Genomic DNA, 72,089 nt, shown 5'->3' with positions numbered 1-72,089 from the left:
AAGCTAGTCAAAGGCTACAGATATTCAAATGGCTGGAGAAGTTGAAGTAGCAGTGACCGAGGGAGCTGACCAAAGATAGCACCAACCCTCCTTGGAGAAAGGGCAAGCATTAAGTGCTAAGTGTCAGCATCTTAACAGACCAAGGAATCACTAGTGTGCTTCCACCTGTGGTACTTCAATGGGATTTTCAGGGTATTGCTTAACGGTGAAGATAAACAGGATTGGCTTTCTCTTTATAATTCAAGGCATCCTGTCACTATCTCTTAAGCTGCTTGCATCTATAGGACATCTATTGGCTGCAATGTGCCTCACATTTTTGAAAACAAAACCAAATAGTGTTTCCAAACTCTAGATTTTTCTTTATTTTTCTCATTTCTCCTCTGCCTACCTCAAGTCATTATTCCTCCTGCATTCTCTGCACCTGCATCTCTGGAGCTGAATGAGGCAGAAGAAAAACACAGCCATGCTGGTTATTTTGGCTTTAAATTCATGGCTGTTATCTTTGTGGGCCTTTTGTGCTGCAGCATAACATCCGACATCTCTCTGATCTCTTCACTCTCTCCTCTCCTAGTTGCTTGTTGAATACATTTTCTTTTCTCCTCCAACCTGCAACAACTTTTCCTTTCAGCATATGACCTTGCTTGCTTATTTATTTAGCAAGGTGAAGGCATCAGGAAAGAGCTTCCACAATCTCCCACCAGCACACCCATTTGGTGGCATTTTTGCCCACTGACTCTGACTTCATAAGCTTTACTTTGGATGAATGTCCCTGGTTTCCACTTGAGCCCTATATGCTCCACATGTTCACCCAAGGACGTTGCTCCAGTAATTTCACTCTCTTCTGCACCATCAAGCTCCCCCTCTTTTACTAGATTATTTCTTCAACATATAAACATCCCTGAAATGTCTTACAATTGGTAAATGGTTAAACAAATGGTGGTACATACATACCATGTAAAATAAAATGGAACAAATTATTGATACACCCAGCAACTTGGATGGATCTCAAGTGTATTATGCAGAGTGAGAAAACGCCAATATCAAAAGGTCACATACTGTATGATTCCTTTAACATAACATTTTGGTAAAGGAAAATTATAGAGATGACGAACAAATTAGTGGTTGCCAGTGGTGAGGAATGGTAGCAGGGAGGAGTGAGGTCATGGCCATAAAGATATAGCACAAGAGAGATATTTGTGGTGATGGAATACTAGTTCTGTGTTTTGATTGTAGTGGTGGTTACATGAATCTACACAAGTGATAAAATGACTTAGAACTCTACCCACACATTATAACAATGTCAATTTCCTGGTTTTGATATTGTATGATAGTTATATAAGATATAAACACAGGATAAAACTGGGTAAAGAGTATAAGGACTTCTGTGTACTACCTTTGCAAATTTCTGTGAATCTATAATCATCTCAAAATAAAAAGTTAGAAAACGTACCCACAGGGAAATATCTTATATATCAAATTTTAACGTATCAAAGACCACCAAATACCTTAACTTGTACTTCTAGGTTGACTAACAAAAGAACACAAAACAAAGCAAAAAAAATTTTTTTAAATCAAAACAAACAAAAATACCTCTCTTGATCCTGCATGCTTCTCCAACCACCACTTCATTTCTCTGCATTCCTTCACAGAAAATCTAAAAAGATTTGCATATACTCCATATCTCCAACGCCTCTCTCCCCATTCTACCCTAATCAGTAGTTAATGCCCATCACTCCAATGATATTGTTCTCATCAAAGCCACCGTTGGTCATGATGCTAAATTGAATGTCCAATCCTCTCTCCTCATTTTAGTAAACCTACCAGCAGCATTTGAGATGGTATATTACCCCATCCTCCTTTAAATACTTTTTGAAAAGTGGTCTCTCCTGGTTTTCCTCCTTATGCCCAGCTGTTCCTTCTCAATCTGCATGGCTTGTTCTTTCTTGTCTCTTAGACATGTTATCCATGCATAGTCCTAGGGATCAGAGTTTGGACTACATCTTTTCTATTTCTACATTCACTTCCATATTTAGATACCATCTGTTTACTAATAAATAGCACTTCAGTATTACCATATCCCGACCCAACCTGTGATCTCATCCTCCCCCAGCCTGTTCCTCCTGATGCTTTACCTATTCAGTTAATGGCAATTCCATTTTTCCAGTCACTTAGGCCAAATGTCTAGGAGACATCCTTGAGTCCTCTCCATTTCCTATACCATGCATCCAGTATATCAGGAAATACAGTAATGTCTGTCTTAAAAATTTATGTAGGATCTGCCTACTTCTCACCACTTTACCATCACACCACACTGGTTAAGCCACGGTTATCCCAATCCATATTATTATAATAGCTTCCTAATTGGTCTTCCTCCTTCTACTCTTCACTTTTCTGGAGTCCAGTCCAAACTCAACATTCAGAAGGATCTCTTTGAAACATAAGCCATGTCATACCTCACATAAAAGGTCTATGAACATTCATGCACAAGTCTTTCTGGAGACATATGCTTCTATTTATATTGGATAAATACCTAGGAGCAAAGTGTGTAGGTCACATTGTAGCTGTATGTTTCATTTTTAAAGAAACTGCCAAAAACTTTTCCAAAGTATGTGTACCATTTTACATTCCCATCAACAGTGTATGAGAATTCTAGTTCCTCCACATCATAAACTATAGTGACAGTGAGCAGGTCAGTGGTTGTCTGATAAAAGAAAAATAGAGTTGAGATAGGAAGGGAGGGATGGATTACAGTGAGCATTAGGAAACTTTTGAGGATGATGGTTATGTCCATTATCTTGATTCTGGTGATGGTTTCACTGGTATATACATATTTTAAACTTATTAAATTGTATGCTTTAAATATATAGTTTATTGAATATAAATTATACCTCATAAAGTAGTTGTGGTTATGGGAAAGGTAATGTTTCATCTAGAGATCATAAGTATTAGATGAGGTAATACACGTAGTAAGCATAAGCCTAGCTTAGTTAAGTGTTCAATAAATGGTGACTATTATAACTTTATTATTGGTAATAAAAGAATTAATCTTGCACTTACTGCTCTATAGATGTATGGCATTACTTCAAAGTTGGAGAGGAAAGTCATCTTTTTCCTAGTATAGTTGGCCTAGTTGTACTTTTGAGAAAAATGTTTGACATATCTTAATGTATATGGACCTTTAAAACATTTCCTCCAATAGGAATGAACATGTTTAACTCATCAAAAAACCCCATGAAACTAGAATAAATTTTTTCAGACATGATGAATGTGGATATAACTCTCTTGTTCAATCCTCTAATCTGGCGCATAAGTTGGAATCATGGAACATTACCCAGGGTATGAAAAAATGGCCATAAAACAGAGTGAAAGTAAGTGTCAGCTCTGATCTTCCTTAACAGGGAGCTTTGTACTGAATCAATGTTGTTTCATTTAATAATACTACCAAAAACACCCCACTATTTTCTTCACTGATACCCTTCTCTTATTGCCTTATTGCTGGAATTCATTGTCATCCCATGATTCAGAAGACTCTATTATTAAATTATCATTTGGTGCTTTGCGTTTCCATTTCTGGGAAATATATTTTTGGTCTCTGTCTCTGCCATGTTGCTCCATTTATAGAACATGTTTCATTTAAAGAAAGAACTAAACAGAAGAAAAGCAATAGCAACAAAAAATCTGGATATGACTTTCTGACACTTTCCTCAGCAGCTGGATCAGATAATACCACTTTTAATTGAAATAAATGTGTTAAAAATAATCAAGATTGCTCTGGTGCAGTGGAGAAAACTACAATTAGACTTCACCTGATAGAAACAGAAATAGAACATCATTAAGGATGTTGATTTTCTAGAGGAAAAATATTACTTTTTTTTTCCTTTTAATTTGTCATTCCAATTTTTTATGTTCAGTTATCTAGCTAAACTTCTTTCACCTCCTTTTTGAGTTTATAAATAAAAGAAGGAAAACATACATAGCACAACATTCTTTTTTTTACATCTAAGTTAATGTCTTTAATTATAATCAAATATTCATTCATGTATAAATTTTCAGTTGTCTCATAAATGTCATTTTTTTTCCTGTTTGCTTATTTGAATCAGGATGCAAATAAGGTCCATACATTGTAATTGGTTGCTATGTCTCTTACATTTTTTTTTTTTTTTAATTGGGGTATAGTTGTTCCACAATGTTGTGTTAGTTTCTACTGTACAACGAACTGGAGTTCCCTGTGCTAAACAGCAGGTTTCATTAGTTATATATTTTATACATATTAGTGTATATATGTCAGTCCCAATCTCCCAGTTCATCCCACCTCCCCTTTCTTCACTTGGTGTCCATATGTTTGTTCTCTATGTCTGTGTCACTATTTCTGCCTTGAAAACCGGTTCATCTGTACTATTTTTCTAGATTCCACATATATGTGTTAATATCAGTAATTACCTTAAATGTGAATGCATTAAATGCTCCAACCAAAAGACACAGACTGGCTGAATGGATACAAAAACAGGACCCGTATATATGCTGTCTACAAGAGACCTACTTCAGACCTAGGGACACATACAGACTGAAAGTGAGGGGATGGAAAAAAGATATTCCATGCAAATGGAAATCAAAAGAAAGCTAGAGTAGCAATACTCATATTAGATAGAATAGACTTTAAAATAAAGAATGTTATAAGAAACAAGGAAGGACACTACATAATGATCAAGGGATCAATCCAAGAAGAAGATATAACAATTATAAATATATATGCACCCAACATAGGAGCACCTCAATATATAAGGCAACTGCTAACAGCTATAAAAGGAGAAATCGACAATAACACAATAATAGTGGGGGACTTTAACACCTCACTTACACCAGTGGACAGATCATCCAGACAGAAAATTAATAAGGAAACACAAGCTTTAAATGACACAATAGACCAGATAGATTTAATTGATATTTATAGGACATTCCATCCAAAAACAGCAGATTACACTTTCTTCTCAAGTGCATACGGAACATTCTCCAGGATAGATCACATCTTGGGTCACAAATCAAGTCTCAGAAAATTTAAGAAAATTGAAATCATATCAAGCATCTTTTCTGACCACAATGCTATGAGATAAGAAATCAGTTACAGGAAAAAAGCTGTAAAAAACACAAACACATGGAGGCCAAACAATACGCTACTAAATAACGAAGAGATCACTGAAGAAATCAAAGAGGAAATCAAAAAATACCTAGAGACAAATGACAACAAAAATACGATGACCGGGGCTTCCCTGGTGGCGCAGTGGTTGAGAATCTGCCTGCCAATGCAGGGGACACGGGTTCGAGCCCTGGTCTGGGAGGATCCCACATGCCGCGGAGCGGCTGGGCCCATGAGCCACAACTACTGAGCCTGCGCGTCTGGAGCCTGTGCTCCGCAGCAAGAGAGGCCGCAATAGTGAGAGGCCCGCGCACCGCGATGAAGAGTGGCCCCCACTTGCCGCAACTAGAGAAAGCCCTCTCACAGAAACGAAGACCCACCACAGCCAAAATAAATTAATTAATTAAAACAAAAAGAGTTGTAGTATCCTAAATGAGATAACACACGTGAACAATTAGAATGATGCTTGACCTTTATTAAAAAAAAAAAAAAATACGATGACCCAAAACCTATGGGAAGTAGCATACCATTCTTAACTGACTACAATAATGACCACTGAATGTATTAAGAAACTTTTTTGTAGTGGTTTCTAAAAGAGGTTTTCTTTCTGCAAGAGAAAAATATTTTGTTTTGAAGAAAACTTGACTCACAATATTAATAGTATTTTGGATGCTAAATATGAGGGAAATTTTTTTGGGGTGTTCTACCTATTGTTGGAGTTGGTTTGGCTAATCTTTATGTCTAGCCAGCATCCTTTCTAATTTAACCATTCCGTGGGTATATAGTTTACCTAACAGGGTGTTTGTTGTTATTATTGTTTTTAATTCTCCAGATATTTACAGGATAATCTGTAGGTATTAACTGCAAGAGCTTTTGGCTGCTAATGCCAGAATCATAAAACTTCTGTTTTACTCTGTTTAGTTGTCAGGAGATAAATCTAGCTAACACCATGCAATGCCATAGAAAGACGCTATTAAGAGGATGGTTATCACACACAAAACACAAATCCAAGCTTCCTCATCTGGAGCACATGAGATATTTTCTCACATATAAACTCACCTCAATAGCTGCTTGGGCCAATGAACTTGTACATTCCTGTGGTGAAATCATGAGTGCTGATTGACAGGACACACATGGCAGGGCACTGATGGGCTATATGATGAATAGAGAGGGGACACAGTGTATGAATTGCATTTCTTAAGTATGTAGTTTGCCTTTGATGCTTCAATGCTTCATCCAATTGGAAAGACGATGCCAGATGTGGCTATTAAAAAAGTGTTCTGTGTTCCCTGACATAATACACTTTCACGCTGGCTCTGCCTAAAGAAATGCCCAATGTGGTGAAAGTGGTTGACTGTATGACATAGTAAACAATCTTTATTGACCTATTTGAGATAGAGTGAATATAAATGATGTATTCCTATCTTACTGGTACAGTTTGCATTCAGCGTAAGAGCAAGAAAGGTAAAGAGATTATAGTTCAAGGACAGGTGTAATTGAACCTGCAGTAATTCAATGTGCAAATTTTACCTCATAATTTGTAGTCAACAATATTGAGGGATCAAATTGCAAACATCTTGCAATGAATTTGCACTTACAGTATTGTTATCTAAGTTATTTTTGCTTTTTGGAAAAATAGCTAAGCAATTCTTAGGTTAATCTACTTCAGTACAAGCACATTTTTAGGGGTAGCAATAGAAACAAATATAGGCTCATGGAGTCCACACATTTTTTGGTGTCTCCCTTATAGCTGTAATTTCTTTGGGAAGCAGGAAGTGTATGCAGTAAGTAGACCTTTAGTATACTTTATTACTTCTACCTCCCAGACTTTCTGTCTGCTTCTTATTTAGCTACTCTCAGTAGTAGTGATCATTCTTGGTAACATTCAAACTGTGATAGAATAGTTTTTATTTATTTGGGCAATGATGTTGATAATTTTAATGTTTTGTTGGGGCGGGGGAGAAGGTCCATAATTTTCCAAAGAGAATAAAACCAGGTTTTATTGTTTTAAAATCAGATTTTAACTTCTAGATCTCATGAATCAGAGATATTTTCTTGTACAGAGAGATGTTTTCTATATTTTCTGGACCATAAAGTACCATGAGGGAAGGAACTAGGTCATTTCATCCTTGTGTTCCTAGAGCCTGGTGTAGAAGGTGTCAATCTATGCTTATTGACTGGAAAAGAGGAAGAAAGGAAGGATGCTAGTAATTTTACTATTGGCTTCTAAAATCAGCTGGCCACATTTTCTTAAGTGATCCACAGATCATAAATTTGAGAACTGCCTTCTACTTTTTGTGAAAAGTATAAATAATATGTCTGAAGGACAAGCTTTGGATAACACAATTCTCTTTTCCCCAAAATTCACTGAAAAAGAACTGTGAGGTAGACCTAAGTGCTGATTCACCATGTAATTTGCTTTGGCCAGTGAAGTGTGATCAAAAGTGACATGTATCACATCTCATGAAATTGTCTGCTTCTCCCCTTTTCTTCTGTTATGGTATCCAGTGATGGAACCTAGGTCTCTGAATGAGAGTAACATTGAGATGTTACTCTATGGAACATAGGAGCAACCTATCATAGATGTTTGCAAGGAATAATTCTTTTTATTTTAGGTCCCTGAACTGTATATTTTTGCTACCGATAAAGTTAAGGTTCTAATCATCTCTCCCATTTATCTTATTATTTTCCTGCCATTAATTTTTGCAACCATATTTTTACATCTAATGCTTTAGGAGTTTTCCTGAGGCAAAGAAGAATTATCATAAAATATATTTTATGATTTTACAAAAAATGCATGCTTATTGACAAAAATTTGGGATAACATTTTAGCACTACCCTCAAATTTATAATTCAGCTTTTCAAAGATAATCACTGTTAAAAATTTGTGCATTTATTTTTGAGCCTTAATTTTAAAAGCATTCTTAAATAAATGTTTTTATATGTATATGCCTATATGTATTCCCACATAAAGTAATTTTAAAAATACATAATGGAAATCAATGGAACAAATAGGCACATATTTTAAATTATAATTTTAGGGACATTTTTTTTTTCTCCTAACAACAGTCAGGTTCCTGTGTTGAATGATAGCTATATCCTACTTTTAGGAAGATAATGTGGAATGGCATTCTGTTTTATTTTTTAATCTATCACATTTTGTTTTTCTTACAGTGGCATATCCATTAAAACTTGTACTTATAAAGCACTTCATATTTGTCAGTCTGCTTTTGCATTTTATCTCATTTAAGCCCTATAACATGCCTGTGCAATAGATTAGGCTGGCACTTTCTCTATGTCACATACATGAGATGTGATTTGTCAAGTCTGATAGCTGATGCTGAGGAAATCTAACTGAAAGCCCAGTGCTTTTGTACTCATTTTACTTGTCCTGACAGTGTAGGATTTCTTAGAAGAAACTAATGATTTTCACCTGTCTCAATACCGAACAAAAAACATTAAAAATGGAGTATTATCCATCCCAACACTTTTGCAAAGAAAGACGCTCATTGTATATCTCTAATGTTCCACCTCTGCGTAAGGGGAATAGGCCTAAATCTCAGTATACCTCACAAAGTGTGCCTACCATAATTAGAGTCACATGCAAGCAATTTCATGAGTCTAAGAAAATAATTATTCTGCCTGGCTCAAAGTCTATTGGAAGAGTGCTGGATTGTTTCTTCTGGAAAGAAATGTTTCTTTTCTTAATAGGTGTTTAGAGTGCATCATCTTGGAAAATTCTTTTCTAAAGCAGTTTCAGAACAGTAGTTGAGACAGAAGGTTCTGAAGTCATTCTACCTGGGCATGAATCATAGATTCCTCATGTACTAACTGTTTCACTTTGGGCAAGCTATATAACCTGTCTGTATCTATAGGTAAAATAATTGAACCCATCTCATAGAGTTTTCAGAAGTGGAGACCGAAAGATGGCAGCCAGTATATGGGGACATATATTCACATCGTGTAATGAGAGAGACCTTTATGAGATTTTAAAGTTTTTTCTGACTGTCAAAATACTTTTTTGAGATGGTATTTAAGAATGAATTATCTTGGCTAGAGAAATAATAGAAGAATGTTATATTCTGATGAATTGTCCTAATGGCAGTTTTAGGTAAAGCCAATCCTTATTGCTTAAGGGTAGGGAAAAATATGCATTCATATTGTCAAGTATCCAGGGAAGAATTTAATCCAAAGGCAGAAATGTGGAACATGTGTGACAAGCCTCAGACCAGCATAATAGGGGAAATTGTTTCCTTTTTTCAGGGCTCAGGTAATTGGGGCGTGGATCCCAAGGGGAGAAAGACATGCTTCTGTGCACTTACCCTAGGAAGGTGCACACGATGGCACCAGGTCATAGGGGGAGTGCCACAAAGGAAGAAATGACTATTGAAGGGGCTTAAAGCTGTGAGGATGCCACAGGTAGAGTCCAGGTTTAAATCCTCAGCTTTGTAATTCCTTTGTGCTATTACCAAGCCTCTGGAAAATCCTTTCATATGCTGTAGCCTGGTCTACTCTCATTCTGGAGAATCAAAGGAAAGTTAGTGCCACTGTGAGGGACTATGTGGTACAGGCAAAGTAGTGTTGGTTTGTGGGTCCGCAGTCTCAAGAAAATAAGAGGTGGACTATGGAATGGGGAGGTGGTGATCATGAGGCTGACCCCTAGCTAAGATGACGTGTAAAAAACAGAGTGAATCTGAGAAACACGTAAGTATTCTTTACATATACTCACAAACATTTAGGGATTGGAATCTGCTAAAATATTAAAAATCTGGTTGAAGATTAAGCAATCGTGATTCAGACATTAAAGGGAAATGTGTGCTTATAACTTGGTGAAGTCTGGAATGTTTGTTTAACACCACTATCTCCACCACCACCATCACCAACATCATTGTCATCAGTATGAACTGGACTCATGAATCTGTAATGAAAAATAGAATCTTATTTTATATTAAATTCTTTCAATACAACCACTAGAATAGTTGACAGAAATTTCATCCATCCAAGACTGTTCTAGCTTTTTGTGATTTTTTTCAGGTTTCTGATGCTCATAACATCCTCAGTTCTTCTGCTCTAGCCTCCTTGTCTGGCCCCGGTTGCTGCTTCTTCTGCCTGTACTACGGCTGCCCTGTTGGCATAGTCATCCCCCAGTGGTGAGTACCACTGACACTGCCTCTCTGGCTTCTGGAAGGAAAAACCATTTCTTCTTATCCCCCAGAGCACAAGCAAGACCAGTCTGTGACTTTTTATAAGACATTACTACATGTTACAAGTACAAATTTAAGTTGTCCCTTATTTGTGTTTATTACTCTTAGAGCCCTCAGACTCCAGAATCAAAATGTGAATCTTTGCCTTACCCCAAGTAGGCCTCCAGATAGCAGAAGCTCATCCACTTGCCCTACACCAATGGGATTCTTTAAAAATATCACCATATCTCAACTGTCCAGGTCTCATCCCTGTCCTCAGCCTCTGCACTCCTGTCCTCCCAACTCAAGAGAAAATAAGTGTCCTTTCCTGCCATACTTAGCTTTATGTCTTGTCTCAGGATTAAACATGTTCTAACATGATGGGTAATGAGAACATCCACTCCCTTCAGAGGGAAATTCTTGTTCCATCACCAGGCACACAGCTGCAGTAAAACAATCACAATAGGTGATGGTAGGTTTCCAATAGTCTGGCATATTAAATCTTAAATAGCATTATATGGAGGATACCAAGTGTCCAGTACTGGTTGCTGCATCCAGTTAAGTTCCTTCTCAAAGTCTCAAAGTCTGTGCTCCAATGTGAAATAGAGAGAGGATCAGTTCTGTCTGCCCAGTTAATCAGTAATTTGGTCTCAGGAAAAAGGCAAAGATGTGTACCAAAAACTAAATATTGTTTCTCTCATTCTTTTGTAGCTTAGTGTTGTGAAGCATTACTATGAAGTATTACTATACTTTAGTGTAACTTTTTACTGAAGAATCTTCACAACCTATCACACTCCCCAAATGGTCCTTCTTAGTACAAAGGAAAGTCTGCTCTAAAGACAAATTCCCATTTCCACCCCCAAATAAATAAATTACTACCAATCGCTAAAATGGCAATTTCTTGTATGAAATGTTAAGAACCAGACTCTGCCAGGTGGGCTTGATTCTACTATGTCCAAAAATAATAACTGGTTTCTACATAGAACACTGGCCAACTTCTCTTCCTATGGGATAAAAAAATGTGCGAAGATTATATTCTGTGGTGTTCCACAATTAGAATAAAAATACATTCGTGAATCATTTATTTATGTATTCTTTAGTAGACCTAGATGGACTTAATTTATGTTATGTTAATATAGATTTCTGTAAGGGATACTTAAATACCGTTGGTCTCTACAAGGATTCCTTTACATAAGAGTTCAGAAATACTAAAAATAATTCATTGAGAGTGCTTTCCCCAAATCCTAGAATGGAAACTTCTATTTCTATCTCAGCAGCATCAGGTAATGACCCTAAATCTGTGTATTTAAAGGGTCAGTGTTGATTCTGGCCCAGTTTGGTTTTGTTGGATTGCCCCAGTTGCGATAAATAGTTATGTTATGTCTTTAAAATCCTATCTCAACAATATTCTGGGCTGAGATGTCTTCTTTGAGAGCTCTTAATACTGATGGCAGATATTCCTGAGTCTTTTCATTTACAAATGTTCAAAGAGTACTTTCTGAAAGTTCTGTGAATATATTTGAAAGGTCTGCTTTGTTCCATCGTGCACAGATAAATGGCTATGTAAGGGTTAAAAGTGTCTACTTTGAAGCCAAATTACCTAGATTTTTTATCCTGATCTGCCATGTATAAGCTATGTGACCTTGCAAAGTTACTTAATATTTTTATGTCTCAGTTTCCTTATCTGTAAAGTGGTGAATATAATAGCATCTACGTGATAAGGACATTATGAGAATTAAATAGGATTCTGTGTGTGTGTAAAAACATTTTATGCATTAAATAGATGTCATCATTTAAAATTTTGGTCACGAAATGGTTTTCCAGTGTAGTTGAAAAAATATTAGTTGCCTGCCCTATTTCTGCATGCCACTCCAACACTCTATTTTTTAAAAAAATTATTTATTTATTTGTTTATTTATTTATTTATGGCTGCGTTGGGTCTTGGTTGCTGCGCGCGAGCTTTCTCTAGTTGCGGCAAGTGGGGGCTACTCTTCGTTGCAGTGTGCAGGTTTCTCATTGCGGTGGTTTCTCTTGTTGCGGAGCATGGGCCCTAGGCGCACAGGGTTCAGTAGTTGTGGCATGAGGCTCAGTAGCTGTGGCGCATGGGCTTAGTTGTTCCGCGGCATGTGGGATCTTCCGGGACCAGAGATTGAACCCGTGTCCCCTCCATTGGCAGGCAGACTCTTAACCACTGCGCCACCAGGGAAGTCCCCAACGCTCTATTTTTAATTTAGGTATTCTGTCCTGCATCTTTGCACTGTAGGCCATAACTGGTGTTCTATTCAAAGATGAAGGAAGGAACATTCTGAACTAGGAAATGTCAATTACAACCTGGAGCCTATGTTGAAATCATATCCATTTGCATGATACTGTAATAACATCAAACATAGCTCCCTCCTCCACCCACAGGGATGTAGCAATTCCAAGGAATTATTCCTTAATCCCTTCATGTCCGATATCCTGTGAAGTACAACTACACTCCACAGCCAGGAGCGTTGCCCTTTACCAGTAAGTTCTGGCAATTCACTGATTTGAACCTCTAATTATTTTTTGAAACACAATAAATTATAAAAATCAACATTGTGGCATAAAATATGGAAAAATTAAACGTCTTTACATGAGAGTCTTCTATTTCAGACCACTCATGAACTCTGACATGTCTAACTTTCTGTAATTATGCTGTCAGTTCTAGACCACTGTTTCTAATTATAATATTTGGCAGCTTTTCATCTCTTTGGCATCGACTAGATTACAAAAAGATAAGAATAAAATATAATTTCTAACTGGTCTTATTTCATGGCTTATGGTTTTTGAAGCAGAATCTTGGAAGGAAGGAGTATTGTACAAATACTGTACCAATCTTAGGAGGGAACCAATTTTGTGAGTATTACACCTGATGCTAGCAAAGTGTTGTCTTTCCTATAGAAATGGTGCGGGGCAGTATATGTAGTATAAAAAACCATTTACCTAGGAGCCAAACAGCTTGGGTTCAAATCTGGCATTGTTGCATACTGGTTGTGTGGCTTTAGTTTTTTTCACTTAACCTCCCTCTTCCCCAGGTGTTAGCTAAAAAAATGGTACAATAATAATATTTAACTTATGGTGTTATTGTGAGTACTAAATAAGTTAATGTATGTGACAACTAGAACAGTGTCTGGCACATGGTAAGTGCTGGATAAGAGCTAGCTCTTACTAATAATTTCCATCAAAGATCATTATGTCTGAGTTGACTTGTTCATATGGCCCTAAGACAGTAACAGTCATCTTTAATTTCTTTCTTTCCTTCATATCTAATAAGTCATTAAGGTTATTGATTTTTAAAAATAATCCTTCTGAAATTTTCATTCTGATGGACACTAATCTTTTTTAGTCTTTTATTATGTCTTCACTGAACTCACGCATTAGCTTTCCATCTGATTTCCATGTCTTCAGTCTTTCCCCACTTCACTGCGTCCTAAGCATCACTGCCAGATCAATCTTCCTAAAAGTCAGATTGAGTCCATCACTGTTCAGCTTTGGATCTTTAGTAGCACTCTATTTCTCACAGTATAAAATCCAGACCTTTAATCTTTATATCCAAGCCCCTTCGATGTAACTAGCCTCAACCTTGAAAATCCTTCAATAGTGTTGTTCTGCTCGGTATTCCTATAGCATGTTTTCCTTTATATCTGTTGCAAGTATGTTTTTGCTTTCTTTCCTCTGGAGTATTCTCTATTTTTTATCACTCGCATTTCAATTTTATGTGTGCATATCACAATAAATAATGCATGTTTTGAAGGAAGGGAGATATTGCTGACAACTTTCCCACACAAGGCTGTGCATAAAATAATTGCTCAATAAATATTGATCAAATGAATACTGCTCACCTTACCTTTGGTGGAGTTTTCCTTCTTGAAGAAAGGTGAATTTTCAAATTTCCTTAAATTGAATTCATTGGGGGCTATCCCTTTTGGAACTGCTCAAACTATTATTCTATAATGTTAAGTAACACCATTCTAAAGACATGCAGTTTTTACAGTATTTTTGGAAGTTACATTTTAAATATATTTCTTTATGGTAATTAATAATACTATTGTCCCTACTTTATACCAGATATTGTAGTAAATGTTCTATATACATATATCATTTAATTCTTAAAACAACCCTTTACAGCAAGACAATATATTATTATAATTCTTATTTCTGTAACTGAAACTCAGAAGGTTAAGTTACTTTCCCAAGGTTTGTCAGTCTGTATACAAATTAGGATTTCTTGACTCTCAAACCATAGAGTTTCAAGCAAATGAAAATAAGCAGCGACTAAATTTCCATTAATAATGGTTTTGGGATTTACTTCCCTAAAGCTGATTATGGAATTAGCTGGGAAGAAGCATTAGTTTGGAAAGAGGAGAAACTAGTCTAGAACTATCTAGTAGCCCCATGTCTGGTTTCCCATCTTTAGGAAGTGTAGCGTATGGTCAGTTATAGAACATGATCAAGATTCAGCATTAAAATGTAAGGAATGTTTAGCAAGCATGATGTGATAAACAAATGGCAGGTAACATACAGGTGCCAGAGATATTTCAAGGGAGAACAATGTCCTCTTGTAGATAATGGTCTAAGAACTGAGGAAACAAGATGTACCAACATCTTAGGTTGATCCATGGAGTAACCTTAAACTGAGACACGTTAACAGAGTGTACTATGCAAATTCACAAAATGTTGCTTGCAAAAATAAGGTATATGCAGCTTGACATGTGCCACAGATGTGAAAGAGAGTATTTTATATATAAACTAGAATGTCATCTCTGCTTGAAGAAAACATTTAAAGCACCTGCCCAGATCTCCCCTAAAAGTGTGTGTATGTGTGGGTAGAAAGAAGCTTTCTGACCTTCTCTTCTCCATCACTGTATGAAAATACATGAATTCCAATTTTGAAAATCCCAACTGTATGTTGTGTCAAATATCACTTTCTTATCAAAAATCTGTAGTTTAGTTGAGACAATTGGACTTAGGTTGTACAGATCAATTTTTGTGTGTGAATGAAATATAAATTCTGGGTATAGACTTATAGATACAAAAGAATAAACAGCATTTCCTCAGAAGACAAGAAATAATAATTATATTAGCAATTTAATCTTAATTTTATGCTTTTGGGTAGATTATTTTCCTCCCCATAATTGTCAGGTTAGTACAATATTTTTTTTTCTTTTGTGAGTTTATGAAGTACATTGAGAAACAAGGTGTCTGATGTGTTAAATGGACTATAATTAAAAATTTTGAGTGGAGGAGAGGAGGTCAAGATTTCACACAGGAAGATCCTGAACTCACCTCCTCCCAAGAACACACCAAAATTACAACTGCGTACAGAGCAACTATCTATGAGAATGACCTGAAGACTAACAGAAAAGATTTTCCACAACTAAAGGCGTAAAGAAGGAACCACAATGCAATGGGTAGGAGGAACGGAGATGCAGTATAGTCAGGACCAAAACCCTCCATGTTGACAACCCACAAATGGGGGTTGTAGAGGAGGTCTTCCCCAAGGAGCAAGAGGTTTAGCTCCATATTGGACTCCCCAGGCCAGGGGTCCTACACCTAGAAGATTCCCCAGAACATCTGGCTTTGAAAACCAGCAGGGCTTATGTCTAGGAAAATAGAGTGCTGTAGGAAATAGACTCCCCCCTTAAAGGGTGCATGCAAAATATCACATGATCTGAGTCCCAGTAGAGAGGCAGTAGTTTAAAAGGAGCCTGAATCAGACGCACTAGCTGACCTTAGAGCGGTTCCTGGAGAGGTAGGAGGTAACTGGGACTCCCCTGAGGTCGGAGATACCAGAGGCAACCATTTTTGGGAGCTCATTCTACCATGATAACACCAGTGCTAGCAAGCACCAGTTTGGAATCCTCCCTCCAGCCTATTAGTATCAGGGACCAACCCCACCCACCAGCGGGACAACATCAGCCCTGAGCCCACATGGGCCATGCAGACAGCCACACAGGGACCCAGCCCTGAGCCCCCCTGAGCCATGCATACAGCTGCATGGGGACCCGGCCCTGCCCTCCAGCAGACAGGCACCAGCACCAAGCCCCCTTACTGGGCCACATATACAGTCATGTGGGGAACTTGTCCCTCCCTCCAGTGAGTTGGTGCCAGTCCATAGCACCCCCAGAGTGCACAGGCAGCTATGCAGTGACCTGGTCCCACCCTCCAGCAGGCTAGCACTAGACCAAGCCGTGTCAGGCCATGCAGACAGTCACACAGGGACCCAGCTCCAACTTCCAATGGTCTGGCACCAGCCCTGTGCCCCTGGGGGCCACACACAGCTGAGCAGGGATTTGGCCCTGCCCAACAGTGGGCCAGCAATAGCCTCAAACTCCCCTGGGCAGCCTAGCCAACCATGTAGGAAGCTTACCCCACCCTTCAGTGGGCTTAGCCACCCCACAAGGCATGGCTTCACAGACAACCTGGCCAGGGCCAGCTCTGCCTACCAGTGTGCCCACAGTAGTCAGATCACCATAACAGAAGGGCTTATGCAACTCACATAAGGGGCACCCCTAGAACGTATAGCTCTGGTGACCTGAGGGGAGTGTATTGCTGAATTCTATAAGATATCTCCTACATAAAGCTATTCTTCAAGATCAAGAAATATAACCAACCTACTGTGAATGAAAAATATTGCCTGCCATATTAGTAAACAAAGGATGTTGCAGCCATCAAGCCATCACATTACAGCCACCCTGATGGTGAGCCCTCAGTGAACTCAGGATGGAGGCAGGATGCCCCCCAACCACCCCATCTAGCAGTCAGCCACTGCAGTCAGCCCTGATGGTGCACCCTGAGGAGACTCTGGATGAGAAGCACAGGATACTAGCCCCAGATAGCTGAGGTACATATCAAAGGAATGATTTCAATGAGCCCAGACTTTGTATCTTCCCATTCACAGAAAAGTGCTAAGTTCCTTAACTTGAGATGTCTGGTTTTCTTTAATTAATAGTAATCTTCTGAAGTTCAGACTACTTGGTCTTTGTTGCAAAACTCCATATATCCTGACTCCCCTCCTTGCCTCTTTGGAGCAGTCTCTCAAAGTTATCTGAGATGCTGTGTCCCTGGCTTAAGTCCTCAATTTTGTCTGTGGAATAAAACATAACTCTCAACTTTTAGGTTGTGCATTTTTTTAGTCAACACTACCTAACACATATAAATAAATACAGAATCTGGCAAAATAAAGAGACAGAGGAATTTGTTCTAAATGAAGGAACAAGACATAATCTCAAAAAAAAAATGAAACAAAGTAGAGGTAAGCGATCTATCCAATAAGGAGTGCAATGTAATGATCATAAAGATAATCACTGAACTCAGGAGAAGAATGGATGAAGACACTAAAAATTTCAACAAACAGTTAAAAATTATTAAAAAAGAACCAAACAGAGCTGAAGAATACAATAACTAAGGGAAAAAACCCACTACAATGAATCAATAGTAGATAAAATGATACTGAGGAACAGATCAGTAAGCTGGAAGACAGAGTAGTGGAAATCACCCAAGCTGAAGAGAAAAAAGAAAAAAGAATTCAAAAAAATAAGAATAGTTCTAGTTCTGGTAATTTCATAGGGACTGCATTGAATCTGTAGATTGCCTTGTGCAGTATAGTCATTTTGACAATATTGATTCTTCCATCCAAGAACACACTGTATCCTTCCACCTGTCTGTGTGGTCTTCAGTCTCTTTCATCAGCAACTTATAGTTTTTGGAGTACCGGTCTTTTGCTTACTTAGGTAGGATTATTCCTAGATATTTTATTCTGGTTGGTGTGATAGTAACTGAGATTGTTTCCTTAATTTCTCTTTCTGATCTTTTGCTGCTAGTGTATAGAAATGCAGCAGATTTCTGTATATTAATTTTGTATCCTTCAACTTTACCAAATTCACTGATGAGCTCTAGTAGTTTTCTGGTAGCATCTTTAGGATTTTCTATGTATAATATCATGTCATCTGCAAACAGTGACAATTTTACTTCTTCTTTTCCAATTTGGATTCCCTTTATATCTTTTTCTTCTCTGATTGCTATGGCGAGAACTTCTAAAACTATGTGGAATGAAATTAGCAAGAGTGGACATCCTCATCTCATTCCTGACCTTAAGGGGAATGCTTTCAGTTTTTCACCATTGAGTATGATATTAGCTGTAGGTTTGTCATATATGGCCTTTATTATGTTGAGGTAGATTCCCTCTATGCCTACTTTGTTGAGAGCTTTTATCATAAATCGATGTTGAGTTTTGTCAAAAGACTTTTCTGCATCTATTGAGATGATCATATGGTTTTTATTCTTCAATTTGTTAATGTGATGCATCACATTGATTGATTTGTGAATATTAAAAAATCCTTGCATCCCTGGGATAAATCCCACTTGATCATTGTGTATGATCCTTTTATTGTATTGCTGGATTTGGTTTGCTAGTATTTTGTTGAGGATTTTTGCATCTATGTTCACCAGTGATATTGGCCTGTAATTTCCTTTTTTCTGATATCTGTCTGGTTTTGGTATCAGGGTGATGGAAGCTCATAGAATGAGATTGGGTTTGTTCCTTCCTCTGCAATTGTTTGGTATAGTTTCAGAAGGATAGGTGTTCACTGCTCTGAACGTTTGGTAGAATTCACCTATGAAGGCATCTGGTCCTGGACTTTTGTTTCTTGGAGGTTTTTAAATTACTGATTCAATTTTAGTGCTTGTGATTGGTCTGTTCATATTTGCTATTTCTTCTTGGTTCAGTCTTGGGATATTACCCAAATAAGCAAAACAATCTTGAGAAAGAAGAATGGAGCTGAAGGAATCACACCGCCTGACTTCAGACTATACTACAAAGTAATCAAAACAGTAGGGTACTGGCATAAAAACAGACACATAGATCAATGCAACAGGAAAGAAATCCCAGAAATAAAGCACTTATGGTCAATTAATCTACAACAAAGGAGGCAAGAATATACACAATGGAGGAAAGACAGTCTCTTCAGTAAGAAGTACTGATGAAACTGGACAGCTACATGTAAAAGAATGAAATTAGAACATTCTCTAACATGATATATGAAAATAAACTCAAAATGGATTAAAGACCTAAATGTAAGACTGGGTAGTATAAAACTCCTAGAGGAAAACATAGGCAAAACACTCTGTGACATAAATCACAGCAATAATTTTTTGGATCCTTCTCCTAGAGTAATGAAAAGAAAAAGAAAAAAAAGTGGTACCTAATTCAACTCAAAAGCTTTTGCACAACAAAGGAAACCATAAACAAAATGAAAAGACAATCTACAGAATGGGAGAAAATATTTGTAAATGATGCAACCAACAAGGGATTAATTTCCAAAATACACAACCAGCTCATACAGCTTAATACTGGAAAAACAAACAACTCAATCAAAAAATGGGCAGAAGACCTAAATAGACATTTCACCCAAGAAGACATACAGATGGCCAAGAGGCACATGATAAGATGCTCAACATCACTAATAATTAGAGAAATGCAAATCAAAACTACAATGAGGTGTCACCTCACACTGATCAGAATGGCCATTATCAAAAAATCTACACACAATAAATGCTGGAGAGGGTGTGGAGAGAAGGAAACCCTCCTACACTGTTGGTGGGAATGTAAGTTGGTACAGCCACTATGGAGAACAGTATGGAGGTTCCTTAAGAAAAATAAAAATAGAATTACCATGTGATCCAGCAATCCCACTCCTGGGCATATATCTGGAAAAGATAAAAACTCTAATTTGAAAACATGCATGCACCCCAGTGTTCATAGAGGCACTATTTACAATAACCAAAGCATGGAGGCAACCTAAATGTCCATTGACAGATTAATGGATAAAGAAGATATGTCACATACATATACATATATATATATGGCACACACACACACACATACACACACACACACTGGAATACTACTCAACCATAAAAAACAATGAAATGATGCCATTTGTAGCAACACAGATGGACCTAGAAATTATGATACTAAGTGAAGTAAGTCGGACAGTGAAAGACAAATATCATATGATATCACTTATATGTGGAATCTAAAAAAAAAAAATGTTACAAATGCACTTATTTACAAAACAGAAATAGACTTACAGACATAGAAAACAAACTTATGGTCACCAAAGAAGAAAGGGGAGGAGAAATTGGGAATTTGAGATTAACAGATACACACTACTATATATAAAATAGATGAAAAACAAGGACCTATGTATAGCACAGGGAACAATATTTAATATCTTGTAATTACCTGTGATGGAAAAAATCTGAAAAAGAAAAAATATATATATATATATTCGTACATATTGAATATATTAAATATATTAAATTGAATCACTCTGCTGTACACCTGAAATATTGTAAATCAACTATACTCCAGTAAAAAAGAACAAGTAAGTAAGTAAATAAATAAATAGGATTGTTTAAGAGAGCTCTAGAACAACATCAAGCATACTAACATTTGCATGATAGGGATTCCAGAAATAGAAAAGAGAGAAAGGAGCAGAGAACTTATTTGAAGAAATAATAGCTGAAAACTTCCCTAATGTGGGGAAGGAAACAGACATCCAGGTCCAGGAAGCACAGAGAGTTCCAAATAAGATGAACCCAAAAGTTTCACATCAAGACACATCATAGTTAAAATATCAAAAATGAAAAATGAATAATCTCAGAAAAAACAAGAGAAAATCAACTAGTTACATGTGAGGCAACTCCCATAGATTGCCAGATGACTTTTCAGCAGATACTTTGCAGACCAGAAGGGAGGGGCACAATATATTCAAAGTGATGAAAGGAAAACACCTACAACCAAGAATACCGAACAAGGTTACCATTCAGAGTTGAAGGAGAGATAAAGAGTTTTACAGAAATGCAAAAGTGAAAAGAGTTCAGCACCACTCATCTGGTTCTATAAGAAATATTAGAGGAATGTCTCTAAGCAGAAAGTAAAAGGCCACAACTAGAAATATAAAAATTATTAAAGGTAAAATCTCACTGGTAAAGGCACATATATAGCAAAGGTAGTGGATCAACAATTATAAAGCTAGTAGGAATGTTAAAAGACAAAGGTAGTAAAATCATTCATACCCACAAAAAGTAATTAAAGGATACACAAAACAAAGAGATGTGGAATATGATGTCAAAAGCATTAAACCTGGGGAAAGGGAGTAAACATGTAGAGTGGATAGAATGTATTCAAACCTAAGAGATAATCAGCTTAAAATAATCACTTGTATACACAGATTGTTATATATAAACTTCATGGTAACCACAAACCCAAAACCTATACCAGATACACACACAAAAAAAGAAAAAAATCCAAACATAACACTAAAGATAGTCATCAAATTACAAGGGAAGAGAACAAAAGAAGAGGAAAGGAATAAAAAGAACTACAGAATCAGCCAGAAAACAACTGACAAAATGGCAATAAGTACATACATATCAATAATTACTTTAAATGTCAATGGACTAAATGCCCTAATCAAAAGATGTAGAGTAGCTGAATGGACACAAAAACAAAACCCATATATATGCTGCCTACAAGAGACTCATTTCTTATCTAAAGACACACAAAGACTGAATGTGAGGTTATGAAAAATGGTATTCCATGCAAATGGAAACAAAAAGAAAGCTGTGGTAGCAATACTTATGTCAAACAAAATAGACTTTAAAACAAAGACTGTAACAAGAAACAAAGAAGGAATTTTCATAATGATAAAGGGATCAATCCAACAAGCAGATATAACAATTTAAAATATATATTCACCCAACATTGGAGCATCGAAAAATATACAGCAAATATTATCAAACATTAAACAGAAATTGTTGGTAGCACAATAATAGTAGAGGACTTTAGCACTCCACTTTCATCAATGGAAAAATCATTCAGACAGAAAATCAATGTATATATATTGTGTGTATATATATATATATCAATGTGTATATACATATACATTTCATTCAAAAACATCAGAGTACACATTCTTTTCAAGTGTACATGGAACATTCTCCAGGATATATCACAAGCTAAGCCACAAAACTAGTCTCAATAAATTTAACAAGATTAAAATCATATCAAGCATCTTTTCTGACACATGGTATAAGACCAGAAATCAACTACCAAAAAAAAAAAACAAACTGGAAAAAACACAAACATGTGGTCTAAATTACATGCTACTAAACAACCAATGGGTCACTGAAGAAATAAAACAGAAAATTAAACAAAAAACCTAGTGACAAATGAAAATGGAAACACAATAATCCAAAATCTATGGGATACAGCAGAAGCAGTTCTAAGAGGGAAGTTTATAGCCATAGAAGAATAACTAAGGAAACAAAAAATCTTAAATAAACTACTTAACCTTACACAAAAAGGAACTGGAAAAAGAAGAACAAATAAAACTCAAAGTTAATAGAAGGAAACAAATAATAAAGATGAGAGCAGAAATAAGTGAAATAGAGAGTAAAAAAACAACAGAAAATATCAATGAAGCTAAGAGGTGGTTCTTTGAAAAGATAAGCAAAATTAATAAACCTTTAGCCAGACTCATCAAGAAAAAGAGAGAAAGCCCAAACAGATAAAATCAAAATGAAAGAGAAGCTATAACTAACACCACAGAAATACAGAGGATTATAAGAGATTACTGTGAACAAGTATATGTTAATAAAATGGACAACCTAGAGGAAATGGATAAATTTCCAAGATTGAAGCAGGAAGAAATAAAAAAATATAAACAGACTGATTATCAGTAATGAAATTGAAGCTGTAATTAAAATACTGCCAACAACCCAAAGCCCAGCACCAGACAGCTTCAGTGGTTAAAGAAGAGTTAACATCTATCCTTCTCAAACAATTCCAAAAATTGCAGAGGAAAGAATACTTCCGAACTCGTTCTATGAGGCCAGCATCATCCTAATAGTAAATCCAGACAAAGACTCCATACACACGCAAAAATTATAGGCCAATAGCATTGATAAATGTTCATGCAAAAGTCTTCAAAAAATAGTAGCAAACCAAATTCAACAGTACATTAAAAGTGTCATAAACCATGATCAAGTGGAATTTATCCCAGGTATGTGAGGATGGTTCAATATTCACAAATCAATCAGTGTGATATATCACATTAACACAATGAAGGATGAAAAGTCCATGATCATCTCAACAGATGCAGAAAAATCTTTTGACAAAATTCAACATCAATTTATCATAAAAAACTTTCAACAAAGTGGGTTTAGAGGGACCATACCATAACATCATAAAGATCATATATGGCAAACCTACAACCAACATCATACTCAATGGTGAAAAGCTGAAATCATTTTCTCTAAGATCAGGAATCAGACTAGGATGCCCACTCTCACCATAGTATTGGAAGTTCTAGCCACAGCAATCAGACAAGACAAACAAATAAAAGAAATCCAAACATGAAAGGAAGAAGTAAAACTGTCCCTGTTTGCAGATAACATGGTACTATACATAGAAAATCCTAAAGATGCTACCAAAATTTTATTAGAACTAATAAATGAATTCAGTAAAGTTGCAGGATATAAAATTAATATACAGAAATATATTGTGTTTCTATTCACTAACAATGTACTATCAGAAAAAGAAATTAAGAAAACAATCACATTTCCAATTGCATCAAAAGAATAAAATACCTAAGAATTAATTTAACCAAAGAGGTAAAATATTTGTATGTTGAAAATATAAGACAATGATAAAATAAATTGGAAATGACAAAAACAAATAGAAAGTTATACCATGCTTATGGATTGAAATAATTAACATCGTTAAAATAACCATACTCCCCAAGGCAATCTACAGATTCAATGTAATCCTTATAAAAATACCAAAAGCATTTTTTACAGAACTAGGAAAAATAATTCTAAAAGTTGTAAGGAAACAGAAAATACCACAAATAGCCAAAGCAATCTTGAGAAAGAACAAATCAGTAGGTATCCTGCTCCCTTATTTCAAATGGTACTACAAAGCTACAGTAATCAAAACAGTATAATAGTGACACAAAAACAGGCATATAGATCAAAGGAACAAAATAGAGAGCTCAGAAATAAAGCCAAATTTATATGGTCAATTAATCTATGACAAAGGAAGCAAGAATATACAGTGAGAAAAGGATAGCTTCTTCAATAAAGTGTTGGGAAAACTGGAAAACTACATGTAAAAGAATCAAACTGGACAACATTCTCACCCCATATACAAAAATGAAGTCAAAATGGATTAAAGACAAGGAGTTTTGGGAAGATGGAGACAGAGAGTAAGATGCGGAGATTACCTTCTTCCCCACAGATACATCAAAAATACATCTACGTGTGGAACAACTCCTACAGACACCTACTGAATGCTGGCAGAAGACCTCAGACTTCCAAAAAGGCAAGAAAATCTCCACGTAATTGGGTAGGGCAAAAGAAAAAAGGAAAAAAACACAAAGGAATTGGGACAGGACCTGCACCTATGAGGGGGAGCTGTGAAGGAGGAAAATTTTCTGCACACTAGGAAGCCCCCTTCACTGGCAGGGATGGGGAGGTGGGAGCTTTGGAGCCTCAGAGGAGAGTGCAGCAACAGGGGTGTGGAGAGCAAGGCGGAGAGAATCCCACACAGAGGATCGGTGCCAACCAGCAGTCCCCAGCCTGAAACGCTTGCCTGCCTGCTGGGGCGGGTGGGGGATGGGTGCTGAGGCTCGGGCTTCAGAGGTCATACCCCAAGGAAAGGACTGGGGTTGGCTGCATGAAGACAACCTGAGGGGGCTAGTGCTCCACAGCTGAGGAAGTCCAGGAAGAAACCTGGGCCTGCCAGAGAGGAAAGGGACCACTGTTGCGGGGTGCATGAGGAGAGGGGCGGGGCCGCCATAGGAGCTTCTTGCTCCGTGCACTCAAAGACAGCAGGGCACCGCCTACACAAGCTTTAGGGCCGGGCACAAGTCGCAGCTGTTATCTCAGACCCCAGAGGCAGGCGCGATGGCTACAGCTGCTGCCACTGCCACCAGTGGTCCTGTGAGCAAGTGCAAGTCACTGCCCACACCTTCCCAGGAGCCTGTGCAGCCTGCCACTGCCAAGGGTCCTGCGATCCTGGGCCAACTTCCCTGGGAAAGTGAGTGGCGCACCTCAGGCTGTTGCAACTTCCTACAGGCCTCTGCTGCCGAAGGCATTTCCCACACATCCCAATTGTGACTGCCATATCCCTCCATCTCCCCAGCCTGAGTGAGCAAGTGAGCCCTAATCAGCCACTGCTTTCACCCCCTCTTGCCTGGGCTGGGAACAGATGCCTGAGGACGGCACACATGCAGAGGTGAGACCAAAACCAAAGCTGAACTCCAGGGCAGTGCGACCAAAAGAGAGGGAGGGAAATCTCTCTGCGCAGCCACAGGAGCAGCAGATTAAATCCCCGGAATTGGCTTGGTAAACCCTGCATCTGTGGAATATCTGAATAGACAACAAGTGTTCCCACAATAGAGGCTGTGGACTTTGGGGGCAACTATGGACTTGGGGGGCAAGTACACACAGGAGTTGGGCCAGGTCACAGTCTGAGCTGGCCCCACAGTGCCCACAGCAGGTCCAGAGACCTACCGAGGGTTTGCTTTCTGCTTTTGATTTGTTTTGGGTTTTTTGTTTTTGTTAGTTTAGCTTTTAGTGTTTGTTTTCATTTTTGGGGTTCGTTTATTTGGTTGAATTCTCTCTTCTTTTTTGTTTTCTCTCTTTTTTTAATGTGTGTAGGTGTGTGTGTGTGATTCTTTGTGTGTTTTTGTCTGTTTGGTTTTGCTTTTACCATTTGTCTTGAGGTTTTGTTTGTCTGTTTGTTTTCGTTTTTGTGTGTGTGTGTGTGTGCATGTTTCTCTGTGTGTGTCTGTTTTTCTTTTCTTTGTTTTTTTTTCCTTTTCTTCCACACCCTGTGGCTTGCAGGGTCTTGGTGCCCCAGACAGGGATCAGGCCTGAGCCTGTGAGGTGGGAGAGCCAAGTCCAGGACGTTGGACTGCCAGAGAACTCCCAGCCCCAGGGAATATTAATTGGCAAGAGCTCTCCCAGAAATCTCCCTCTCAACACCAATATCTGGCTCCACCCAACGGCCAGCAAGCTCCAGTGCTAGATGCCTCATGCCAAACAATTAGCTAGACAAGAACACAACCCCACCCATTAGCAGACAGACTGCCTAAAGTCATACTAAGCTCACAGACACCACAAAACACACCACTGGATGTGTCCCTGCCCATAAGAGGGACAAGATCCAGCTCCACCCACCAGAAAGCAGGCAGCAGTCCCCCCTACCAGAAAGCCTACACAAGCCACTGAACCAACCTCACCCACTGTGGGCTGACACCAGAAATAAGAGGAACTACGACCCTGCAGCCTGTGGAAAGGAGACCCTAAACACAGTAAGTTAAACAAAATCAGAAGACAGAGAAATCTGCTGCAGGTGAAGGAGTAAGGTAAAAGCACACAAGACCAAACGAATGAAGAGGAAATAGGCAGTCTACCTGAAAAAGATTTCAGAATAATGATACTAAAGGTGGTCCAAAATCTCAGAAATAGAATAGCGAAAATACAAGAAACGTTTAACAAGGACCTAGGAGAACTAAAGAACAAACAAACAGTAATGAACAACACAATAAGTGAAATAAAAAATTCTCTTGAAGGAATCAGTAGCAGAATAAATGAGTCAGAAGAACAGATAAGTGACCTGGAAGATAGAATGGTGGAAAAAACTGCCATGGAGCAGAATAAAGAAAAAGGAATGAAAAGAATTGAGGACAGTCTCAGAGACCGCTGGGACAACATTAAGTGCACCAACATTCGAATTATAGGGGCCCCAGAAGAAGAAGAGAAAAAGAAAGGGTCTGAGAAAACATTTGAAGAGACTACAGTAGAAAACTTCGTTAACATGGGAAAGGAAATAGTCAGTCAAGTCCAGGAAGTGCTGAGAGTCCCATACAGAATAAACCCAAAGAGAAAAATGCCAAGACACATATTAATCAAACTATCAAAAATTAAATACAAAGAAAAAATACTAAAAGCAGCAAGGGAAAAGCAACAAATAACATACAAGGTAATCCCCATAAGGTTATCAGCTGATCTTTCAGAAGAAACTCTGCAGGCCAGAAAGGAGTGGCAGGATATATTTAAAGTGATGAAAGGAAAAATCCTACAACCAAGATTACTTTACCCAGCAAGGATCTCATTCAGATTCGATGGAGAAATCAAAAGCTTTACAGACAAGCCAAAGCTAGGAGAATTCAGCAACACCAAACCAGCTCTACAACAAATGCTAGAGGAACTTCTTTAAATGGGAAATACAAAAGAAGAAAAAGACCTACAAAAACAAACCCAAAACAATTTAAAAAATGGTAATAGGAACATACACATTGATGCTTCCCCTAAATGTGGATGGATTAAATGCTACAACCAAAAGACACAGGCTGGCTGAATGGATACAAAAGCAAGACCCTTACATATGCTGTCTACAAGAGAACAAGTTCAGACCTAGGGACACATACAGACTGAAAATGGGGGGATGGAAAAAGATATTCCATGCAAATGGAAATCAAAAGAAAGCTGGAGTAGCAATACTTATATCAGGTAAAATAGACTGTAAAATAAAGACTGTTACAAGAGATAAGGAAGGACACTACAAAATGATCAAGGGATCAATCCAAGAAGAAAACATAACAATTATAAGTATTTATGCACCCAACATAGGAGCACCTCAATACATAAGGCAAATGCTAAGAGCCTTAAAAGGGGAAATCAACAGTAACACAATAATAGTGAGGGACTTTAACACTGCACTTACCCAAATGGACAGATCATCCAGACAGAAAATTAATAAGGAAACACAAGCTTTAAATGACACAATAGACCAGATAGATTTAGTTGATATTTATAGGACATTCCGTCCGAAAACAGCAGGTTACACTTTCTTCTCAAGTGTACATGGAACATTCTCCAGGATAGATCATATCTTGGGTCACAAATCAAGCCTCAGAAAATTTAAGAAAATTGAAATCACATCAAGAATCTTTTCCAGCCACAACGCTATGAGATTAGAAATCAATTACAGGAAAAAAACTATAAAAAACACAAACACTTGGAGGCTGAACAGTACACTACTAAATAATGAAGAGATTACCGAAGAAATCAAAGAGGAAATAAAGGAATACCTAGAGACAAATGACAATGAAAACACATCAATCCATGACCTTTGAGACACAACAAAAGCAGTTCTAAGAGAGAAGTTTATAGTGATACAATCCTACCTCAAGAAACAAGAAAAATCTCAAATAAACAAGCTAACCTTACACCTAAAGTAACTAGAGAAAGAAGAACAAAAAAGCCCAAAGTTACCAGAAGGAAAGAAATCATAAAGATCAGAGCAGAAATAAATGAAATAGAAACAAAGAAAACAATAGCAAAGATCAATAAAACTAAAAGCTGGTTCTTTGAGAAGATAAACAAAATTGATAAACCTTTAGCGAAACTCATCAGGAAAAAGAGGGAGAGGACTAAAATCAATAAAATTATAAATGAAAAAGGAGAAGTTACAACAGACACCACAGAAATACAAAGGATCATAAGAGACTACTAAAAATAACCATATGCCAATAAAATGGACAACCTGGAAGAAATGACAAATTCTTGGAAAGGTATAACTTTCCAAGACTGAACCAGGAAGAATATGAACAGACCAATCACAAGTAATGAAATTGAAACTGTGATTAAAAATCCAGACCAGATGGCTTCACAGGAGAATTCTATCAAACATTTAGACAAGAGCTAACACCTCTTCTTTTCAAACTCTTCCTAAAAATTGCAGAGGAAGGAACACTCCCAAACCCATTCTATGAGGCCAAAATCACCCAGATACGAAAACCAAAGATATCATAAAAAAAGAAAATTACAGACCAATATCATTGATGAATATAGATGCAAAAATCCTCAACAAAATACTAGCAAACAGAATCCAACAACACATGAAAAGGATCATACACTGTGATCAAGTGGGATTTATCCCAGGGATGGAAGGATTCTTCAATATATGCAAATCAATCAATGTGATACACCATATTAACAAATTAAAAAATAAAGCCCATATCATCTCAATAGATGAAGAAAAAGCTTTTGATATATTTCAACACCTATTTATGATAAAAACTCTCCAGTAAGTGGCATAGAGGGAACCTACCTCAACATAATAAAGGCCATATAGGACAAACCTACAGCAAACATCATTCTCAATGGTGAAAAACTGAAAGCATTTCCTCTCAGATCAGGAACAAGACAAGGATGTCCACTCTCACCATTATTATTCAACATAGTTTTGGAAGTTCTAGCCATAGCAATCAGAGAAGAAAAAGAAATAAAGGAATACAAATTGGAAAAGAAGAAGTAAAAGTGTCACTGTTTGCAGATGACATGATACTATACATAGAAAATCCTAAAGATGCCATCAGAAAACTACCAGAGCTAATCAATGAATTTGGTAAAGTTGCAGGATACAAAATTAATGCACAGAAATCTCTTGCACTCCTATACACTAACAATGAAAGATCAGAAAGCAAAATTAGGGAAACAATCCCATTCACCATTGCAACAAAAAGAACAAAATACCTAGGAATAAATCTACCTAAGGAGGCCAAAGACCTGTACTCAGAAAACTATAAGAAACTGATGAAAGAAATCAAAGATGACACAAACAGATGGAGAGATATACCACATTCTTGGATTGGAAGAATCAATATTGTGAAAATGACTATACTACCCAAAGCAATCTACAGGTTCAATGCAATTCCTATCAAATTACCAATGGCATTTTGATGGAACAAAAAATCTTAAAATTTGTAGGGAGCCACAAAAGATCCCGAATAGCCAAAGCACTCTTGAGGAAAAAGAAAAACAAACAAAAAAAATGGAGCTGGAGGAATCAGGCTCCCTGACTTCAGACTATACTACAAAGCTACAGTAATCAAGACAGTATGGTACTGGCACAAAAACAGAAACATATATAAATGGAACAGGGGAACAGGATAGAAAGCCCAGATATAAACCCATGCACCTATGGTGAACTAATCTGTGACAAATGAGGCAAGAATATACAGTGGAGAAAAAACAACCTCTTCAATAAGTGGTGTTGGGAAAACTGGACAGTTACATGTAAAGGAATGAAATTAGAACACTCCCTAACACCATTCACAAAAATAAAGTCAAAATGGATTAAAGACCTAAATGTAAGACAGGACACTATAAAACTCTTAGAGGAAAACATAGGAAGAACACACTTTGACATAAATCACAGCAAGATCTTTTTTGACCCATCTTCTAGAGTAATGGAAATAAAAACAGAAATAAACTAATGGGATCTAATGAAACTTAAAAGCTTCTGCAGAGCAAAGGAAACCATAAACAAGATGAAAAGACAACCCTCAGAATGGGAGAAAATAATTGCAAGTGAATCAACAGACAAAGGATTAATCTCCAAAATATATAAACAGCTCATGCAGCTCAATATCAAAAAAAAAAACCAACCCAATCCAAAAATGGGCAGAAGACCTAAATAGACATTTCTCCAAAGAAGACCTACAGATGGCCAAGAGGCACATGAAAAGCTGCTCAACATCACTAATAATTAGAGAAATGCAAATCGAAACTACAATGAGGTGTCACCTCACACCAGTCGGAATGGCCATCATGAAAAACTTGACAAACAATAAATGCTGGAAAGGGTGCAGGGAAAAGGGAACCCTCCTACACTGTTGGTGGGAATGTAAATTGATACAGCCACTATGGAGAACAGTATGGAGGTTCCTTAAAAAACTAAAAATAGAATTACCATATGTCCCAATAATGTCACTAGTGGGCATATACCCAGAGAAAACCATAATTCAAAAAGACACATGCACCCCAATGTTCATTGCAGCACTATTTACAATAGCCAGGTCATGGATGCAACCTAAATGTCCATTGACAGATGAGTGGATAAAGAAGATGTGGTACATATATACAATGAAATATTACCAGCCATAAAAAGGAATGAAATTGGGTCATCTGTAAAGATGTGGATGTACATAGAGGCTGTCATACAGAGTGAAGTAAGTCAGAAAGAGAAAAACAAGTATCATATATTAACGCATATATGTGGAATCTAGAAAAATGGTACAGATGAATGGGTTTTCAAGGCAGAAATAGAGACACAGATGTAGAGAAGAAATGTATGGACACCAAGGGGGGAAGGGGGGTAGGATGAATTGGGAACGGGGATTGACATATGTACACTAACTAATATATATAAAATAGATAGCTAATGAGAACCTGCTGTGTAGCACAGGGAACTGTACTTCACTTCGCTGTACAGTAGAAAGTAACACAACATTGTAAAACAACTATACCCAATTTAAAAAAAAAAAGAAAAGAAAAAAAATGGGAGTAAAGACAAATGTAAGAGCTGACAACCCATAAAACTCCTAGAAGAATAGATAGGCAGTACATCTTTAATATTGGTCTTAGCAACGTTTTTGGATGTGTCTCCTCAGTCAAGGGAAACAAAACCAATAATAAACAAATGGGACAACATCAAAGTAAAAATATTTTCACAGCAAAGGAAACTATCAGCAAAATGAAAAGGCAGACTATTGAATGGAGGAAGATATTTGCAAACAATATATCCAATAGCAGTTAATATCCAAAATGTACACAGAACACATAGAGCTCAACATCAAAAAAAACCCAAACAACTTGATTTAAAAATGGGCAGAGGACCTGAGTAGAAATTTTTCCAAAGAAGAAATATAGGTGACCAACAGGCACACGAAAAAGTCCTCAACATCACTAATCATCAGGGAAATGCAAATTAAAAGCACAATGAGATACCGCCTCACACATGTCAGAATCAAAAAGATATCAAATAACAAGCGTTGTCAAGGATGTGGAGAAAAGGGAATCCTTGTGCACTGTTGGTTGGAATGTAAATTGGTGCAGCCACTGTGGAAAACAGTATGGAGATTCCTCAAAAAATTAAAAATAGAACTGCCATGTGATCCAGCAATTTCTCTTCTGGGTATTCACCATAAGAAAACAAAAACACTAATCAGAAAAGATATATGCACACCAATGTTTATTATAGCCTTATTTACAATAGTCAGTATATGGAAGCAACCTAAGTGTTCATTGATAGATGAATGGATAAAGAAGTTGTGATATATAGATATAGATATTATTCAGCCATAAAAAAATGAAATTTTGTCACTTGCAACAATATGAATAGATCTAGAGAGTGTTATGCTAAGTGAAATGTCAGAGAATGGCAAATACCATATGATCTCAATGACATGTGGAATCTAACAAAACAAATAAACAAACAAACCGAAATGAAAATAGACTCATAGATACTGAGATTGTTGTGATTGCTAGAGGGGAGAGGGATGGAGTGGCAAGATAGGTGAAGGGGATTAAGAGGTATAAATTTCCAGTTATAAAATAAATAAGCCATGGGGGTATAATACACAGCATAAAGAATGTGGTCAGTAATATTGTAATAAATTTTTATAGGGATAGTTGGTTTCTAGACTTATTGTGGTGATCATTTCATAATGTAGGCAAATGTTAAATCTCTATGTAATAACCTGAAACTAATATAATACTGTACATGGACTATATTTCAATAACATTTTAAAAATGCTGAGTGGATTGTGTATGTAAATATACAAAATTATTTTTCTTATAAAAGGTATCTTTTATGCTGCCTTAGAGCAATTTGCAGTTGAAAATACACAATTTTTTAAAAGAACGATTCAAAAGGCACAGATGCACCAATGAGCAATGGTAATTCAGTATGGTCTTTTGGGTGGGCTAGCCTGAGCCGATGGACCTTAAGTCTGCATTAATGGTTGACTGATTTGTGCTTTTGCCAAACCAGGTTGGAAAGAAGTTTCAAATTCTGTCTCTAAAGTGACTCACCATGTATTTTCTGAAAATTCAAATTTAGTTGTAGCTGTTCCAGTTCCTCACAGAAAGTACTGGTGGCCAAACCTAATGCCTAAAAAAGTTTGAACTTCTTAGCCTGAAATTTGGCATTTACAACTCATATACTGATCCTGGTCTATCACGTCAGCCTCAACATTTATTGTGTCCCTTCACAAATCCCTCCAACCCTATAAAATAGTTCTCTCAACCAAACAGTGAATTCATTAATTTTCTGAATCTGCAATGAATTGTGCTCTTTTAGTTGTGTAACAAGAGTACTTTTCCTCACGTTCTAGTTTGAGTTTTCTCTCATATACAAGGTTTTCTTTGTTCACTCTAATAAAATTCTTTCTTTTTCTAAACTCCTTTAGTCCCTGCTGTGTATTTCTTTAATTTTCAACCTTAAAAAATAATGTTAATTCTCCTTTATGCAACTCTTCTGTCTCCATATGTGATATATTAAAATTAGGACTGTAATTCCTATACTGTAACTCTTATATTAGACAGGGAAGTAAGTAACTGGCTTAGCAAGCATTATAATCGAGGCCTTTTCTGGCTAAATGAAGAAAAGACAACAAGCTTGGGGCCTTGACCTTTTACTCTCAGTTCTTACTCTTTTGGGGGTTTCTTTCACCACTAAACCTTCAGGTATGTCATCCTAAGTAATTAGAGAGGTACTGGGAAGTTGTTCCTTGTTTTCCTATGTTTTATGATGTTTGTTTGCACACTGAGTTGGAAACCAAGGTGAACACATCCTTACTAGACTGGATCAATCTTTTTGGTCTTGCCAAACTTACAACTTCTAATACCTAATATCTCTCTATTATCATTTTTAATTATAAGTATGGAGTATAGAAGATTCATACATCAATATGAAAGTCAAGTTCTACTAAATGATTTTATTCATACTGAAAGTTTTTCTAGTGTTTTGTGTTTTACAATTGAAGATTGTGCCACACAATTAAGGTTAATTCTAAGCCCAGGTAGGAACACCTGGAGAGAGCTATGAGTTACTCTTAGAAAATGAATCACAGTGTACTCTAGTGCCTATTTAAATAGGCTCAGATTTGTTTTGCTTAATATACTTCTTTCTATGTTCCTGAAGTTTTAGTTGTTTCTCCTCAAGGAAGGACATGCTGGGGTGGCTTGGGAAGGAAGGAAAAAGAGGTAGTATTTGGAAAATAAACATGTGAAAAGAGGGAAGAATGTGAAGCGGGAGTCTGAAAATAAGAATTATGAGTCCCTTTTCTTGATGACCTGTGCATTCTCTAGACCATAGGTGCGAAACATTCTCTTGTAGACTGAAGTGAAGTTTCCCTCATCTGCATGTGTGTTTTGCTTAGTTCTCATAACATTGTTCTGCATAGTGTTTTGAAAATCTTGATGTCAATTCTAACATTGCAAAATTGAGAAATTTTACACAAAAATCTAAGTTGTGGCTTCTTTGGGAAAATTTCTTAATTCCTATATAGAAACAATATGCTTGATTCAGGTAGTATTTTTCTCATTAGCCAGGGCAAGAGCCCCCAGGTTTGGATAGGTCCTACCTAGCATGAGCCCACTTCCTTCCTTTACACAGCTGAATTGGCTCTGAGACACTAAGTTCCTCACCCATCTACCCCAGACTCAAATTAATGATAAGGGACTAAAACTCAGATGTTCTGGAACTGGGCCTTGAGTACTATAAATAGAAAGGTTTTTCTTGTTACATTGATGAATAATATTACAAATTTTAAAAATCCTGTTAGATATTAGCTAAATGAACATGAAATTTAGAAATGTCCATGTTACTAGGTTGTAAAATGTATGAGTTTTTTTCTGCTTTTTGTAAAAATACTAGTTGAAAAATGTCTAAACACAACTATTTAACAATGTAATTCATCAAAAGTTTGGGTTGATTTAAAAAATAGAATCAGCATTCATTTTTATCAATTTGGGAAGTAATCTAATGTATTTAGTAGTTTAATTCCAAATATATGTCAATGCTTTGAAAGCCAAATTTACCACTTATTTGTGCTTTTCAAGGCATAGCTCTTAAATATTTCCCCTAATTTCATAAAAGGGATAATAAAAATTTCTAGTAAATTGTTCTTGAAAAAGGAACTATTCCCTGCAAAATAGCTCATGTGAGTTTAAGGGGGCAGTTTTTCTTCTCTTTGCTTCTTAGATCAGCCCTGCTGAAAGCAGAGAGAACGTGTAATAAATGACCTTAAATAATTCACTTTTTGTAAAATGCAAAGTCTTTAAAGTTTCCTTCAAAAATTAGTAAGGTTGTTTAGAGTGACGGAGTCTACCAGTTTATTTCACATAGGCCGTTAGAAAGCTTCCAAAGAGTAATGCCTCTTAGGCATCACGCAGAAGCACAGGAAGAGGCAGTTTTAACTTTATGAAAACAATGTAACTTTGAAAAAACTTGGTTGTAGGCAGATTATGTAGTTTTATGGGAAATTCTTTCACATTTGTAGACCTAAACTTTCTCCAGAATACCTTTGGTGTATTTTTAAGATCTCTTTAAAAGGTGTGAGTAGTTTGTCGATACTTTAGATAAAGGGCTTTCAGTAGATACTGCTTGGTGTAGGGAATCTGTATTATAAATTAGTTTTTGTCTGTTTATTCCAATGAGATTATTTTCTATTAATAAGAGCTTCATTTTCATTTAGTCCTGCTATCTAAATTTATGTAAGACTCTAACCTTTAGTGTTTGGTGGCTTCATCCCAGACAAAAGGAAATACAATGCCACAAATTGATATTATTATTATTATTATTTTTTTTTTAGGGTAAAGGAGAAGAGCTGTAGAAAATCCATTGCAAATTAATTGGTCATAGTTAGAAAAGTCAAAGAGAGGCTGGTGATTTCTCAAGGTGAATGCACTGCTAATAGAAATTATCCACTGTTCTCTTGGCTTGGTTTTATCTCTCTGAGTTGTTATTCCCTGAGTGAATGCCTTTGGAGACACTCTATTCTTAAACCAATGATATGGATAGAGTTCTTTAAAAGCAGTCTGTTTTAGCCATTGTTGTCATTGCAGTTAACGATCAGAGAGTGACATTTCATGGGTCGATATTAACTTACATGAAATTGTTTCTTAATGGAAATATGACATGTTCTCTGTGTCCTTAGAAATCGTAAAATTTATGAAATCTCTCATGAGCTAGAAAAGTAGAGATTGTTTAAAGTTGACATTTTCTTTCTGTTTCTCTGAAGCTATATGGTGGAATTGCAGCATCTTTAGGGAATTAAGCTTTAAAATAGACTACTTCTACATAGTAGTGAAATCTAGCTTATTTCATATTATCCCAGAAACACTGACATTAAAGGGATTATAAAAATTATCTTGTTCAAGTATCACTGCAGGCTTGTATCTTCTCCATATCACATCTGACAAGGTAGTCTTACTTCTTCTTGAACTCACCCTGGTGATGAGAAAGCTTTCTGCCCTGAGGCATCCTCTTTCATTTATGCATATCTATAACTGTTACAAAAGCCTTCTCTGTATAGTGTTGAAATCTGTTTTTTTGTGTTTCAGTTCTTTTGTCCTAGTGATTCCCTCCAAACAAGTTGTATGTGCATGAATATACAGCATTTCAGAAGTCTGAAGACAGTTAACAAATTCTTCTTAAGCCCCTCTTTTCATGGCTAAGCATCCTCCACATTTCCTTCAACTGCTCCAAAACTGATACAGCTTCAAGTTCATTAATTTGTTCATTCTTCTTCAGATGTTCCTGATTTTTCAATATTCCTCTTAAATTGTGATTCCAGAATTTTACATAGATTCTAAGGGTGGTCTCATTTATATAGAATATCATGAGACTTTTCACTGTATCATTGGAGATTTTCTATGTCCGTTTGTGCAATTTAACATTGGCCTTATTGGATGGTCTCATCACATTGCTGACTGATTGTGTTTCCTGTTAAACTATAAACCCCTAATCTTTTACAGGAGGTACTACTAATCTTTACCTACTGGACCTGTATTTGTATAATTTTTAAAAATCCAAGTCCAGGTTCTTACTGATATCTTACATATTAGTTTTAAAATTTCTATTTAAGAAATATTTATGTTGTTAGACTTGAACCATTATTCATTATTTTGAAACTTTATCGTATTGTCAAACATAATGACTTTCTTTACAAGCTTTATGAATCCACTAAATAAGCTATTAAATCATTATGAACATTTTCAGTAAGATAAAGTAAAATGATCTAAGGATATTCAAGACCTCTTTAGTATATTTCATTGCTGTTTCTCTGCAAGATCCATTCCAACTTCCCCTTGACTTGTACCAGCTATGAGGTTGGGAGGGCTTGATTCATCATCTTCTTTAGGCTTTAGCCCTGATTTGTTGAAGCTAGTTGGCATAATTTAACTATGTCACAGTTCTTGGTTCATGGATAGCTCAATCAGAGAATAGATATTCTTTGATTGGATAGAATGTTAGGTTGAGGAAAAAGAAGTCTCTTTCTCTTGCTCTGGATGATAAGATGTGCAGATATGAGGCCTGGAACTGCTTATAGCTACTTTGCTAACATGAGGGATGCCAGCCTAAGGATGAAGCCGAAACACATAGTTGACAAAACATCTTATAAATGAAATGAAAATTCTAGTCTGGTAATGTCTAAGGCTTTATCTATCTCTAAACTTTTTAATTAAATGAGTAACTATACTCAGAGAGTAAGGAAATTAATGCTAGCTACCTTAAGATACCATGAAATATGAGTAGCTTAACACAACGAAAGGCTATATTTTATCCACATAAGGTCTGATGTGAGTTGTCATAGGTTGTCCTTTCTGTAGTCACTCAAGGAACCAGACTTCTTCCATCTTATGCTGCCACCATCTCAACTTGTGGCAGGGAAAGAGAGAGAGTGAGAGGAAGAATTTGACTTTTAACTGCCTTGGTCTGGAAATAAAATATTTTGCTTCTACTCTTAATTCATTAGCCTGAACTAGTCACATGGTCCCAAATCAAATGCCAGGGAGGCTAGGAATTGTAGAGAATATTTTGAATATTAGGTGAGCATTAATGGCCTCTGCAACCCAACATCCTCTCTTTAAGGAACGTAGGTTTTCACAAAAGACTGAAGGAGCCACTGATCATAAGCTCTGTCTGCTTTCCATCTGCAACCATCCCAGAGACATGGATGTATTAATGGACTAGCTACTGGCTTAGAGTAGTGTGAAAACACACAAATTATAATAATAAATTCTTCCAAGACACTATCTCTTCCTTTCATTTTGAAAGTCAAGACTAAACGTTTATAACTGGATTCCTGGTCACATCTCCCATTTTCCCTGGTGGCTGAAAGATAAGAAATTTCTGTTCCTGCAGTTCACTATCTCATCTGTAAGTTTTTACCATACTCTAGTATGTAATCTTTTTAGGCCTGGAGACTTGAAATCATTTAGAGAAGCTAAATGCTATCTTATCATCTCTTTACATATCCTGAGGTTCAATTGCTCTTACCCATATTATTCAGCCTTCTCTAGGCTAAAAATTATTCTTCTGGTCAGAGAATATGGAAGTAAAATAGAATTTTCCAAATCCCATTTTGTGTCACTTGTTCAATTTATAAAATCTTGCCAGACATATTACAGGTAAATTCTCTTTGTTCTTGCTCTGGATATAAATGTAACTTAAAAATGTTTTATTTTCCTTATGCAGTTTATTCACAAACCTCAATTCATTCTCAGTTTTCTGGCACTGTTCTCACAGGCTCATGTATCTTTCATATTTGTGCTTGGTTATATGCCTCTGTACCCCTTTTCTACATATACATTTAAAACTTAAAACCATCCAAATGATCTTTATGGAGCCACTAGGAATCTTCAGATCCTCTCCTTGATAAGTGTTCTTGTAATTTCATAGGTGGAAATTCAATTTCAAGTGATTTCCAAACTCTGAACTTTCCCATTTTAGAGTCTGAAACTACATGACCATTTATATCTTTCACTTACTTTCTTTGACATTTTCCTGTTTGAAGTTTAGGGTAGCTTTTCCCCCTGATCATCATGATCACCATGTGTTTGGAATATCTTTGGTGCTTAATAAGCAATTTTTGAATGAATGCATTTGAACTAAGCAAGGATAAGATTCCTTTTTCATGAGAATCCTATCTCATCTTTTTTTTTTTTTAAACTGAATCTTTCCATCAGTCTTTAGACAATGTTGATGATTCAGTCTAACTGATAGCTTTTTTTTTTAATGGGAATTTCAATTTCAATTTTTTTTTTTTAATAACTTCTGACAAGCTTTCTATTCATGGAGATTAAAATTTTTACGTAAAGTTTGCTAAACTCTTTTGAATGAGTGTAACACCCAGCGTCAAAGTTATAGTTTTAATATCCATATAGACAGTTATTACTCTACAGATAATTATATGTAATCTTGTGTTCTTATCAACAGGCTTTATCAGTCATCAGAGAAGTAGGTCAAGAGAACACAAATGTAATTCCATTATCATTACTAAGGGCAGACAAGCTTTGATATCTCTTTCATATCTGTTTCCCTAGGACTTTATGAAACAAGCTAATCTATATTCACTATTTCATAACTTTTAAAAAGTTTTACTCAATCTTATTGAAGTTCTTAAATATTGCTTCAGAATAAAGGGAAAAATATATGCTAACTTTAAACGTAAGTTGTTAGCATTGACATTAGCATCAATAAAAGAAGCAGACATTTATGAATCATAATCAAAGAACTGTTATTTTACAATAGAAGATTTTTTTAACTTTGGAGACCACAGTTCACCTAATCTAGCCCTTCCATAGATTTCTCTACAAAACCCAAGGTAGATAGTTATTATGACTGTTTGACTATTTCCAGGAATGAAAATCCTTTCTTTGGTAATTCCTTTTCTAATCAGTCACATTATAATTTCTCTTTATTACTTTCCTACATTATCTTCTGTTTCTTGAATTCTGAGTCTTCTTTAATGGTTTATGTCATTGTTGGGCAGGAACATAACCTTAGGATCTTCCTTATGGAGCATATAAGGCAGACTTTCAGAACTGTTGATATTTATGAGGAAAAATTGAAAAGTGAATGAGAGCTATTATAATTATGCTGGTACAGTAAGTACAAAATTAAGATGATGCTGAGCAAATCTGTATTAGTTATTCTTTTGTTGGAAAAAAATTTTAATTTTATTTCCAAACTTTCATGATAGCTTGACTTGGAATAGAATTTTAAATTGGAAATAATTTATCCCTCAAACTTCAAAGGCATTATAGTTTGGCTTTAGGAGTTTCAAGTAAGAAGTCTGAGAACAGTCAGATTTTTATCACCTCCCCTTTGCCTCCCTACTAGAAGCATTTAGAATATTCCTTTAATCTTTGGTTCAGTATACAGTATCAATGTATAAAAAACTTTTGAAATCTTATATATTTTTAACACTCACAAATTGGAATTTAAGAATTCCATGTACATCAGCATCAGGAAATGTGAAACCACTGGGGATAAATCTAACGAAAACTGCAAAACCCTGCTGAGAAACATTAAAAAAGATCTAGAGAGATAAACTATGTTCATGGGTCAGAAGACTCAATAGGGTTAAAATGTCAATTCTCCCCAAATTTATCTATAGATTCAACTAAATCCCAATAAAATCCAAGCAGACTATTTTCTTTTTGGGTAGAAACTGATAAACTGATTCTAAAATTTATATGAAGATGCAAAGGACCTAGAATGGCCAACAACTTTGAAAAAGGGTAAAGTTTGACAACTAATACTACCTGATTTTAAGATATTATAAGATTTATAAAGCTACAGTAATGTTTTGATTGGTATTGGCATGAAAATAGATGTATAGGTCAGTGGAAAAGAATAGAGCTGAGAAATAGACTCACTCATATATTGACAATTAAATTTTTACAAAGTTGCAAAGGTAATTCTGTTGAGAAAGGATAGCCTTTTCAAGGAATGGTGTTGCAACAACTGAAAACACATATGCAAAACAATGAATTTCAACCATCTCACACAATTTAACTCAAAATGGATCATCAACCTAGATTGAAAACCTAAAACTGTAAATCTTCTAGATGACAACATAAGGGAAAAACCTTTGTGACTCTGTGTTGCAACATCAATAGCATGATCCATAAAAAAAAATTAATAAGTTAAACTTCATCAAAATTAAAAATTTCTGTTCTTTGAAAGACTGTTAAAAGAATGAAAATACAAGCCAATGACTGGGAGAAAATATTTGCCAATCACATATCTGATAAAGGAATGATTGCCAGAATATATTAGGAACTCAAATCTGAATAATAAGATGACAAAAATCCAATTTAAAAGTGGCAAAAGAGACTCTCCTCGCCATCCAGGTTGGTGCTCGCCCTCGCTGTCCTGTCCCCAGCCCCACGGAAAAGACGGAGCTGATCCAGAAGTCCAAGCTGACCGAGCAGGCCAAACGCTACGACGACATGGCCACCTAGCATGAAAGCCTTGACGGAGCAGGGCGCGGAGCTGTCCAACGAGGATGCAACCTGCTCTCGGTGGCCTACAAGAACGTGGTGGGGGCCACAGGTCCGCCTGGAGGGTCATCTCGAGCACTGAGCAGAAGACCAACACCTCCGACAAGAAGTTGCAGCTGATTAAGGACTATCGGGAGAAAGTGGAGTCCGAACTGAGGTCCATCTGCACCGCGGTCCTGGAATTGTTGGATAAGTATATTTAATAGCCAATGCAACTAATCCAGAGAGTAAGGTCTTCTATCTGAAGATGAAGGGAGATTGCTTCCGGTACCTTGCTGAAGTTGCTTGTGGTGATGATCAGAAACAAATGATAGATAATTCCCAAGGAGCTTACCAAGAGGCTATTGATATAAGCAAGAAAGAGATGCAACCCACACACCCAATACGCCTGGGGCTGGCTCTTAACTTTTCTGTATTTTACTATGAGATCCTTAATAACCCAGAACTTGCCTGCACACTGGCTAAAATGGCTTTTGATGAGGCCATTGCAGAACTTGATACACTGAATGAAGACTCATACAAAGACAGCACCCTCATCATGCAGTTGCTTAGAGACAACCTAACATAATGGACATCAGACAGTGCAGGAGAAGAATGTGATGTGGCAGAAGGGGCAGAGAACTAAGTGCATACAGGGTGTCACCCTTCTTCCCCTCAAGAAACCTTTTTACTCATCTCCATTCCTTATTCCATTTGGATTTCCTATAGCAAAGAAACCCATTCATGTGTATGGAATCAACTGTTTATAGTCTTTTCACACTGCAGCTTTGGGAAAACTCCATTCCTTGATTTGTGTTTGTCTTGGCCTTCCTAGTGTGCAGTTACTGCTGTAGAAAAGTATTAATAGCTTCATTTTATATAAACACAAGTAACTTCCAAACACTTATGTAGAGAACTAAAAATCTATCTGGTATTTCAGTAACCTGAACCAGTTCTGCACGTGACTGTATTTTGTATTACTGTGAAGATATGAAAATGTAGTTAATTACAATTTAAAGAGTGTTCTACATAACTTCTTGATTTCTACATTCCCTCCCTTACTCTTCTTCGGGGATTTTCTTTCAGTAAGCAACTTTTCCATCCTCTTAATATATTCCTTTTTGGTAGGAATCCAGAAGTATTAGATTGTATGGAAAAATATTTGACATTTTGAGGCTGGGGGTCACAAATTAAAATGCCTCCTGTATCATATATGATGGAGGTCTTGTGTATCTGTGACAACAGGGAGTTTCCTCATTCACTCTTCATTTGCTGCTGTTTAAGTTGACAACTTCCCTTCCCAATAAAAATTCACTTACATCTCCTGCCTTTGTAGTTCTGGTATTCACTTTACTATGTAATAGAAGTAGCATGTTGCTGCCAAAATACAAGCATTGCTTTTGGCAAATGAAAGTGCATGTCATTTCTTAATACACTAGAAAGGGGAAATAAAGTATACAAGTCCAAGTCTAAAACTTTAGTACTTTTCCATGCAGATTTGTACACATGTGAGAGGGTGTACAGTTTGTCTAGTGATTGTTATTTAGAGAGTTGGACCACTATTGTGTGTTGCTCTAATAATCATTGACTGTAGTCCCAAAAAAGCCTTGTGAAAATGTTATGCCCTATGTAACAGCAGAGTAACATAAAATAAAATTACATTTTATAAACCAAAAAAAAAAAAAAGTGGCAAAAGATTTGAACAAGTTCTTGCAAAAAGGAAAACATATGGATAGCAAATAAGCACAAAAAAGATTCTCAACTTTATTAGGGAAATGCAAATTAAAATTACAATGTGATACCACTGTAAACCTGTAAGAATGTCTAACTAAAAAGACTGACCATACCAAGTGTTGATGAGGATATGAATAAACTGGAAGTCTCATACACTGCTGGTGAGAATGTTAAATTGTACAACAATTTTGGAAAATGTCTGACAGACAGTTTCTTAAAAAGTTTATCATTCACCTACCATGAGATCTAGGCATTTTGCTCTGCATTCCACACATAGTAATGAAAGCATAGTCCATACCAAGACTTATACACAGATGTTTATAACAACTTTATTTCTAATGTTCAAAAACTGGGAACAAACCAAATAGCCACCAACAGGTTAATGACTAAACAAACATAACGGACCACTCTTCTTCAATCAGAAGAAATGAATTACTGATACCTGTTACAAAAAGAGTGATTCTGAAAATAGCTATCCTTAGTGAATGAAATCAGGCTAAAATCAGTACATAATGTTAAATTCCATTTACATAGCATTCTGGAAGATGCAAACTAATCTCTAGTGACAGCAGAATAATAGTTGGACATGGGGCAGTACAATGAGGACAGGAGTGAACGGGGTGGGAAAGAGGTGTGATAAAGGGCATAAGAAAACTTTTGGGAGTGATGAATATAGTCAATATCTTGATTGTTTCACAGGTACATACACATGCCAAATCTTATTAAATGTGCACTTTAAATATGTGCAGTTTATTTTACTTTAATTATATTTCAGTAAAGCTGTTAAAACTAATAAGATAATGTGGTAATGTAGTGTTATTAATACAACAAATAGCAATAGCTTTCTTTGATACTGGAAATAAAGATCTATAATAGAGATTGGAGACAAATGTCATTTACCCTAGTACCAAACCATTGAATCTTTAAGAATAACTTTGCCAAGAAAGCTATGGAACTCAAGGAAAACAGATTTTAAATTTAATAGACAGATATAAAATAAGATATGGCAAAAGGAAATACAGTCATGTTCTTAGATGAGAAGACAATGTATATGAGTTACATTTTCTTTGACTAATATTTTAGAATTCAAACACTGTTTGAGGAGATATAGATCAAATAAAATAACCTCAAGATGTTCTGCAAGACTGTATGGTTTAGATTAGCCAAAAATTTTATTACCAATAAATATATTGAGTTGGGATTTACTTATCAGATTTCAGAACATACTACAAAGTTACTGCAATCAAATCTACATATTATTAGTATAGGAATAAATCAGTAGAACTGGTCTGTAAAGACAGTCTGTAAATAGATTCTGGTATACATGATAATTTATGTATGTCTAAGATGAAATATAAATCCAGTGAGAAAGAATAGTTTATTTAATGTGAAAACAGCTAGAAGAAAATTAGGTTGGATTTCTCTCTCTTACAACATACAAAATATTGTATTTCTAACTCTTATAATACACAAATTTCAGAATCTGTGCCATCTATAACTTGAAAAAGTCAGATGTGGTGGTTCCCATAATTTCCCTGCTTATTTTATCTTTCCAGTACATGTAAAAACCAAATAGATTAGGTAGATTACATTAATCTAAGCAAGTGATAGCTTTAATGACTGCTACCTGGAATAATCTGGATACTATCAGGTTCTCTGGGTCATAAATTCCACTGTGAGTACAACCACCCTTTGGCTAATAGAAATTTTATAATTGAGATTGAACCAGCTTAGATCCAGAAGGCACAAGAAAATTACTTGAATAAGTAGTCCAGATTCCCATGGTATTTACTACCCTTGCACTTCAACTCCTACCTTTAGCTTCATGGATCATTCCCCACTACTAACTGAAAGAGTGGTAAAGTGCTTAGATCTGAATCCTAAAATGCCAGCACAAGATGATACAATGGGCCCATAAATACAGTAGCCATTGTGGAAGGCATAGAGGCAATGCATGGACTCTATAGCATATTCTCCCTTTACCAGGGTTTATTAGCTACTGTTTCTTTCTGAATGACTATTCGGTCGGCTGCAGAGATTGATATGGCACCAATCCTTGAGAAAACCAACTAGCTACTGATCACAGAGTGATAACGTTGGGCCCCTTCTGTCTTGGATGAGATAGCAGGGTTTTTTTTAAATTACAATCAATATTTACTCTAGATATGGGCTGGTTCTTCTTATCTACAATGTGTCCACCCCCACCACCATCTGAGTGCTTATAGAATGTCTGATTTATAAACATGTTATCCCAAAGGATGTTGCTTTAGACCCAGGTCCATTTGATGGTAAAGGAGGCACAAAAATAAAAAGCATAATGATAGGATCCACTGGTCTTCTGCATGCAACTGACCTACTAGGATGATGGAATATACTGCTAAAGGCTTAGCCAAAGCACTGGCTTAGGGACAATACCCTGTAGGGGTAAGGCGCTGTTCCCTAGGAGGTCATTATGTAATCAACTAACAGTTTATTTTCTGTTGGGGCATCCCCTAAAGCTAAAATATACAGTTCCAGACACTACGTGTTGGAAATAGGATTAGTTCCTATCAACATCTAGTGAGGATTTTGGTTTTCAGGGAGGTAACACTCAGTCAGCCAGAGCACAAAGAATTTCACTGAATTGGATGTTGTGAGTAGGAACAAACTGCTTTCAGCTCCTCCTCCTGACAGTGGACCAGCAAACAAACACAGGAGCTCCTGTAATATCAGAAGTAATGATAATTGCCATGAAGTATTCGGGTTGATGTCACACAATGGGAGCAGAAAGGAGTAAGTCTGGGGACCATCCAGGGGTTTCACTAGGATATCTCTTGTGCTTCTATGCACTGCGTTACTAGTAAATGGCCAATTGTATCACCTATGGCCTGTCAAGGGTAAGACAACAAAAGACTCAGAATCTCTGGGGAGGAAGACTGGAAATCTCCATTTAATTGACTTTTAAAGTACAAAAACTTGCTATCTTGAGACTTTATACAAGGCATATACTTGTTTTATATGTATTGACTTTATTAACATTCCTTTGCTTCCTTCTGTTCCCATTCCTACTCTTATGACACCTTAAGTATATGTTTACATTTCTGTTTTTTTAATAAATTTATTGATTTATGTGTTTTTATTTATTTTTGGCTGTGTTGAGTCTTTGTTGCTGTGCAGGGGCTTTCTCTAGTTGTGGCGAGTGGGGGCCACTCCTCATTGTGGTGTGCAGGCCTCTCACTGCCGTGGCTTCTCTTGTTGTGGAGCATGGGCTCCAGGCACGCAGGCCTCAGCAGACGTAGCATGTGGGCTCAGTAGCTGTGACTCAAGGGCTCCAGAGTGCAGGCCCAGCAGCTGTGGTGCATGGGCTCAGCAGCTCCATGGCATGTGGGATCCTCCCGAGCTAGGAATTGAACCTGCGTCCCCGGCATTGGCAGGTGGACTCAACCACTGCACCACCAGGGAAGCCCTACATTTCTTAATAATAGTGATTTTTAAACTTTTAATTTAAAATCACCTGAGGTGGTTTTATTTTTTTTCTTTCTATCAAAGGCATGGTAAGTTTACCTTTTATTCCTAAATTCACCAGGTCAGGATCATTAAACAGTAAAAGTATATTCTTTTTATATATTTTAATTTCTTTAAAATATTTTCTACACATTTTCCTAAGAAATGGGTCCTTTATACTGTTGCTGTGTATTTCTTATCATCTCTATTTAGAAGCTCCAGAAGTAAAAATGTTCTATAGTTAAGTGAACGAATCCTTTTCTCCTCAACATCCATTCCTTCTAAATAAGAATAATAACCATAGAACATTATGGAGGAAGCCTTGTGAAATCTTACAAATAATTTGGGAACATATCTTTTTTTTTAACACCTTTATTAGAGTATAATTGCTTTACAATGGTGTGTTAGTTTCTGCATTATAACAAAGTGAATCAGCTATACATATACATATATCCCCATATCTCCTCCCTCTTGTGTCTCCCTCCCACCCTCCCTATCCCATCCCTCTAGGTGGTCACAAAGCACTGAGCTGATCTCCCTGTGCTATGTGGCTGCTTCCCACTAGCTATCTATTTTATATTCGGTAGTGTATATATGTCCATGCCACTCTCTCACTTCGTCCCAGCTTACCCTTCCCCCTCCCCGTGTCCTCAAGTCCATTCTCTATGTCTGCATCTTTATTCCTGTCCTGCCCCTAGGTTCTTCGGAACCATTTTTTTTCTTTTTTTTTAGATTCCATATATATGTGTTAGCATATGGTATTTGTTTTTCTCTTTCTGACTTACTTCACTCTGTATGACACTCTATGTCCATCCACCTCACTACAAATAACTCAATTTCATTTCTTTTTATGGCTGAGTAATATTCCATTGTATATATGTGCCACATCTTCTTTATCCATTCATCTGTTGATGGACACTTAGGTTGCTTCCATGTCCTGGCTATTGTAAATAGAGCTGCAATGAACATTGTGGTACACGACTCTTTTTGAATTATGGTTTTCTCAATGCCCAGTAGTGGGATTGCTAGGTCATATGGTAGTTCTATTTTTAGTTTTTTAAGGAACCTCCATACTGTTCTCCATAGTGGCTGTATCAATTTACATTCCCACCAACAGTGCAAGAGGGTTCCCTTTTCTCCACACCCTCTCCAGCATTTATTGTTTGCAGATTTATTGATGATGGCCATTCTGACTGGTGTGAGGTGATACCTCATTGTAGTTTTGATTTGCATTTCTCTAGTAATTAGTGATGTTGAGCACTTTTTCATGTGTTTGTTGCCCATCTGTATGTCTTCTTTGGAGAAATGTCTATTTAGGTCTTCTGCCCATTTTTGGATTGGGTTGTTTGTTTTTTTGATATTGAGCTGCATGAGCTGCTTGTATATTTTGGAGATTAACCCTTTGTCAGTTGCTTCATTTACAAGTATTTTCTCCCATTCTGAGTGTTGTCTTTTCATCTTATTTATGGTTTCCTTTGCTGTGCAAAAGCTTTCAAGTTTCATTAGGTCCCATTTGTTTATATATTTTTTATTTCCATTACTCTAGGAGGTGGGTCATAAAGGATCTTGCTGTGATTTATGTCATAGAGTGTTCTGCCTATGTTTTCCTCTAAGAGTTTTATAGTATCTGGCCTTACATTTAGGTCTTTGATCCATTTTGATTTTATTTTTTTATACGGTGTTAAGGAGTGTTCTAATTTCATTCCTTTACATGTAGCTGTCCAGTTTTCCCAGCACCACTTATTGAAGAGACTGTCTTTTCTCTATTATATATTCTTGCCTCCTTTATCAAAGATAAGGTGACCATATGTACGTGGGTTTATCTCTGGGCTTTCTATCCTGTTCCATTGATCTATATTTCTGTTTTTGTGCCAGTACCATACTGTCTTGATTACTGTAACTTTGTAGTATAGTCTGAAGTCAGGGAGCCTGATTCCTCCAGCTCCGTTTTTCTTTCTCAAGATTGCTTTGGCTATTTGGGGTCTTTTGTGTTTCCATACAAATTGTGAAATTTTTTGTTCTACTTCTGTGAAAAATGCCATTGGTAGTTTGATGGGAACATATCTTTATATTTGTTGAACATAGAGATATACAGAAGACTATATGAGAAAGAAGAAAAGGTATTATATCTACTTTCATAGCCATCAAAATCACAGCTGGTTCTGTTTACTAAGCATCTAAAAAATGAGTGACAGTTTCAAGGATGGCCTAGATCCGTTTTTACAAATTTTAGAATTTATGAACATGGATTCATAGTAATATATTGGGAGATTTTCAAAAAACTGTTTCTAATAATCACTAATGTGTTTTACATTGTACAATGTAGCTATTTACTACATTGTATCCATATGCAAGTTGTCTATGCAATTTAAAATATAAAGAATACTTTTTTAAAAAATTGTTATTTATTTATTTATTTATTTATTTATGGCTGTGTTGGGTCTTCATTTCTGTGCGAGGGCTTTCTGTAGTTGCAGCAAGTGGGGCCCACTCTTCATCGCGGTGTGCGGGCCTCTCACTATCGTGGCCTCTCTTGTTGCGGAGCACAGGCTCCAGACGTGCAGGCTCAGTAATTGTGGCTCACGGGCCTAGTTGCTCCGCGGCATGTGGGATCTTCCCAGACCAGGGCTTGAACCCGTGTCCCCTGCATTGGCAGGCAGATTCTCAACCACTGCGCCACCAGGGAAGCCCAAGAATACTTTATTATTCAGGGAGGACATACTTTACGGGTGCAGAAAAAAATACATAAGAATTCCAAGTTAATAATTTCAATAGTTCTATTGTATTTTCAGTTTATTCTCTGCATCTAACCAACCAAATAAAATCTTAGGATTTAAATCCTTATAGCATTTTATTCTAGTCCCTGGAAACAAAATGATCTGAGGTCTTGTTTTCACCATGTACCCACCACTGTGAACTTCATGTTCTACATTAAATGGCCTAAGGATATTACTTACACTGTTATGAATAATCTGATACAATTTAAAAATTTTTTTTGGCTGCACAGTATGTGAGATCTTAGTTCCCTGACCAGGGATTGAACCCATGCCCCCTGCAGTGGGAGCACGGAGTCTTAACCACTGGACCACCAGGGAGGTCCCAGATATAAATTTCTGATGCATGTATCAGTTTGATGACTTTCAGAAGAACCACATTCTAAAACTAAACCCTTATTAAAGCCTTTAGGTCCAGTTTTTTTTTTTTTTTAATAAATTTATTTATTTTATTTATTTATTTTTGGCTGTGTTGGGTCTTTGTTGCTGTGCGCGGGCTTTCTCTAGTTGCAGCAAGCGGTGGCTACTCTTCGCTGCAGTGCATGGGCTTCTCATTGCAATGGCTTCTCTTGTTGCAGAGCACAGCTCTAGGCACGTGGGCTTCAGTAGTTGTGGCACACGGGCTCAGTAGTTGTGGTTTGCAGACTGTAGAGCACAGGCTCAGTAGTTGTGGTGCACGGGCTTAGTTGCTCCACGGCATGTGGGATCTTCCTGGACCAGGGCTCGAATCCGTGTCCCCTGCATTGGCAGGTGATTCTTAACCACTGCGCCACCAGGGAAGCCCTAGGTCCAGTTTTTGGTGATAAAAATGTGTTAAATAAAAATATTTTCTTAGGGAAATTTGTAGGACCTGATGCTAGTCAGTGAAGAACTGTTAGGAATCTGATTAGATGACTTTGAAATCTGAGATGTTCCCAAGAATATACTTTCATTCAAATTCTAATCACAGAGTTAGACCAATCAAATTCAATACCATTTTTTAGCTGCAAATTTATTAAACACTTTTACAAGTTCTCATTCATTTTCCCACTTATTTTAAATTTATTTATTTTGAGTGGTAGTTACGATTTTCTAAAAGTACAATGCTGGATAACAGTCAGAGTTCCAAAGTGTGCTCCCGTGTAGGTGAAAGGGCCAGGGAAATCACATACAAATGATCTCTAACATTGCAGGTAAAGACTATCTACTGCTTTATTTACAAGTCCTAGCGATTTGTGTTGGACTCTTGGACTAGAGAATACTTTGGCTGTTCTCACCTGAGGGAGAACAGAGCCTGGACATAATAATTGAGAGTTAAGTGCTGCCTGTGTACCTGTGAATGCATGTACTTGAGGGAGTTATGAGTTTAACTGTTTGTGGGGCTGGAGATTTACCTCAGAGCAGGCATCCAATCAGTCTTTACTAGGTTCTAGGAGGTTCAAAGGCAGGAACAGACTTTGTATAGCCTCTCTAATGGGTATTCCTGCCTCAAACAATTGCATGTCCTATACTATATGTACATTCAAGTCAAATAATTTTTATAAATGAATGAAGGAATTCTAACTTCCATGTAGCAGAGAGTAAGAATATTCTTTTTGTTCTTTATTTAAGAGTATGTTGAAAGTGAATTTAAAAAGGCACAATGACAGCTTCCCCCTATGCTCAACTTGTGCTTTTTTATGAAACAAAGAGAGGACTTCTCTGTTGGATTCCTAAGTAAAAAGGAAATATTTTTTTTAAAATTTGTGTATGGACAGACATATTCCTCTTTAATGGTCTTGATCATATTTCTTAGTATTTTTTTACTTTTAGTTGGTTAAATAATATGTTTTCTAATCATAATAAATGAATGCAGACTTTTGATCAATGTTGTTGTGACCTCTGACAGAGAGGTCTTTGAGTCTTTTAATAATCAGAGAAAGAATCTAAGCTACTTAATTATACATTTATTAATTATAGGAGATAAATGCTAAGATGGACTGAAGTTGGCATAGGCTTTGGTAAAACTTGGGTCATTTTAGTCACCAGATAATTGGGCTGTCCTAATTGTAGGCCCTTGAAATGATCCTGAGCTCAAGAGCCTTGGTATGACCCTGCAACTGGCCCTAAGTAATCATTTACCTGGATCCATTAAGTAGCAAGACTCAGAATGTTAAGGTGGGCTTATTCAGACCATGAATTCCTGCTTCTGTATGATAATGATCCATGGCCTATTCAGTAACTTAACATTTAAGACAGGTTTCTAGCATTTCTAAAAAGGGCAGAAATAATTATTGATCACTATGCTCCTATATGATCAAGAATGCAGTTCAGTATATTGTTGCACTGATGTAAATTTAAGCAAGTGTTGGCAATTGCTCCCTTCAAATCAAGGAAACTGAAAACAATTATAATGGGAAATTTAGCTGAGTCACAGAGTGACTGTAATTGACAGCAGATTTTTTAAAAGAAATTATTTCATTTTTTTCATGGTGCTCATTTTCTCTATATTTTTAGAAACATTTGCTTTTTGTTTTATTTAAGAATAGGAGAATGAGTCTTTTTTCTTACACACTAATTCCTTTTAAATTATTAATCTTTTCATGATTCCAGTAATCTTTCTCATTTATCTTTTACTAGACCACTTTTTCATTAACTTTCTGACTTTTTTCTAGATTCCCTTCCAGCAGATCCATGCGAGGTTATTCTCCTTTCCCATAATGTGGAGAGCCACTTCCATACAGGAAGGTTTGCCTTTCCACTGCTTTTGAGGCCCATTTCTGAGGGGGATTGTAGAGCACTAGTTGTATACTTTCATCTGGTTCTAGTTTACTGTAGATCCATCCATGAATAAGGCCCACACCTTTTCCTCTTTTATTAACTTGTCATAGGGAACTTTCCATGAGACCACAAATGTGGGTTGAGAGAGAGAGGAAGTGAAACAGTAGGAACAGGTGCCATGGATCTTAGTTATGTGCTTGTGCAGTTCACACATGTCTTCAGGGCCTCATAGAGCTTTGCTTTGTATATCTTACATTTACTTTAGAAGGGAATGCTTCCTGTTGACCTCCAATGCTAAGGTTTGTTGGATTATTGTCATAATGGGCAGTTTGGTTCATGTGATCATTAGGTATCTCATGTTCAGTCATTTAGTCTGTACAAGGGTCCAGCTACAAGCCTGGAGCTACTTTTCTAATGTGGAACATTTGCCAAAAGAGGAGGACATGGTCTTACCCTAGGGATTTTTCTGATTTTCTTTCTGGGGTTACCAGAAACATCATACAGCATCTGTATGCCAAAGACAATTCCAGAACCATTTGAACTACTGAGTCATTATGCCTAGTAGAAGCACAATTATATTACAACCTAAATCTGATAAAGTGAAATTTCTCTCTCCAGATCACACTGAAAACAGGCACATTAGGTGCCTGGTGTCTGGGTACAAGCAGCTCACGCAAATACGGGATATTTTGCCTCTAAAATCCCTACACACCCATGAAACATTGTGCTTATTCTTTTTTAAAAAAAATAAATCTATTTGTTTGTTTGTTTATTTATTTATTTTTGGCTGTGTTGGGTCTTCGTTGCTGCGCGCGGGCTTTCTCTAGTTGCGGCGAGCGGGGGCTACTCTTCGCTGTGGTGCGCGACCTTCTCATTGCGGTGGCTTCTCTTATCGCGGAGCACGGGCTCTAGGCGTGTGGGCTTCAGCAGTTATGGCATGCGGGCTCAGTAGCTGTTGCTCACGGACTCTAAAGTGCAGGCTCAGTAGTTGTGGTGCACAGGCTTAGTTGCTCCACAGCATGTGAGATCTTCCTGGACCACGGCTCAAACCCATGTCCCCTGCACTGGCAGGCAGCTTCTTAACCACTGCGCCACCAGGGAAGTCCCATGTGCTTATTCTTTTGAAGCTGGTCATACCTTTTCCTTTAGAAAGAGTATTCTGACAGATCCAAGCTACTAGACTTCTGGAAACTACACCAACAAGGCAGATTCATGAACATTTGTAGTTTATCCCATACCTTCTGACACAAATTTGTCTTAATAAGTTATCTAGAGTGCTAGCTAATTAGTGAACTAAAAACTCTATATATATTATGAAAGGAAGCTAAAGAGTTGACAAAGCCCTGTAGCAAGACAGTAACATTACCTATTTTTCTCTGACATGAAAATGCAAACCATTTATGATTTTGCATACTAACTTTATTCGAAAATTAATTATTTACTACATAGCAAGTGCTAAAATCTTTGTTGAGTTGTGCCTATAGAGATATCTGATCTAGAACCGTAGCTGCAATGGGCATCAGTACTTGATTAAGTTTTTGATAGTCTACTGTTATTCTCCATGACCCATCAAGTATTTGCACTGACCAGACAGGCTAGTTCATTGGTGCTGTGCTAGGAATGACAACCCTTGTGTATCTCAAGTCCTTGATGGTAGCACTAATCTCTGTAATTCCCCTAGGGATGGTAGTTTGGTTTGCTATTTTAAGGAAGAGAAGAGATACAGGGTTCTCTTTGGTTCTTCCTACAAAAATAGCCTTTATTCCATATACTAGGGAAAAATATGAGAATTCTTCTTGTTAATTAAATATATTCTATTTTTACTACATGTTCTGAAACTGCTGCTAGGATAACTCAAGATTTACTCTGACTAGTAAAATATGACAGTATTTTGGGTCTCTGAGGATAAGCATGAGTTCAGAGCCAGTAACTGAAAAATTCTGAATTATGGATATTTCCCTTTCTAAAATCATTCTGGAAAATGGTAATGGGTCCATTTGAGGAACCTGATGCAGGTTTACTTTTCAAACTGAACAGCCTCAAAATTTTTCATGGGGAAAGGTCTGACTTGAACTGACTTTGGTGTAATAACTAAGCTGTGAATCTCCAAATGGCAATTTGGGTCAGATTTTTCTCAGCAAGTCTAGAATTTATCATCCTATATATGTCAAGAAGCGTTTAAGTAGACTTCTAGGAATCAATTTATTTCATATCTGAGGCTATGAGTAATTAACAATAGATTCCCATGGATCAAAACACTATTGTAGCCATTTTCTCCCTATGGCTTCTGTGTAATGGTGCTCACATTTTCTACCACTCTAGAATCCCATTCTTACCACTGAGGTCACAGAGCCAATTTTCACTGTAGCATCTCACACTGGCATCTGTGGCCTAAAGAGTATAAACACCAGCGAGATCAAGAATGCTCATGCCTCCCTCATGAAAGCATTTCTTAATGTCCTGTTGAGGGAATGTCCTCCCAGATATCCCAGGAGGATGTGGCTAGGCAATTGCTGAGAAGATTCCACTTAATAGATTCATTCCAACAAGTCTATTTCCTTAAGAATTAAGACTTTCCTTTAGAGTGTAACAAGGAAGTTTTTTGCCTTTCAATTTCATTAACTATAGCTCTTTGTTGAGAGAAGACTTAGATTAGCCAGCCTAGTAGAATATTATTGTCATGCACAGGTGCTCAAGCCTACACAACAAATTCTGAAACGAATGTGAAAGGGTCCATGCCATTGATTAGAACCTAGTGAATCTTAAATTTTGTGTGTGGTCTAACACATGTAGAACCAAGTACTACACAGATCCAAAAATTTAAATTTGTGAAAGATTTTAACTTGCTTGGTATATACACTGTTCTCCTCCTAGGATAGGCCTTGTACCTCACTGTCTGGACAGTGCTGGGGTATAAGTCTTGTTGTAGATCTGAAAGGAAGGGGAGATAGAGAAAATAGTTCTAAAAAATTTTATTATCTTGTGAAGCTAATTGTCCCAGGTGCAACCAGGAGTTGAGGATGGACTGATTTTTTCAGATGGAGGAAGGCTTGGGGGGAAGTTAAAGTTTCAAGATCTCATCCATACCTGTTTAATTGTCCCCACTCCACATTTCCAGGTCCTGCTCTTTCCCCACTAGTGGAGGAGCTGGGCATTTAATTGGTGCTGAAACTCCAACCCTTACTATAAATTCCTATGCATGGTCCTCAGCCATGTGTGCCTTGTGACTAGAGGAAATAAAAGTCTTCATGAAAGCTGTCACAGGCACATTTTGTTTTATCATATATACTTAGCTTTACATTCATAGTTTCAAATTTCTCTTTGCCTTATGTTAATTCTCTAGGGGCATTAGAAGAAACCAGGTGAACATCTGAACTTTAAAATCACTGTTTTTGTCACAGCATAGTGTCAAAGCAGTCAATCTCACAATGCCATTTCCTCCAACTGTATTTTTTCCAGTGTTACTAGCGGTAATAATTTGAGTAATTATGATGCCACAGCATGCCACAGGTTACTTGTATCCTACTTTTCCCTGGAATAGAGGTTATCTGTGAGCTCCTGGAATATATGACCAACCAAATCCCATAGTCCCATTTTAAGGGTAAGTTTCTTAGGACACTCCTGATATCAATGGCTGCATCAGAAAATAGCGCATTCATAGTAGGATGATTTGAAGATGGTTTATTTGTAAAGTGCCAAATTAAAAAGAAATGGCTGGAGTCTTGGAAAAACACAAAGATTGGTGCAAAATCCCAGAACCTTGCTAACAGAAGCAAATGTTACTCTCCCTAGGTATAATGGTGATGTGGGGTAGGAGAGGTTTTCAGAACCAAAAAGAATTGTGTAGAATAGGCCATTTTGAGTGCAGTACAGTAGTGCCATCTTTTCAAGGGGGACAGCCAGGCTGAAGTGACTTCAAAGGAAGGGAATCAGGGTCAAAACCTTGACCATGTTCTCATCTCTTTCTCCAAAATTCCCCGGGCCTCCCCAGCTGGAAGAGCACAGGAGATCTGATGATATATTTCAACATGTCAGTGTCCTGGAGCGTGGCATAAGATGGAACAGAGTGGAGAATGGATCTGGAAGGGCAAATGGAGTTGCTAAGCACACCTTTTTCGTTGATTTTTTTTCCTGAAATTCTGATTATAGCCAGGCATTTCATTCTTTTCTGATTGGGCATATCCACAATTTATTAGAAGCCTAATGGGAAAATATCCAAATATCCTCAGAATCTTATACACACACACAAGAAAGCTGGTAGTACATGCTCTTCACAGTCACTCTGTATTTGATATAGTAATTATATAATTCAGAAAAATACCATGAATAAGAGATTCAGTCCTGAGGACTGTATTTGGGTTTATGTGGCTTACATTTACAAATTGATTCATCTTTGCCAGTATAAACATGAAATTCAAACATTAAGAGGCTATGATTCAGTCATAAGTGAAGACTGCATCTCTGTTATAGTCTGTAGGTACTTTCCTGAGATTAAAGGGTAAGTTGATCTTTATAGTCATCCTTTATTTCTTCTTTGAAAATATCACTGTAGACCGAGATCATATATTTCAGTAAAGTTACACATTTAAATTTGATATGAAATATACTGATGTGATATTAAATTAAACTTACTGTCTACAAGCAATTCATTTTATTTTGACCTTAATTATCACCGTAACTTCCGAACAGAAGCAATATTTTAAAATACTAATCAACAGTTTCTTATTGATTGATTGGAGAAAAAAGTGGATAAAGTAAATACCCAAGAGTAATCATACTCTTTTCATAGGTAGACTATAAAAATTCAGATTCATTTCAAGTTTTAAAACTCTGGTTAATTATTCTACCAGAAAACCAGAGAAATAAGAAAGGTATAATAGTGATGACAGAATTTGAATGAGTCCAGACTTATTATAAAATTCTTGAAAAGGCAGAAATTACAGATTAGATAGCGTGTTCTAACAATATTATAAATTGTTCAAAGGGTAAAACTTTAATAAAAATGATTCAGGCTTTCATTTAATTTTATTATTGCAATCATTCATATTCATTAATTCACCAAAAATATATTGCATCTCTAAAAGTTAGAGACTAACTGGTTTCTGGAGATTTTATAACAATAAAAAAGTACTTCCTTTCTAAAAACCTGATATTTAATTTTTTAAAAATTCAACACATTATAGGGGAGCAAAAATTCCCACCCCAAAATGTCTTTTTGGCATGCAGATTATTTTGAGCTGAAAACAGTCAAGGCCCAAATGATTCAGGAGGAAACTGTGGCCTTCCAGAACTGCCTAAAGAATGTAGATAGAGGACCTGTTCCAGGAAAAGAGCTATCACCATAGACAACTATAGTATAAACTAGGTGTGTAGACAGGGAGGAACCTAGCAAGGGCTATTTGTTAAAATTCCTCTCTTTGTACCATTGTTTCTGTATGGCCAGCCTAGCAAACATTTGTTTACCAAACATTTGCTTTTCCGTCTCCATGTCAATTGCCTTCCTCCCCTTTGAAGTCCCAAACCACTACTCCCCAGCATCCTCTTTTGTCTTTAGCTGCAGTATGTAAGGTAAAGATTGCAGTCATTTTGGTGAGTTACTCAGTTTTCCTGGGTCTCTTCCATGTACACATGTTATTAAACTTTTGTCTTATTTTTCTCCTGTTAATCTATCTCATGTCGATTTAATTCTTAGACCAGCCAGAAGAACCTAGAAGTGTAGAGGAAAATTTCTTCCTCCCCAACAACGTGAGTTTATTAAATCTATGTTGTATTTAAGAAAGTTGCTTTGTGCATTCAGAATATTTTTAAGCATACTTTATTTGCAGTGCTTGTTGTAATAATTTGTTTTCACTTCCTTTAGAAGATGATGATTGATTAAGGAGTTGAAGGACTGAACTTTATTTTTTGCACTCTATGTTTTTAGTGTGTACTAATGCAATGCTGAGCTCAGAGACTACAACCTCTCGGTCTTCTTTCAATAGATGAATCAGTTAAAGTTGTATAGTCAGATAGCAGCCCTACTAAACTTTGAAAATGAAAAAAAGAAAACAAATAAATATATATTAGTAATCATCAATAAGAAAAAAAAAATGTTTTAGATTTGACTAAATCTACCCATACCACCTTACACTAAAACAAAATAAACAAATAAAAATAAATACAGCAAGGAAACTAGAAGCTAAAAGCCTCACAATTTCAGGATAGTCAAATTACTGTTCCTTACCAGAAGTTCAGTTCTTTGAGAGCTGTAAATACAAATGCTTTGCCAATGATTTTGGAAAGACAGTTATCAAAATGCAATCAGTGGCTTGGATATAATTCAATTGTGCAAAGCATTTGTCATCATAAGGGCAGAATACTCAGTTCTTTGTAAAGAACAGTGTTAAAATATAGCTTTTAAATATAGTTGATTATTTGAAAGAAACAGTGAGTACTCTGTAACCATATCAACAAAGTACCATTTTTATGTGAAACCTGAAAAGCAAATTAGATTCGCATTTGTGGATATTTTATGATACTGGTCTCTTTTTTTTAGTGGGTTTTAATCATACTTTATGAATCTACAAAATAATTTTTAACTGATTTATTTAATTTTGACCAGCATTCTTTTAAGCACCCATTTTGTGTACAATACTGGGGACACAAAAGTAATATGAAAATGCTCTCTTCTCTCAGGAAACTTATCATATGAGAAAGAATGAATGATATAGATTCTATAGTCCTCTGTATTGTAGCACTATAATGGTTGATACTTTAAGTAACAGTACACCATTCTATCTCTCCTTAAGGTCAGCCACTTTTGTGTGATGTAGTCCGTGGTGAGAGCTTGGGCATAAAAGAATCACTTAACTTCTTGCTGCTAATTAAGCAACTCTCCAGTTGCTTAATTAGAATCAACATTGTATGTAATACTATAATTGTATATAAGGCATTTAGTTGGTCTAGTATTAGTAGTGATAAAGGAAGAATGACAGATAAGAAATGCATTTCCACAACTAGAATGTGTCTGTTTTACTGAAGAAAAAATTGTTGATCTGATCTTTATGGGTGGGATTCCAATGTAATCAACCTGCCATCAAGTAACTATATGGCTTTTCCAGCTCTACAATTTTAGGAACTCTAAAGGGGTTACATTGTTGATAGCTGCTAAGGAAGACTCTCGCACTAAGTGTTAATGATTGATTGGTTTAATGAGGGCAAGCCCACTGTGCAGACCCATGCATAGACCGCCACTATTGCTAGGGATGCTTTTGCATGAGCTCATTGAGCAGGCACTCTAGTGACTGAGAAAGTATGTTGATGAACATGCACAAAGTGGTTTATCTTTCCATTTTATTATTAAGTTCCTTTTAGAAAATGGCAACCTATTGAATGTGAACACAACCATATGATCTAAATATATTTTTTTAATGGGCTTATTTTGAGAGGTCCGCACACATTCTCCTTTTCCAGGCTACCATGTCAACAGTCTTCTAATATCCTTTCTTAAAAATGCCTGAATATCTAGTCAAAACACTTGCAGACCAGTGAAGATCATAACAACAGGTTTTTTTCTTTTTATAAGCGAAGTAGATAATGATAATAGATGTCCAGCTTGAAGCACTTTCTAATGGGATTTATTACTTTTTCCACCATTAGAAGAGCTATAATGTTCTAGAAGTCTGCATCTAGGTGATGCCAGCACTTTGTGCAGTCATCAGGTTTAATTTATTTCATTTATGTTTTCTTTGGATAACTAATGACAGAAAATCCTCATGGGTCTGTGTTGCTAGTTTGTGTCGATGGAGAGTTGAATTATATCTGGAATACATGTTTTGGAAATATGAGGAAATTTCCAATGCTAACTATATATACTTTCTGCATAAGACTGGGCCCTACTTTCACTTTATAATGAAGTGATATTTTGTTCTACTAAAATATATGTCTTCATGGATATGATAACATCCAATTCATGATTAGAGGCTTGGGTTAAATGGTCACCTTTTATGCCATGGTAATTTGCTCAGGCTCTATCATTGTTCCTCAGCAAATCAAACAGAGTTTTGCCAACATGGAGAGTTAGTTAATAAAGAAGGCATACAACAAAAACTTCAGAGTTTCTGCTGGCATACCAAACAACTTTCTTATACACCAGAGATCTATGAGCACCACTGACTTCTGTTAAGTCTTAAACGGCCTAGAGGCAGAGCTGCTTACCTGGTAGCCTGTATCATACAAGAGAGCCTTCTTGGGTGGGGTAGGGATTCAATTCAAAGACTACAGGTTTTGAGGACATCTGTAAATAGATCTCAGTTGGTCACCAAATGTAGTGTATGGTCTTTAAAACCACAAAGATATTCTCTAAATATTGTCTTTCTTAATTGTATAGAGTGAGGGTGGAGCAACTAACCTTTCATTTTGGAGAAGATGTCCTAATATGCCTAAGATCTAAAACATATATGTTTTTGTGGGATTCATTTCTACCTCTTTCTCATTTTTACACGTCTTTCTACAACATGCAAGAGTTTCATGAATTGAATTAAATTGTTCTGGTAATGGGACCACATCTGGAACAGTAATTATAATTTGGAATCACTCCCTGATTTAAGCTTATAAACATTTATTCCCCTTTTCAAAGACCCATCCCGCTAATTTGGTAAAACACTCAAGATATATTCATCTTTCAAGTCTCAGTGGTGGTACTCATCTCTGTCATTCTCCCAGTTATGCGGTGTACCATTTGATTTATTATTTTTGTGAAAAGAGAGAGTTCTAGGGACTTTATCTTTGTTATTTTCACCATAATAATTCTTCACAGGGCAAGTAGACATGTGGGAACTTTTCCAGTTGGTAAGCATCGTCCTCAAGAACTAGGAATGTAAACAGCATGAGTTCAGAATCCCCTGATGCTGAAATAAGGGCTCCAGAGAACAGTCAATAAATCCTTTCCAAATATGCTGCTGGGGCATCTCTTTATTTCTCATATCACTCACAAATTTCTTGGCAAAATTAACAAATTCTGAGATTACTTTAGTGCATAGTCATTTATTCTTGGTGAGATCTTAATATTTTACTGAATCCTATCCTAGTCATGCTGGCATCTGATTCTCATTATACCTCTGGAGTTAATGAGAGATGGGAGCGGTGGGGAGAGCATTAAGATTTTTTTCTGATAAGATTTTAAAACAAGAGAAGAAAAGATGTTCAGACAAGGGGTTTCTTTCCTTCTTTCACTTCTGGAGAAATATCAGAGAGTATTCCATGCCATCCAGATGTTCAAATATATTCTTTCAAGTTTTTATGATCCTAGTTTTTCCAAAACAATACTATAGCTTATATAAAATAATAGAGCTTGTCTTCAAATTCAACTGTCATTATAAATCAGCAACTTATAGGATTAATGTTTGCATTTGGTTTTCAGCTGTCTGTGACTATTTTAACACCGTCATAGGAAGCCCCTAGATTTAAATCCATCACTTGAACTAAAACTTAGGAATTTGGTTTTGTGCACTCTTTAATCTGTCAAACAGTGTTGAGACCAACCACAATGCTCCACAGTTTTTGAGTTTCTCATTTTTTAAAAATGTTCTGTATTAGTTTCTTCGGGCTACCTTACCAAACTACCACACATCCAAAGTGGATTAAAAAAGGCAGAAATTTATTGTATCACAGTTCTGGAGACTAGAAGTCCTAAATCAAGATGTTGGTGGGGCATGCTCCCACTGAAATCTATAGAAGAATTCTCCCTTGCCTCTTCTTAGATTCTGATGGTTTGAAGGCATTCTTCAGTATTCTTTGGCTTACAACTGCACATATCCAATCTCTGCATTCATCGTCACATGGCATTCTCCCTATGTGTGTGTCTCTGTTTTTACATGGCTGTCTTCTTATAAGGACCTCAGCCAGGGGCCGGATCAAGGTGGCAGGGTAGGAGGTTGCTGAATTTACCTTCTCTCGTGAACACATTAAAAATACAACTACATATAGAACAACTATTGCTGAAATCAACCAGAAGATTAGCAGAATGGCTCTTCTACAACCAAGGCTGTAAAGAAAGATCCACACAGAGTCTGGTAGGCAGGGAGGGGAAGCAATTTAGTCTGGATCAACACCCCTCTTGGGGGATCCAGAAGAAGACAGGGATATCACAGGCTTAGGGATCCTCCCTGGGGAGCAAGGTGTTTGAGCCACATATTAGGAACCCCAGCCCTGGGGTCTGATAACAGGAAGATTAGTCCCTTAGCTAGTTTGGAAACTAGTGGGGCTTACTGGAGGGCTGTAAGAACCTGAGACTCCACTCTTGAGGAGCACATGCACAGATTTGTTTGCCCTCAGTTGCAGCACAGAGCAAAAGATTAAAAATTGCCTGGGGCTCTGGCCAGCTTGCCAGGACAGGCCCAGCACATGCCCCAACCTGTGCCAGGCTCCTGCTCCCACCCATCTTGATCCAATACTTCTTCTCACTAAGGCAATGGCTGCCATTGCTAATGAGAGTGTGCACACTTAGAGGAAAAGGAGCCAGCTCAGGCCATGGCCCTACTTCTGACCAGGACAGAGGCAGTCATTGCCAGTGCATATGCCCCTGTGCACACTTGAGAGGGATCAAAAGCAGCCCAGTAGTGTGACTCCAACACCTCTGATCCCAACCCAGCCTCCAACCAATGTACACTCACCAGGGAAAAAGTGACACCAGCACAAAACTGCAGCCCCAAGCCCTCAAGCCTCAGGCATGCCCCTAACCAAGGCAGAGATTGCCATCACACCCAGGAGAAACCTAACTTCCTGACATCCTGCTCCAGCCCCTCAGGCCCTAGTCTTGTTCCCTAATAGGGCAGCGATGGCCGTTGAGCATAGGAGAAGTCCCAGCTTGCACCTGGCTCTGGCTTTAGCCCCTCCAACTCCAGGCTTACCTCCCATTAATGTGGTGGCTGCAAACGCACCCCAGGGAAGATGTAGCCTGTGCTCACTTCCAATCCAGCTCTCTCACCAAAGCCACTGGTTATACTCAGACTGTATAGGGACACTCCCATGCAAGGATATACCTTCAAGAGCAGGGTAGGTAACTGTTTCACCTAATTTCATAGAGACAGAGAAAGTTAAACAAGATGAGAAGACAAAGGAATATGTTTCAAATGAAAGAACAATTAAAAATTCCTGAAAAAACCCGAATGAAACAGTGATAAATCATTTACCTGATGAAGAGTTCAAAGCAATAGTAATAAGAATGCTAACTTAACTTGGGAAAAGAATAGATGAACACAGTGAGAATTTCAACAAAGAACTAGAAAAAAATTTTAAAAAACAGTCAGAAGTGAATAATATGATAACTGAAAAGATAAAAAACATGAGAAGGAATTAACAGCAGATTAGGTGATACAGGAGAATGCATAGTGACCTGGAAAATAGAATAATGGAAATCACCCAATCAAAACAGCAAAAATAAAAACAAATTTTAAAAAATGAGGATAGTTTAAGGGACCTCTGGGAAAACATCAAGTGTACAAATATTCACATTTTAGGGGGCCCAGGAGGAGAAGAGAGAGAGAGAAAGGGGTAGAAAATGTATTTGATGAAATTATGGCCAAAAACTTCCCAAACCTGAAGAAGGAAACATATATCCAGGTACAGGAAGCATAAAGAGTCCCAAACAAGGTAAATCCAAACAGACCCACAACAAGTTATAGCATAATTGAAATGGCAAAATTTTAAGATAGAGAATTTTAAAGGCAGCAAGAGAAAAACAAAGAGTCACATACAAAGGAACTTCCATAAGGCTATCAACTGATTTTTCAGCAGAAACTTTGCAGAACAGAAGAGAGTGGCAGGATGTATTTAAAGTACTGAAAGGAAAAATCTTACAACCTAGGATTCTGTACCCAGCAAGCTTATCATTCAGAATTGAAAGAGAAATAAAGAGATTCTCAAACAAGCAAAAATGAAAAGAGTTCATTAACACTAAATCAAACTTACAAGAAGTGTTAAAGGGTCTTTAAATGAAAAAGAAAAGGCTACAACAGTAAATAAGAGATTATAGAATGGGAAAAATCACACTGGTAAAGGCACATACATAGTAAAGGCAATGGATCAACATTTAAATAAGCTAGTACAACAGATAAAATTTTAAAATCAACTCTAACTCCAATAAACAGTTAAGGAATAGGCATGAAGATATAAAATATCACATTGAAAACACAAAACATGGGGGTGGGGAGTAAAAAATGTAGATCTTTTAGAATGTGTTTAACTTAAATGACTATCAATTTAAAATAAGTAGATATAGTTATAAGTCAACATATATGAACTCTATAGTAACCACAAAACAAAAACCTACAATAGATACACAAAAATTAGAGAGAAAGGAGCCCAAACATAACACCAAAGAAAATGATCAAACCACAAGGGAAGAGACTAAAAGAAGAAAAGAACAGAGAGGAACTACAAAAATAACCAGAAAACAGGTAACAGAATGGCAATAAGTTCGTACCTATCAATAATCACTTTAAACGTCAATAGACTAAATTCTCCAATCAAAAGACATAAGGTGACTGATTGGATAAAAAATAAGACCCTTCTATACATTGCCCACAAGAGACTCACTTCAGAGCTAAAGACACACACAGATTGGAAGTGAGGGAATGGAAAAAGATATTGCCTGTAAACAGAAACAAAAAGAAAGCTGGGGTACTAATACTCATATCAGACAAAGTAGATTTTAAAAAACAAAGTCTATAATAAAAAACAAAGAGGGAATTCTCCGATGGTCCAGTGGTTAAGACTCTGCACTTTTGTTGCCAAGAGCACAGGTTCAATTCCTGACTGAGGAACTAAGATCCCACAAGCTGGGTGAGGCCAAAAAAAAAAAAAAGGAACTAAAAGGTAAAGAAGGGCATTATTTAATGATAAAGGGATCAACACATGAAGAGGATATAACATGTATAAACATAGGCATCTAATATAGGAGCATCTAAACATATACAGCAAATATTAACAGACAAAAGAGAGAAATTGACAATAATAGTAGGGGACTTTAACAACCCCCTTACTTCAATGAATAGATCATCCAGACAGAAAATCAATAAGGAAACAGTGGCCTTAAATGGCACATTAGACGAATTGGACTTGATAGATGTCTATAGGACATTCCAACCCAAAATAGCAGAATACACGTTCTTTTCAAGTACACATGGAACATTCTCCAGGATAGATCACATGGTAGGCTACAAAAAAAGTCTCAACAAATTTAAGAGAATAGAAATTATATCAAGCGTCTTTACTGACCACAGTGATATGAAACTAGAAATCAATTATAGGAAGAAAAATGGAAAAATCACAAAAATACATGGAGATTAAACAACATGCTACTGAAAACCAATAGGTCAATGAAGAAATCAAAGCAGAAATCAGAAAATACCCTGAGAAAAATAAGGACATCTGGCATATTTGACTAGAGCCCCACCCTCTTCCAGTATGACCTCATCCTGACTTAACTAATTCCACGTGCAATGACCCTATTAACAAAAAAGTTCACAGTGTGAGATACTGGAGGTTAGGACTTCAATGTATCTTTTTTAGGGTCACACAATTCAACCCATAACATATTCTATCCAGTTACAACTACAGTCCCATAGGTCTTGCTTTCATGTAAGTCTAAGTTATAATTCAGTCAATTTTTTTCCTTTGCATGCATGACATTCTGATTTCTGAATACTCATAGAGTTTTACTGATTTTAGACTCATCTATAATAGGTAATGCAATCTAGTTTAGTTTTCTTCCATTTCTCTAAAGTTCTGGGTACGGGATCCCACTTCTGATACCAGCTTTGGTGACAGTCAGATTTCTTTGTTAAAAATAAATGGTGCCAACTTAGTTTTGTTTTTGTTTTTGTTTCTTTTTTTTTTTTAATTTTTAATTAATTAATTAATTTATTATTTTTGGCTGTGTTAGATCTTCATTTCTGTGCGAGGGCTTTCTCTAGTTGCGGTGAGCGGGGGCCACTCTTCATCGTGGTGCGCGGGCCTCTCACTATCGTGGCCTCTCTTGTTGCCGAGCACAGGCTCCAGACGTGCAGGCTCAGTAGTTGTGGCTCACGGGCCCAGTTGCTCCGTGGCATGTGGAATCTTCCCAAACCAGGGCTCGAACCCGTGTTCCCTGCATTGACAGGCAGATTCTCAACCACTGCGCCACCAGGGAAGCCCCTGTTTTTGTTTCTTTTTTAAGGAAAGAGATTTATGGTTAAGATACCTGGAAACCCATAGAATAAGTAGGAAGGCTGGATAACAATGCTTGATAACAGATCAGAGCCAAAAAGATGACTAAGAATCTGGCTAAGTTTACATAAGAGAAACAATCACTTAGGATGTTGCTAAAGTTGTCTCTGCCATTGAAACTTTGACTCCACTAATGATTCCATGAATATATTCTAACTGCCTAGCAACTTTAGTCACTTTCTTAAGATTCAAGTCCTAGTCAAGAGTTCAACTGGGTGAATCTGGTTTTTGTGTTATGCTTTAGCTGCTTGGGAGCAGAGAGAAGGAATACCTGCCTATCCCTTTTGGCTATCTTCAATCTCTTTCTCTGCTTCTTTCTTCCTCCCTTCCTCCCTTTCTTTTCTTCCCTTCTTCCTTCCTTCCTTCCTTTCTTTCTCTTTCCTCCCTTCTTTCTTTCTTTATTCCTTCCTTCCTTCCTCCCTCCCTCTGCCTGCCTTCCTTCCTTTTCTTTCTTCCTTTTCTTTCTTTCTTTCTTTCTTTCTTTCTTTCTTTCTTTCTTTCTTTCTTTTTTTCTTATTTTTTTTTTTTTTTTTTTTATTTCTTTCTTTTTTTCTTTCTTTTTTTTTTCTTTCCTCTTTCTTTCATTCTTTCTCTCTACTTGCCCTGTCTCTCTCTTTCTTCTTTCTTTTCACTTTCTACCTCACTTTTACCACTGAGTCCAATGCACACTCTCAACCAGGGAAATTGATTTTTCCTTAATGTTGTTGGCTTGACAGTACATTCAGTACCCAAATTCTTTTTTCCAGGTTCCTGTAGTGGCTTATAATGTGGAAAACATAAACTAAAAGCTGAGAGGTTTCTTTCTTTTTTATTTACTTTTTCCTTTCTCAGAGGCAATGAAAAAAAGAGCCAATAAAATACTTGAATGGAGTGGAGGATGAAAGCGTGTGAAAAAAAGTAGAAAAAAACAGTATTGGTTAATATCCTCTGTCCCAGATATTTTACAGATAAGGAAAACAAAGGTTCAAAGAGGATAAGTTATGTGCTCAAAATCATACTAATTAAAGTGGTGAATCTAGAGCATAATTCCAAATTTTCTGACTATAATATTTTGGCTTTTCTACTATACTATGGTCTTCCTCAGTGGTTTACAAAGTGGATTTGATAATTGAAGTGATGCAATGATAAATTATGTATTGAAAAAAAAAATTATGTATTGATATCCTTAAGATGTTGGTTCTTCCCAACTTGATCTATAGATTGAATGCAATTCCAATCAAAATTGTGCAAACTATTTTGTGGACGTTGCCAAAGTGATTCTAAAGTTTATAGGGAAAGGCAAAAGACCAGAATAACCAATAAAACATTAAAGGAGAAGAACCAAGTCAGAAGACTGATATTACTTGACTTGAACTTACTATAAAGCCAGGAGAGTGTATTATTAATTAAAGACATATAGATCAGTGGAATAGAACACAGAGCCCATACAGATATAGTCAACTGATCTTTGACAAAGGAGCAGAAGTGATTCAATGAAGAAAGAATAGTCTTTTCAACAAAGGGTACTTGAAAAAACAGGATACCTATATGCAAAAATAAATTAATGAATAAACCTAGACACAGGCTTTATGTCTTTCACAAAAATCAATTAAAAATGGAACATAGACCTAAGTGTAAAATGCAAAGCCATAAAACTCCTAGAAAATAACATAAGAGAAAATCTAGGTGACCTTGGGTTTGGCAATGACTTTCTAACTTCAATACCAAAAGCACTATCCATGAAAGAAAAGAAAATTGAGAGTTGGGCTTCATGAAAATTAAAATTGCTTTGAGAAATACACCATTAAAGGAATGAAAAGACAAGTCACAAATTGGGAGAAATATCTTTGCAAAATACATATCTGTTAAAGGACTGGTGTTCAAAACATACAAAGAACATTTAAAACTCAACAATAAGAAAACAAACAACCCAATTTAAAAATAGGCAAAAGATCTGAACAGACACCCCACCAAAGAAGATATACAGATGGCAAATAAGCATATTAAGTGATGCTCAGCATCATGTATCATCAGGGAAATGCAAATTAAAAGAACAATGAGATACCACTACAAACCTATTAGAATGACCAAATTCCAAAACACTGACACACCAAATGTTGCTGAGAATGTGGAGAACAGGAACACTCATTCATTGCTGATTGGAATACAAAATGATATAGCCACCTTAGAAGACAGTTTGGCAGTTTCTTACAAAGCTAAATATACCTTACCACACTATCTAGCAATTGTGATCCTTGGTATTTACCCAAATGAGTTGGAAACACTGTACACACAAAAACTTTCACACAAGTGTTTAAAGCAGCTTTATTCATAATTGCCAAAATTTGGAAACAACAAAGATGTGCTTCAGTAGGTAAGTGGATAAAAGTGTGGTACATCCAGACAATGGAATATTATTCAATGCTAAAACAAATGAGCTATCAAGCCATGAAAAGATATAGAGGAACCTTAAGTGCATATTGATAAGTGAATGAAGCCAATATGAAAAGGCTATATATTGTATGACTCCAAATATATGACATCCTGAAAAAGGCAAAACTATGGAGAAAGTGTAAAACTCAGTGATTTTTCAGGAGTTCAGAGGAAGGGAAGAAGTGATGAATATGTGGAGCACAGGAGATGTTTATGGTGGTGCTATTATTCTACAAGATACTCTAACTGTGTATACATGTCACAAAGCCCGTAGAGTATACAGCACAAAGAGCAAACTATAATGTAAAACTATGAATTTCAGTTAATAATAATGTATCAATATTGACTCATCAATTGCAAAAAAATTGTACCACACTAATATAAGATGTTAACTCTAGGAGTAACTGTACATAAGGTGTTGGGGTATATATTGGAACCCTATGCACTTTTCACTCAATTTTTCTGTACACCTAAAACTGGTCTAAAAATGAAGTCTATAAAATAAGTATATACAGATATATATGAAAAATGAGCAAGAGCATGTTGAGATGGTAAAATAGCATGGGAGTACACATGCAGGGACACTTCCGTGACTGCTCTGGCTAAAATACTAGGCTGTGTTGGATCCAAGTGAAAGGTAAGTTTTGGGAGCAGAGCTTAACATGAGGCTAAAGAATCTTTGAGCAGAGAAGTGAAATGCTACAGCTAGACTTTAGGAATATGAGGTTTAGAACAGCCTGAGGGATTTCTGGAACATGCAGAAACTTGATACTTTAAGATAACAAGTACATATTAAGAGGACCTGGATTAGAGTATATTGATATATGAATAAGAAGCACTCTCTATCAAGAAGGCTCCTGTGGAAATGTGTTAAAAAAATTGGTGCCAGAACTCATACTTTCTCTCTGTCCATCTCCACTGGCTTCTTCTCCTCAGTTTATAGATTTGCTTCAACTATCTTTATCCACAAACAAGAGATTTTCTTAATTTTTTTTTTCCTACTCAAGCTACTATCTCATCTCTTTCCTTTTACGACTGTGTACTTCTTAAAACAGTAATTACTCTCACTGTGTTCACGTTCTCATAGACCATTCTCTTCTTGGCAAACTCTTTTTTTTTTTTTCCTGTTTCTTAAACTTGGATTTTTTTTTCTTAATTCTTCACCTGTTTTGCTGAGTATTCTTCTTCAGCTCACTCGTTAATGTTGGCACTCTCTAGAGTAGTGTTTCATCTTTTTAGTGGAAGTGTAAGGAGAGCTCTGCACTCAGACCTCTTTTCTTCACAATATACAACTCCCATGGGAGCAATCTCATTAGCACCCAGGATTTTAATTGTTGCATACACATTGAGTTCTTGCACCTCACATGCTCTATCCCAGATGCCATTTCTCAATTCTAGAGATGTATTTTCATTTTTTACCTTCAAGTTCCACAGTCAACTCAAACTCGAAATGTCTTAAATCAAACATTTTTCTTCCCTATGAACCTTCTGCTAACCATCTTTTAATATGGAAATCTTATAATTATATTTAACACTTCCATCTGGCAAATCATCCCTCCTTTCCCATGTATTTGTCAAGTTCAATAAATTCTACCTCTAAAATGATTTTCAAATCTGCCTTTTTCTATCTGCACTTCCCCAGGTTTTCATTATTACTTACCCAAATCACTGAATCACTTTTCTAACAGGTTTTTCTGCTACCACTATCTCTTTCTTTTGATATCACTTTGTATAGCTGCCAAAATTCTCCATGATGTGAATGTGACTACTATGATTTAAAAGACCTTCATATAAAGTAAAATTCAAATTATTTAGCGTGCCATCCAACCCCCTTTACAATCTAGCTTCAACTTTACTGTTTAGGCCAGTGCTTCTTAAACTGTCTGTAGAGAAGTCCAGGCCAGTTTTCCTTTCCTTCTTTCTTCCTTTTTTTTTTTTAATTGGAGTGTAGTTGCTTTACATCTTTTCCTTCTTTTAATCCATTGTGGGCAACAGTTTTATAAAATTCAACAAAAATTCTTTATCAGAAAAATTAACACTTGCTGGGGCATTGTAGCAATGTCAAATTACCATAGAAGTGTTTAAATAATCAGTCACATTTTCTCTAGTGTCTTGGACACTTCATAGTTTATAGTTCAGCAACAGTAGCACTGATCTAGGTTAGTATTTTGTCTTTCCCCATAATACTTTTTAAAAAAAATTTATTTATTATTTTTGGCTGTGTTGGGTCTTCGCTTCTGTGCGAGGGCTTTCTCTAGTTGTGGCAAGCGGGGGCCACTCTTCATCACGGTGCGCGGGCTTCTCACTATCGCGGCCTCTCTTGTTGCGGAGCACAGGCTCCAGACGCGCAGGCTCAGTAGTTGTGGCTCACGGGCCCAGTTGCTCCGCGGCATGTGGGATCTTCCCAGACCAGGGCTCAAACCCGCGTCCCCTGCATTCGCGGGCAGACTCTCAACCACTGCGCCACCAGGGAAGCCCGCCCCATAATACTTTTGTGTAACTTTTGTAGTAATCACACCAACTATTTGAGTAGTCTGATAAAAGTTAAAAAATGTTTGCTGAATAACTCATAGATGACCTACATATAAAGAAATTAAACATAACTTTGGGTTTCCATATTTGTAATTTTAGAATTTCGGTGCTATTGATAGTAATGCAAGAGTGGAAAAGTGAATATTTTAAAAATATTAGCTCCACAAATATAACACACAATTGGATCAAATTGTAAACTATTTCAACCATTTTGGAATGGTATTTGGTAATATTTATTAAAATGGAACATATATATCCTCTGTGACCCAGCAGTTCTACTACTAGGTGTAGTGAAATGGCAGGAGTGTTGTATGCTTCCCAGACATGTATAAGAATCTTTATATCAGCAGTATCCATAGTAGTCCCAAGCTGGAAACTGTCCAAATGTTCACCTACCATAAAATGCAT

General features: G+C 36.7%; 1 pseudogene; it reads left to right on the top strand.

Moving 5' to 3' along the window:
- The first annotated feature begins 25,314 nt into the window (after positions 1 to 25,314).
- Positions 25,315 to 42,406, top strand: LOC118894042 (annotated as a pseudogene).
- The last annotated feature ends 29,683 nt before the right edge of the window (positions 42,407 to 72,089 follow it).

Source organism: Balaenoptera musculus, chromosome 4, assembly GCF_009873245.2.
Source record: "Balaenoptera musculus isolate JJ_BM4_2016_0621 chromosome 4, mBalMus1.pri.v3, whole genome shotgun sequence".
NCBI lineage: Eukaryota > Metazoa > Chordata > Mammalia > Artiodactyla > Balaenopteridae > Balaenoptera > Balaenoptera musculus.
Note: the sequence above shows the minus strand (reverse complement) of the source record. Positions and strands in the feature narration are given on the sequence as shown.